Source organism: Teleopsis dalmanni, chromosome 2 (assembly GCF_002237135.1).
Source record: "Teleopsis dalmanni isolate 2A chromosome 2, ASM223713v2, whole genome shotgun sequence".
In the NCBI taxonomy this organism is placed as follows: domain Eukaryota; kingdom Metazoa; phylum Arthropoda; class Insecta; order Diptera; family Diopsidae; genus Teleopsis; species Teleopsis dalmanni.
In genome coordinates this window covers 128,128,572-128,200,660 of record NC_051847.1, presented here as the reverse complement: position 1 = coordinate 128,200,660, position 72,089 = coordinate 128,128,572, and the positions used below count along the sequence as shown (strand labels likewise).

The following is a 72,089-nucleotide window of genomic DNA, read 5'->3' as shown; positions in this document are numbered from 1 at the left end:
TAAACAAATAAATTCTCAATAATTTCTTTTATTGTGTTACTTTTAATTCAACTTATCAACTTAATTCAACTTAAATATTATAACATATGAATAAAATCATTCCTACCATGAGAAAAATATCTGTTAAAAGTTTCTGATAAGTCTTGTTTCACTAAAAATCTAGTTCTAATCAATAAATTTCATAAAACCGTAGCTTACATACATAAAAGGATCAAAGCATCTCATTCAAAGTAATTGAAATTATATATAATATGAAGTGCTTGAAATATCTTCGCTTTAATGTTCAGATCTATTAATCTGTTCTGGTTTATATATGAGGGCTTGCATGGGATGAACTTTATGGTTCTTGAACGATAAATTGATCCCATTTCAAACCAGTATTGTGTTTAAATGATGTCTGATTTAATGTTTCCTGCTAAACTTCAACAAATTTTCCACTGTCACTAAATTTATTTCTATTGTGTTGTATATCATACTTTCAAAAACAAACTTAAGTGCAAGTTTTAATACAGAAACCTTTACAAAATCCTTTCAAAGCAAAGTTTCAAATATTCCTATCAAGATTTCAAACACCGCTTGTTATGATAAAATCTCATCAAATTCAATATCAAATCAAATTGACAACTCATGAGCTCATTCCTTTCTTATGCTTTTTGTTGAATTTCATTCAGGAAAAAAGATTGATATATATACAACATGTAATAGATTTACTAAACCACATGTATCTCAAAGCAATTAGTACCACTATTAGTTCCACATTTAGAGAAAAAAATTAAATCGAGCTGAGCTTAAATTATCTTCACTTACTCAGCACACAATTTAGTTGCATCATCGTGTTCCATTAAAATCCTTTCAAAGTTAGGCAAAGTTTCAGAATACATGCCAATTTCAGTTTCAAAAAGTTTGGTTTTAGTAAATGCTTCCTTTTTGGGTCCTTCAGTTATAGGCGTAGTTTTTATAATCATCGATTGTTCTTTTTGTACTCCAGTAATGGCATTAGGAGGCGTACTCATATACTTCACTTTAGCACGAAACATAATACTAGCGTAATGATCACTTTTAGCTGTCCCCGTTGTGACAGATAAATCTATAATCTAATGAGACAACACTGCGAGTTAAATATTTAGAGCAACTTTTTATATATATTTGTATTAATTTTTTATTTTTATTATCTGTACTTAAAATATTTATTTACTTTTATTTCGTTTGATGCTTCACGTTTCCGAAGCATATTTTCAAAGAACTTCTCATCCAGCCACGATGGCATATCATGACCGTCTGCCATTATTTTTAATTAATGAAACTAACTAAGAAATGTATTATAATTTATTAAGAATTAACAATTTAATAAAAAATTTATATTAAATTAATTTTATTAATTTTTGTGTTATATAGATTTTATTTTAAATTTTACTTAGACTTTATAATCTTATTAATATTTATTTTAACAAATTATCATTATGTTGTACAATATTAAATTAAATTAATTTGTTTAAAAAATTTATACTATTTAAGAAGTTCCTGATGTGTGTAGTTAAAAGCTATTATTGCTACAGAAACTATTCAAAATATTGTCCGTGTTTTTATAAGTGCAGTTTTCTTACGTATCTCAAACCTTATCAGTAGTGTAATTTTACTGATTAGCTCTTATTATTTGTTTTATATATAAATGGATTTATATTTATTTTATATGAATTTCATAATAAATTTTGTAATGCATATTTAATTTCAATTACCTAAATCACACTCCGACTAGGCAGCGTTTCAAAAACACTTTTCAGAGCAGAACATGATTTTGCACTCTCAGTATTTATCAGGTAAGCAAATACTTTAGACAAACAGACATTATATATTATAGTACATAGCAACTAGGTTTTGTTTTTTATTTCTTAAATATCGCTACAAAAATATTTTATGACCATAATATTTTTAAAAGATTTTTTATGAAAATAGTTTTGTAAATATATCTGAGATTAAAATTAATTTATAAATGACAAATATTTGATTTGCAATAAAACGGACTGTATAGAGGATATAATAATGCATTATTAAACTTAAAATAAGCTAAACTAAATTAACTAATTTAAATTAATAATCTAATTTAACTATAAAGCTAACACGTTTAATGTCATTAGTATCATTTAAAAATATTGATATCAGTTGTAATGAAAGTAATGTATTTGTTGTTGCTATCAAATCTTAATAATATATTTATTACATATAATAGATAGGTTGTACAAGAATTTTGCATTCATTAGGTTTATTCATCTCAGACTTAGCTCTTTATAACTCTCAGTCTAATTGGTGTGTGTTGAACGTACTGGATTTATTGTGATTTAAGACCATATACAAGGAAGTAAAATAGCAGAAGTTTGCTCAATCGGCACACAAAAGAAGGAACAATTACAATTTTATTAATACAACTTCAATATTCATCAGTTTTAATTTGTTTTAAAATAAACTCCATTAATTTTTATACATTTCTGAAAACACTAGATGCAATTTCTAAAATAATCCTTGACATCGGATATTTGGTTTAGATTCGCAATTCTGAGATTAACTGCATCAATTATTGACTAACTGTTGCCGACGGTTCTTCTCGGAGTTACGAATGTCTTAAATTCCTGAGAACGTATTGGAGTTATTCGTTTTTCTATCGAACAAGCTAAATGCGTTCTCTAGTGTGATCAGGAGCGTTATCATAACGTGGAACGAAACGATGCAGCCACTTTCTTCTTGGTTTCCTAACAAATTTTCAAAAATTGTTGATAAGCAGATTTTAATGTTCCACTTAGTATTACCTTCTTTCTAGTCTTTAGAGGAATACTACCGACAACTTTTCGTACAGTAAGGTAAATTTGCATCATTACTTTTGTTTCTTAGTTCTGTAGCTTGTCTGTAATGGGTAGATAAGCAGATTCCAGGTTTCTCACCGTAAACTCTCGCGTTATTTTAAAATCGTACTTGTTGAACTAAGACTCAACATCATTTACAATTTCATTAAAGTTCTTGGACTTTCAATTTTAAATTTTTTGCAGAAAATACTGTGTAAAATACGTAAGCTTCTCTTTTGAGCAATATCTAAAAATCGAGGAATCCATCGTACTGATTTATTTCAGTATCCAAGATAATTGCTGAATACTTACAATTATCTTGATATTTAATTATCTATGACATTTAAGCCCAGTTCAAGGACTTCTTTTTTAATTAATATTGTATCTGCATCAATGCAATACTTCACTGGATGAGCTTTGGATGAGCTTCTTTAAATCTAGACAATAAAATTCGGTCTGGAATATCGAAAATCCTTTCAAGGCAATTATAAGCAATTGTGTTTGGTATTTAAACTTTTTTTTCACATGCCTAAGATTCCGTCGAAATCCATAATAAATACAAATTGAATCCCATCCCGCGATGACGGTGGAATATCAACTCATTGTCATTAAGTTTTCCATTTAATATCTCCATCTTGACTGCTTTTGGGAAGCATATTTTTAAATATTTCTTTTAAAAGAAATATCTCAATACTATAAAAAATTAACTGCTGTTTTATGATTAGTCAAGCTTTACTTCGCGTTTCCAATTAACCAAATTATTAAAGCAATTTAATAAAAAAAAATTCAAAAGGAATAGTAATTTAATAATACTACTTCCTCATAACCACAATACCTTCATAACATGTTCATTATCAAAACCTTTAATATAAATATTTATTTATATAGTTCACATCAGAACATTATACATTTGATACAATTTAATAAATCGGGATAACCGATTAAATATCCACTTTGAAAAATAGTGATATTTAGAAAGCATTTAATAATGTCACTATAGAATACTATAGAATATACACTATATGCACTATAGAATATATCACCAAAAAATCTAATTTTCTATGATGTAATTTTTTTCATTCTAATTGAAAAACATCTGTGTACTGAGTATTAAATTAATTTTGGGCGAAAATACGTTTAAATTTTCAAAATTATATTATTGTAAGAGATACACTAATATGACATACACACATACGAATACATTATTACAAACACTAACATTTATTTATGAAAATGGCTTACATTTCAGTCTGTTTAGCAATTGTCTTTATATTTTATGAGTGACAGGAACAATTAACACATTCATATATGGTACAAATATTCTTCAGATATATTTAACTTATCAGTGCAAATCTAGCAATAAAAATGTAATTCGATACATTTAACCTCTAGGTATGGTATGGCGAGCCTCTGATAATAAATGTGATGCTTTGATATCAAAAAAAGTTACTACCTCAGTATTAAAAAAATATGTACAGCATTCCATGTGGGATATACAGCAGAAAATCAATTCAGTTAAATAAAATTTCATTTCAAAATTTCTTTTTCAGTTTTTTTAAATTTCAGTAAGCATTTCAAGTATCTAATATTGCTGGGACTTCTTGAATTTAAGTTTGTTTGCAAAATTGCAATGCATTCAAGCACTTCATATGCAAAACAATTTCAACTTTGTTCGAATATTTTCAATTGCCAGTTATCCGTTATAATACGTAACACATACCATTTACTGATCACTATTGTTTTTCCAAACACATTTTCATATCAAGGAATACGAGTATTTTTATTTGAAATACCCAATTCCATTCAATTTTTGCTTTTGAAGAACAAATCACCTATAATTTGATTGAATAATAATAGAAACATTTTAAAGTAGGATTTTGGAGAATGTGAGTTTAATGATTTAAGAGAGATTTAAGAGACATAGAAAGCTAGTAACCAATACACATCTCCATTGCAATCCTAGTTGATTGCATTCTGATGCAGAAAAAACTAAATTTGAATTTTAAAATAGTATGGATTACATTGCGTACTTTTAAAAGTAAATAATTCTAAATAAAAATACAAAAGGCAATATTCTCGATACTATACTATTGAATAAAAGAAATTTACATTTATTAGTTCCAAAATAGTGAACATACTCATTTTAAAATAGGTTAACTTGTAACAATATTTGTGTTCCAATACAATATTCCTTATATTATATTAAATTTAATTTAATTTCTACTAAGTATGAAGTAATCCCTCTTACTTCACTTACGCATACCATCCGAGCACAGCTTAATACTATGTTCAGACAGTCAAATTTCCTTAATTTCGTAAAAATGAAATTAAGTTAATTTCGAAAGTGTTCATACTGCAAATTAAACACCATATCTCTAAACACCATTTCTATCCGGAAAATTTTAAAAGTTTATTATATCTATAGATTATGGTATTCAGTAGTTTTATTAGCTTTAATGGATTTGAGATATGTGAATTATGATTTTTCACACTATTTTAAACTAATAACAGTCACAGTTTTCTCTCCATATTCAAATCAAAATTTGCACTAATTTTAAAATAATTTATCGGTTTTATTAAAGTCAGCTGACTTTAAAAATTAATGTCATCTTATCGTTATCTCAACTTATCTTTTGCTTTAAATTTATCTTTCGCATAGTTGCATTTGAAACGTCCGTTAATTTCAGTTTTCATTTCAACGAAATTAAGGCCTTTTTCCTTAATTTCGTTCTAACCTTAAAATTGAATTTTGTATGGAAAAAATAACTTAATTTCGCTGAAGCGAAAATAAAATTAAGATTTTTGCGAAATTAAGATGTCTAAGCATAGTATTACCCATACACATATGTATATTGAAATGGCATCCAACGGAACCAACCGTCAAAATACAAGAAACAAGCATAAATAAATAGAAAAAAATGAAAATGCATTATATAATCAAAAGATGCAAACTAACAGCACTAAAAAAGCAAAGAACAATTTTAGGAGTTTCGTTAGAAATTCTTATTAATGACATTTTTCACATATAAGCCAGAAATATATAAGAGAGAATGTAAAAAAGCAAATTGGTTGGGTTCAACTATAAAAATTATGGATACTTTAAACCATTGGAAAGAATTTCGCTTTACTTTTTTAGGTCCTGGCTATTTAGGTGTTTTTGAGCAAAGGATAATTTATTTCCGAAATAATTTTCTATTTGCTTAATATACTTTGTCCAATTTGCCGCTTATTTTCTGAGTTGATTTCATTTTTTCATCATCTCTTAAAATTAATAATACTTTGAAGAACCCATTCTTATCATTAACTTAACTTCTAATAATAACTTCTTATCAATATGAATCATTTTCTTGATATTCGAAAAGGAAATCAAGGTTAACATAAGTAGTACGAATTTGATTATTCTAGAACAGGGAGTGGTTCATTTCTGATTCTGGAGCATTTGAGACATATATAAATTAATGTGTTAAAATCAGTAATTTGCACATAAAATACGTGCAAGTCCCACAAATTTTGTTGAAATATTATCAGAAATAACTATTTTTCCTTAATTCGAAAGATTTAATATGAAATATAAACCATTAAGAATAAACTTCTGTTAAATGTTTTGATGCATTTAAGACATGAATTATAATTTTCTGGCTGCTATTACATTTGATGGGAAGAAATATGCAACGATATTTCCATCATCGCTTTTAAATTTTTCTATCAGTGCATGAACAGAACAATTGTCATTAGATAGAAAAGCCATTAGGTAGAAAAGACAATTTATTTTCTAATGAAAATCGGGTAAACTGTTTAACAAAAAAAATTTTTTTTAATGAGAAATTTAAAAAGAAAAGAGTTCTTTTTATTTATTTCTTTAATTAATATCCTGTGAAATCACTCATGAAAAATTTGCGATATCATCCAGGAATTATACGAAAAGTTGTATTGGTTTCTTTGCTTCTCCAATCAGAAATGGCACTAACTTGTGTGAGCCATCAGCATTAAATCCAGGAGCGTTCCTTTCATAAGCAGCAACAAAGTGAGCCATCCTATCACTTGCTTTGATTGCTGACGCATTTTTATCAGAATATATTTTAGCAAAAATAGTTTTAGCCTTCGTATTTAATATTAGTCCATTAAGTGTACACTTTTTTAAATGCTGATTTAAAAACTATTCAAACAGACATTTTTCCATCAAAGGATATACAATACCAAACAAAAATTATTAGCTTCATTTTTCATAAGTACCAGAAGCAGCAGCTATTAACATATAGCCTCTTTTGCGAATTTAAGCTTTTCTAATATAAGTTAGGAATATATTTTAAGTATATTTGTATATTAATTTTTACTCTAAATAAACATTAAAAGTTATTAAGAACTTGAAGTTTTGAATGCGTCTCATAGTAGTACGCATTTTAGAAACTAGGAATAATAAAAATTAATTAACTTACTAATTTAAACAAAAAAAAAAAAAAGAAATAACACAAACAAAATTCCTTCAAAAATCAAAACCAAAAGTATTAATTATTAGCTGCGGACAGTGCTTTGGACTGCTCTGACTAAGATATTTGAAATTCCTATGGGTAGCATATTGACTTGCATCTGTGCAACACTTTGTCCCACAAGTTCCCAAATGCATTTTTCATTATTGATAAAAAAAGTCATTCTTTTTAAAAACAAAGTCAATTCATTTGAAAGAAATGCTAAAAAAATATACAATTTGAAGTAGATTGATATTTTATATTAAACTATTTGAATTCTGAACAAATACCTCATGTTTATTAATTATTATATCAATAAACTAAATGAGAATTGTATTTAATTATTTTGTAAAATAAAATTTTCATTAGCAAGTGTGGTAAGTTTTGTAATTATATATAATTATATACATGAGAAAACCTTGTATTTATTAAATTTAATTTTGTTCATGTCGTGACAGTATTTAAAATTTCCAAACCTAAGTGTTTTCTCGATATATATAACTATAACTACATATATGTGTACACAACTTAACACATTTGCTAATGGAAGTCCTATTTCACACGAGAATTAAATGCAATTCTCATTCAGTTTATTGATTTACTACTCATAAGTTTTAGTCATTCGGTCAAGTATTCAAATACTTTAATATGAAATATCAATGCATTTGAAATTAAGTTAGGATTGTCACCATATTTTGATCATATATATTTCTTTTAAATGAATTGTCTTTTATTTCTAAAGAATGTCTGCTTTCTCAATAATAAAAAAAATGCATTCGGAAACTTGCGTTACAAAATTTCGCATAAACGCAAGTCCTCAATATTCAGTACGGTACCCATCGGAAATTCAAATATCTAAATAATGCTCTCATTATTATTAGTATTATTAGGCATTTGTGTTGCATGTCCATTTGAATTGAGTACCGTAAATGTGCCTATGTTTCCGTTATTGCTTTGTTCTGTGATACTGGTCTACTAAAGTTCAATTTAACAATCTTCAAATTCTTCACCTGATCTTTGGTAACGCGCTTCTGCTGATTTTACCCATCATGACCACTGTATAGACTTTTCGTACTTCTTAATATTCTTTATAGCTAAAAATCTGCTTTGGCGTTTCTTTAATTTTTCCATAATATCGACGCACCACTCATCCATCAAATCAATTTTGTTATTTGTGGACAATTGCTCATTGAACCAATAGGTTAAGTTTATTGAATCAACAGCGAGAGCTTCAGCTGCAGTGCAGCATCAAAAACTAAAAAATCGCTTTCTGAATGTGCCTCAGTACCAACTACTGATCCAACACTATATACTGGAGACAAAGCATGTGGATTATGTTTCAAAGTACTTTCTTGATATTTCAATAATCTCTGCAATTGACGCATTTGGAGCATGGGAAGGCTCTTGAGGTGCTGCTGTCCGTTTTAAATTATTATAATTTCTATTGTGTAGAATAAAATATAGTGCATTATAAATAGGTGGTGGGTAAATGTTACCCATTGAAAGTTCAAATAGTGTTCATAAATCATAGCTATAATCTCATATTTCCCACATTGTAGAGGTATTATATTTTAAAATTTCAGTTTTTAGTAATTAAATTGTTTTTGTATATATGACCTATCGTTCTATCAACTCAGCATACACTAAATATCTACATAGTTGTGAAATAAATTTGAAATGTTTGCTGATTTGAATAATACTTGCAACATCATTTACTATTTGTAAGAGATTCTTAAGATGATTTGATTAAAAGATTTAACATAAAAATTATTTTCAATCGATAATAATTTCTCTTTAAATATTTGAGATACACTACAGACACTTTCCAAATTCCAATATCCTTAAGTCATGCCATTACGTAAAATGCCAAAGTATTTGTTTCTTCTGAATTTATTTAATTTATTAACACAATTTAGCAAATTGATTTCACATTGAAACAAATTAGTTATTCAATCAAATTGATTCCAAAGAAATCCTAACATTCCAACTCAACTGAAAAAGTTTCCCCGCCACAATTTGGCTTTCATGTCAAACCGAAAACAATTCACACAATAGTCGAGCTACAATTGCATTAAAACTATTTTCTATTACTCAATTTTTTTTATCTGCTCCTCCACTGAGTATTCTATTTCCGTTTTTGTAACATTTAAGTTTATTTTCGTAACATTTTTCCTTGTTTGTCATAGAAAACTGTTAACAGCACCTCAAAGTAACTGAAAAAAGGACGAGACGGACAAGAGTAAACATTTTTCATGTGTTGCGCTAGAATTTCCTTTTGTGGCTGCATTTGGCAACAAATTGATTTGAGTCACGCACAACAAAAAAGGACAACAACAACAGAAAGCAACATATGCAAGCACTTGTGTGTGGCAGGAGCAGAAGCAACCCTGGTCGCAATATTCCGACACTACCAACACTACCAACAGTATTAATGTAATAAAAGCACTTGTATTATTTTCCTTACTAAATGCGATTTATCACCGTTTCGTAACGATTTTCTAGGACAATTTTGTGGTAATGCCGGCGAATAGAAAAAAATGGACAAAAAAGTGAAAAACATTGGGAAAGGGAAACACTCTGGAAGATTAAAATAGCCGTTAAATTATCCTTGACAATATTTAAACACAAATCTAAGGCAAATGGTGGAGTAGGAAGACGAAATGTAAATGAATGGATTTCGAAAGGCTTCAGCTTGAAGAGAATTCAGCGAAGGAAATCCCAAAAATTGTAATTAGTCCTGATAAAAAAATTTTATGTTTAAACTAATTTAAGAAAATTTTCTGCTGCATTGCTGCAAGCAATTACGGAAATTGCATTCAGAAATTCTGTACAAAGAAATTAATTCCATTTAACTTCATTTCGGTTATAAAATAAAATAAAATTTGTTTGAAGTTTGAAATAGAGCAGATAGTTTTGGAAACGCGATTTGAAATTTTAGTTTAATTAAAACTTATATTACAGTCTATTTCTTGTCTTTTTAAAAATTAAGCAAATAAAATTCGATTTTGAAGGATTATATTAAAATTATCTTATATAGTACATTTAGGATTAGTGTGGCACTAATGTGTACCAGACTAACTCAGTTTATAACGACTTTCACTTTTTCAATCTTTGTGTTCATTATTGTAGCAAAACAAAAGCCTTTGTTTGGTCCTTGGATCAAGAACACTGGTTCTTCCGACACTGGAAGAAACTGGCAGTCGATTAAATTACTTTTATAGTGAAACCCATTTTCTTGATTTAAGTATTACAAAGTGAGTATCGGTAAATGTTTCCTACGTCGCTAGAATTCTTCCAGACGGATGAATGGTGATCCTAAGAATATTTGCTAAATAGCTTAAATGCTGAATCCATAATATACGTAGATATCGTTTTAATAGAAAGATCATATTATATTGTTGAGTACGTAAACACGTTGATGTAGACGTTCGCGACAGCTGGATCCCATTAAATAATTAAATAGTAATCGACTTTAGTTTTGCGTAACCGTGTTTTTGTTACTCTTCGTTTTTATGAAGCACCAACTCACAATTTTCTTCAATAATTATTATATATAAAACTTATTTTCCAACAAACCTTCAAATACTTAGAAAACTATTTTTAAATTAACTTGGTTTCCAAATTCATAACAATATTTTAATATGCTATCGTTCTTAAGGTGATAGTATCCATTAGAATTTCAATCATGAAAGCTTAAAATATAAAACGCTTATTAGACAATATAGTATCTGTAACTGCATACAGTATCTGTCCATTATCTGTACCGCTAACAGTTGAAGTACCTACTTTCATTGCATTACACAAATATTTGTGAATAAGTTTTTGTTTCACACAAAATATCTTAAGGTCTATATCTTTCAACATATAATATCTTAAATATATGCCATAAACTGCAAAAAACATATAGCAAACTTCATTTAACTAATTATATAGAAACATTAACTTAATATGTAAACAAATCAAGTAAGTTTCTCTTATGATACTAGATTTAGGAATAATCGTACTCTAAACCATTCTTCACTCCAGGATCTACAACCAAAAAAGTAGTATTATCTTTCTGCAGTCGGATAAACCTCTTTCCTAATTTTTTTTTATTATTAATGCTTTGAAATAATTTTAATGAAAAAATTTTATTCTTGGTATCCAGAAGCGGTTATTAACATTGTGGATTGGGTAAAAATAACAACAAAATCCTAATTTTCCAACATATACGTTATTTTTTTTTTTTCAAACCTTTATATAATCGTAGCAATGATAATGGTAATTTATTCTGGAATAAGTAATGTTTCTACAAATAACAGTTAGAGTCTACAACAAATACAATACATATCACGCATGCTTCGGATTTTGCTAGTAGATTTCCGCATCAAAATGTAGAATCAATTGTGAAGTTACATCATTTATTACTATTATATCAACTATATATCATTGACTAAGGCAATAGCTTAATCATATTGAGTGAATCGACAACTTCTTTAACATCTATCGTGAAAATATGTCCACCTTCACAAAAAATAGGGTGATGGCCTGATAATGTCAACACTCCCTTGATTTGTAACTAATAATCTGAAAAATGAATAAGTTACCAGCTGGGATTACTGAAATACATTCCTATACCATTACTGGACTATGGAAAATATCAAATATCAAAAAAGTGCTGTTAGATAGTACTGGATCAGTAGTGTAAATGTGAGGGGATAGCCGTACTTAATTATAGGCGTTGGTAACAACCTTGAAATAATCTTATACTAATAATTATCTAATTACGCTATAATTATTAAGTTATTAAATGGTAAAAGATATATATTCAAAGCTTTTTATTTATTTAATTTTTTTTTAACAATTTATTTTATGACAACCTCTCAAGTATGAGTGCCAATCAGTAATATTTATTACGATTTAAAAAACCAAAGGCGCGTATGGACTATGCCTAGAAACATGTCCATATATGGATATACATAAATATCCATATATAACAGAAATATGTGACCTACATATACATATCAAAACTTCAGTATAGACCTTTATTTTATATTCCACACTATGCCATAACTTATTGTTCATATAATCGTAATTTACTTATTCATTTTAATATGAGAACTTCATAAAAGTCTTAAAACATAGCACAGATTGTTCTTCGTCCACATTCCATACCAAGACTTAACATTCATAGATTACTATATAGATATAATTCAATGTTACTTTATGCAGACTTACATGGTTGGGATTTTAAATATTTGTACGTTTGTAAATTAAAATGATTAGTAAAGTTCACAATATCCTTGAAGTCAATTAGTTTATAATTTAAAACCATCACTTAACCAAGAAGTAGTACTTTACTTTCTAAAGATGATTTCCCTCTATTTCCTTTCTATTCTTTTTTTGTTTTTTTTTGTTTTTTTTTTTGTTTTTTTGTGTAATCTAAACAATCACACAAGTAATTGGCACTAAGAAATTCAATTTATCTCATTAACGTTTGTTTTATTCTCACGAGTCAATTTAGAACTTTCACATTTTGACTTTCGGTTGTGGCATTTAAAAATTCTTTTTAGTCCTTGGAAGCACTTTTTCTCTTTGTTACATTCGTACAAAGTTTTTCCTCAGAAAAAAAGGAAATAAAAATAAATGTCAAATTCAACAATGAAATTAAATTAACAATAATCTACTTAACTGAAAAGCAATAAAAAAGACAAATTACACTAAAATGCCTACAAAGACTTATAAATATATACTCGTACACTAGATATATGTATATATACTTTCCTTTTTATTAAGATTTCTTTTCTTCTGAATGTTGTTTACTTTTACTTGAAAGTTGTGGATTGCGAAAAAGAAATAAAATTAAGTAAAAATATTAACAAGAAATTTTAAACAACTTCTTCTACTTACGTTTGTCATTTTATCCGTCTTTTCTGTTAATTTTACTTCATTTTGTTTATTTACATTTCTTTGTATGCGAACATACGCAAAAAGTTAGCCCATTAAGTATCTTAATTAGCTTTTTCACAAATTATACAATACATACACAAAAAATAAATAAAATAAAAAATAAATAAGCAAATTTTGTATTTTAATTTAAAAGTACTTTTTAAAAAAAATTATCACAATGTAAGTACACAAAAAAATGGAGAATAGAATTATTCTTCACTAATTAAAAATTTAAAACAGCTTAGTAGCACTTATTAGCCCATCTCAACGTGCGATTCATTAACAAGAAACTTAAGTACTTCCTCTTCCCTAAGTGCATGCCGTGGTATTATGTTAATTATAAATAAAGGACAATTAAACTTTATTAGGAGAACTAACTTCTGCATACATTGCATTTGAATGATTTTCCCTCCTGGATAAATTCTAGGCTTTACCATCTTATTTGAAGGCATTATCCCTTGTCACTGTCAACAAAATTTTATCAATTACTTATTCTTCTTTCAGGAACTGACTTTAAACAACTCTGTCACAGAAAAGTCCTTTCCTTTCCTTCTAAGAAAGCTCACAAGATATGAATGTAATAAAAAATCCACATATTTGTATGTATATAGTATATGTGAATGAACATATCCGTGTTGGAATAAATAATATAGAAAAATTTAGAAACATACATATGTATCGATAATTATTAATTTATTTTTTATTAATTTATTATTTTACTAGTTGTATAAATCGTTTTTAGACTATATACTACCAAATTGAGATAAATACTGATCGACTTTTTTGGATCGAGAAGCTAATAAAATGCTACATCAAATAGAAACCTACTCACGAGATATATTTCAGCCTTAAAACCCAAATAACTACAGATTTAAATAACATAGTCATAAAGTGTAATGATTTGATTTTGTGTAATAAATTCTTAACTAGAAAGGGTTTAAGAATTAAATGTAGTTGAAAAATTATACTTGTTTTCAATATTTAAGGATGGTTTAGTAGAGCCTCCATTTTGAAAATTGCTTGAGCTACCGCATTCTCTAATAGTGTTTGCATATGACATGGACATTTGACTGAGATCGCGTTTGTAAAGATTGTGCTGGGAGTACTGAGTGAGAGCAGAGACGCAATGCTAGGAACATTTCTGGCTGGAGAATCCATATTTCTGGCAAATAGTACACCGAAGTCGTGTTGCTTAACGCCTGTTGCATGATCATGTCTCTTTCGTTTGATATTGTGACTATTTGTTGTTTTGGGAAAACTTTCATGGAATTTATTAATAAATTTAATTTTCAATTCCTGATATAATATTGCAAATAAATTTTTAAAAGATATTCCAAATTTACACTTTGATAACACCTCGTTTTCAATTTCTTGCTTTCGTTAAAAAAGCATATGCTGTCTCTATCAGCTGGGACTAGAGCGGTATTGCATATTGTGAACTCTTGAAACCCAGTGAAACTGTTAGTGCACAATACTATCACCCACAAATGATTAATTTAAATCACATACTGATTTAAGAAAGGAAGACCAAAAGGTAAAGCAAATTGATTTTATTACACAATACTGAGCTATTTCACACTGCAAAACTAATGAAAGACATCGACGTCTCTTGAAAGAAAAACAGTTTTTTTAGTATTCATATATTACTTGATATGCAAAGACTAATATTTTGAATAAAAAATATTAATTTCCCTTGAAAATTACATGTTTTCTTTACCAAAAGAAATCGCGAAAAATGAAAAAACCTATGTATACCCTATGTATAAAGATTAAACTTGATAAATAATGAATCCTACGTTCCTATAAAAAAGCGAAATTTTATTTTGGTCAAGACTAATTTCAAATATTGTTAGAACTAGTGATCATTTTCCTGTGCCACACTAAAAATGTCTTTAATATCGTAAATTTTTTTTACGATATTAGAAAAATTTGAAAAAAAATGCCAAAAATTATTCAATAGCAAACATTCGACAATAAAATATTCTAAGATAAGTGAAAATATTTAAAATTGATATTATAATTTTTTTGTGAATAATTTTATTTAATGCTTGGTTTTTAATGAGTATCACATACAAATCGGGTGGAAAAAAAAGTAAAAAACGAATTTATGTAATGGTTGCATATGTGTTTTATTTGAAACTCAGCAGTATACTTTACTGTTAGTATTTCTTTGCATAAAAATGTTGATTTTATTGAATTCTATTTACTTTATTTATTTTAATAATATGATGTGGATAAACCTAAGCAATTAAATTGTCCGCTGTAGTGCTTCATGTCCTGAAACTCTAACCCGTTTCAACAGTATTCAAAACAATTTTACGTTAACTTATATCTACATCGTCTTTCAATTCATCCCATCTGTATGTTAGTTAAGTTAAATTTTTATACAGAACTTCCGTTAATAATATTAATTATGCAAACACCATATCATGTCACTTTAAAATTTATTTATTCCATATATTTGATATTATTTTCATTTTCGATATGGTATCAAAATAATCTTTCACATTGAAATCAATACAATGGTTCCAAATTCTCCTCCCGGAATGTATGTACAAATCCATAGAAATGCGTATGCATATGAACAAAGCAATGTGAATGTTGAACTGATTTCCTCCATACTTCCGTGATATGTAAGGACTCCGAACAATGTCTCCTAACCAAAATAACGGAAATAATGCCAAATGCAAACTTGAATCGTTAACATATCTCCTTGAAATGTCTAATATACGAAATTATATGAAGCAAAAGGAATGATTGCCATGAATAATTGACGAAACGGATACAATCTGTGCCGCTGACAAGAATAAAGGATTGAAGTAAATAAACATTGTCGTGCTATAAGCAAACTTTTCACATTTGCTGGAATTTTTTATTTCCTCCAATTGTGTCAATGTGAAAGCTTGTGACTTTTATTAATATAATATATAAAAATGTGTAATATAAGAACGAATTTAATACAACTTGTATGTAGAAAATATTTGTGGTTTAAATATTTTTGAATTTTTTTTAAAATATGTGAATCAACAATTTCAAACAATTCACCTGACCATATTAAATGCATAGCAAATAAATTCAAATTTAAATTTAAAAAGTGCATCTATATCTATGGGTATTTATGGGTACCATTCCATTACCTTATTAGAAAAATGTTGATTAGTTTCATTTCCTTCCTCCTTTGATCATGTTTTCATGTTTGTCCAAAATATTATGTTATTAGTGAGTACTTTTTAATTCCATTTAAAGTATCTGAACCTTCGTCGACTTGACTGTCGTCTATATTGAAGCTACTTCACAACACACATTGTCGCATCTCTAAGTTTTTTGTTTTCGATTCATTGTCATTAGAAAACAAATCGATAGCAATTGTGATAATAAATGAAATTAATAGGACTTCAGTGCTCTGCTACTTAAAGTTCATGGAAAACCATCCTTACAGCTACAAATGCATAACCGCAAATGTAACAGCTCACAAGACACGCCACAACATTGAATGCTTTGGTTGTATCACTTCACGCTCAAGTTAACTTCAATTAAATTGAACGCCGCAGATTGAATGGCACTGCAGTATCGTGACAATTAAAGCTTGAAGGTGATGCCAATTGAACTTTTAATTAAAACGAATTTCGAATCCATACTTTCCCTTCACTTGCCACTCGCTTTCTTAGTGACCGACCCTCTTTCTGAGGCAAACAAGGACGTTCGATTTCCTTTTCCAAATTTAAATTTTTTAATAACTTTTCTCGTTTGTACGTTAATAGGGAATAGAATTTTTTGCTTCTCGCCATGCAATTTGGGTCTTCAAATTTTTGAATACTTTGAGAAAACGTCTAGGTTAACCTAATAAAATTTATTTTAATTATTGAAACAAATAAAATTTCATTTAATTCAAGTTTTAGAAACTTTTCTATAAATTTTGTTTTAGCAAAATAAAAATCATAAATAATTTCATACATTTTCCATGCTTTTCCGAAAATTTTATGTTAAGTATAAAATTTGTTGAATTATTTAGAAAACTTTCCTTAAGGTTTATGCTTGTCTGACTCATACAAAATGCATGAACTATCACATTTTGTCTTCCTCCGAATCCTTTTGCTTGGATTTCCAAATGAATGTATTTCATTAAAATTATTTTGGGAAAATAATGAATTTTTTTCTTTTCCCTTAGCCTTATGCTTAAGCAGAAATGTATCTAAGCTTAAAAGGCAGCAGAGTAAGACAAAAGCACAGTAAATAAACAATATTTAACATTACATCAAATGTATTTTGTCAGAATATTAAGATTTTCTTTTATATGTTCTGGTATCTAAATGCTTTTGCTTGCAAGTAACTGTAAAGAGAATTTAAAGAGAATTCTTCCATATCTCATGAATTATATTATGTTTATTAAGTCTTGTATATTTTTTGATTGGCACACACTGCTGGAGACTTAAATGAAATAAACACGGAAGTTTGGTATTTTAATAAAAAAATTATATATTTTACATGTGAATGTAATTTTTATATGAAATTATTGCAATTTCTTTCAACCTAAAAATAATGTTAAACAATAAACAAATACCAACTTTTACACTATTTCTATACTTTTTTATAAACAAATATAATTAACAGAAAATAATCATTGATGTAACAGATTTACACTGAGACCAAACATTATGAAATTAGAACTGTAGCTTTAAAAATTACTATAGTCTGTTATAGCGGTGTTACAGAGAGTGAACATACAGCGCGATCTTTGTCACAGTTCTCTTGAAGTTGACACACAGCCTCCACGTGACCCCCTCTGGATAGCTACAATCATCCGTGCGTAATGAACTAATATGTACAGCGAAATCCTTCTCATGGACGTATGAGGTTATGCGTCGAACTTGGAGCCCACCATTTAAAAACACCTTTCAATGCAAACGAAAAGGCAGCCTCGGATAAGGTAACGATCTATTGATGACGATAATTGCGAACGTTATAAGGAACAATATCCTTAACATCCATAAGCTTTGGTTTATAAGATTGTTTTAATTAAAAAGTAAGACGAATAAAGATAACAATCAAAGTAAAATGACAAAATAAAATAACAAGCAAGATAACAAAAAAAAGCTATTAATTTGAACAGCAACAAATTTGGGTAACCTGGGCTAGATCGGTTAAAACACGAAATCATTGCTTCTGGTTTGACAGGTTCAAAATATTAAGGCTAGAACTTCACTACTGAAGAGTATTTCGTAATACTTGAAGCAATTGTATGGGCAGCCAAAATGTCAAATTAATTAAACATAAAAATTTTTTGGTTATCTATCACTATTTAAATTTATATTATTATTTATTATTTTGATAATGTATTTAATTCAGAAATGGTCTATTGGTCAAACCCTTTACTTTCTGTTAAGATAAATGACAATCCTATAAAACATTTGTAAATACATACAAATTATGGTTATCCTAAAAAATCATATATAAATACATAGCAATTATGTGTATTATAACAGTTTTAATGACAATTTAAAAAAATGTATATTTAGTTTTACAACTTCAAGAAGGAAATATATCATTGAAATATATCAGTATCATTCGGTTTATGCTCCGATTAGAAGATGAATATTGTCCCAAGGTTTTCAGCCCATTTTTTCATTCTAACCAAAATCAGTTCTTCAGTACATACTATTAAATTCTAGCAATACTTTTAAGTTTTTAACATTGTTGTAGTTTTGCTTACTGGAGATACAGTTGCCTCAGAGTTGAATGACACATATTTAAACTGATCTTTGCATGTCTTTCCTTGAAAAATTATATATTGTGATATAAACTAAAAGCTTCAGCTACTTAACGAATTTAATTTCTGTTTTATTACTGCGAGGTATATATAAAACTTTTCCAAGTAAAACTGTCATCCAGAAGTATGCTCAGATTTTTTACTAACTAATAATATAAAACTAAAGTACTGCTCAGTCCATTAAAATCAGCATACCTAGAAAGCATTTTCTACTTGTTAGAGGTAGATCTAGTTACAGTGCACATCATTTACACTAAACTTGAAATACGAGGAAATGGCTGAAAAGCGATAATTGTTAATAAACGATTAAAAAAGGAATTTAAATTTCGAAGTTCTGATACTGCTAGTCCAAATATATTAATAGTACTTGATAGGACAACTTTCGTAATTAGCAGGAATTTTTTGTTCAAGAATAATAAATATGTTTTGATATTCTGTATTTAAACTAGGCGCTTGGTAACAATTAAGGAGTTTATTGGAATCGGAAGCTTTTGAAACACTCTCTCTCTTTCTATGTTGGTCTGCTTGGCATAACGTCTACCTCTCATCTTGACGAAGTGTAACTGAAAAAGTTGGTTGCTCAATGACAGATGTGTAGTATAGAGAAACTCGACATCATTCAGAGAGGAAATAGTATATTAAACTCAATTCTGAGTTTCTACTGCTAGTTTAAATCTGATATATACATTAAAATGGTTGTAGGCAGCAGCTAATTTTTGAAAGCTGTGATATTCTGAAATTTAAAGATTACGCTATAGAAATTTAAATTTTAAATAAAATCGATTATTATTTGTATTTATTATGAATACTGCTGAAACATATTGTATCATGCAAACTGATCGTATCGGTCCAGAATATCTAACAACGCAAATGAGTTATATTCGCACAATGAACATAGTTTTTGTTTAACAATTTATTCATGGCAAACCGAAATTCCGTATTTTTTCACAGCGTAATGTGCAGTCAAGCTTCAATTTTTAAATAAATATGATTTGTGAAATACAATTTAAAAAGTTGGAAAGTACAAAAACAAATAACAAGTTCTGTTATAATAATTTACGATAAAGGCCGCAAATGGCCAGTCATTAATGAGTGACGTCAAATCTCAATATCAAATATTTTTTGAGAGCTAGAATATATTTATAAAAACAGAAAGAATTTCAAAGAATAATTGTCACTTTTTTTTAATTATAGTACCCTACACCTCTGCATATAGAATATGGAAACAAAATCATGTATGAATAGTTTTTATCAAATATATTAATGTCATCGAGTTCAATGGTCAAGCGGTTTAAATATCAAACGACCAGATGGGCCATTCTGTTGTTGTTAGTGACTGACAACTTAAGAACATATCATTTCAATTATCAAAGTGTATATACCTATATCTTCATTAATATGCTGAACAATTCACAATATTTGAAGTCGATTAAAAGTCGATGTCAATAATTTTAAGAAATTATTGTGTTTCAGTAGTACGATTTCTTAAAGGAAATATTGTGTGTCATAATTGTTAAAATTAATTAATAATTAAGTCATTTAAATGATCGTCAGGTGTTCTATTACTAAAACTATTCTTAGTAACTCAAACAATTTCGCATTTCAATCCTACACACAGTACTAGAATTATGTTGTTCAGTTAACTCTTAAAATTTTAGATATTCTTACGAACTCACATCTTTAGAAACTGTGTACAAGTACATCTCAATTTTTTTTATAGAGTTCCTTGCACATTAAATCGATTTTCCAAATATATTAAAAAGTTATAAATTAATATTAAAACTTCACAACAGCCATTAAAACTTAAAAATATGATGAGAATAAGCATACACCGTTGAAGTTCCTTCACATTACCTTATTGGCAAATATACTAAATCTTAGTAAAGATGAGGTGCTGATGCATTGTCAAGCTGATAAAGACCTTAAAAGGACGAGACTAAAACTAAATCCAAACAAAGCCAAATCCGATCATTTTCTACTATAATATTCAGCGCTAACATAGATTATAAGCAAAAGGAAAAAGCGAAAAAAAAGTAAATGATTATTAAAACAATACTTGAAGCAGATAGTATTAAGAAAGAATGAGTAGAGCTATACAATCCCTTCAAAATAGAAATTCGTATATATTGAGGAGTTTTATCTAAATTTGAGAAATAAATATTTTTGATTTTATTTTTTGTGGATACTGTGACACAGCTAAGCCAAAAGAAAAGAACACAAATTTTTGAAGACCTTATATCGTTGGGTTAAGAAATCATGCGTCAAAGCCGTTTTTTTTTTCGAGGCTGGGGAACAAGAAATGTCTTCACACACCTGCAAAAACGTCTTTCTGTGGGTAGAGCACGGTTCGCCGTATTGATACTAAGGAAGTTAAAAGCAGTTTATTTGATGCTAGCAAAGTGACATTCAAATGTAATATTTCAGAGTATTGAGATTTTGGAATATGAGTCTGATGGTATCTAAAATATTGTTCACATCAGAATAAACTCACACAAATAAAAAGTTACAACAAAATGTGTTTACCAATTTTAAGAAAATTATGTTTACAAATGATAGTTTCGTTACAATTGGTCTAATATAAATTTCATATAAAAAATTAATTGGGTGTTTACTCGTAGAATTCTTCTTTATGATACCAATCATTTATAATGTTTCCCATGTTATGAATATGGAAACAAAATAATGAAAACAATTTAATAATATTTGTTAATAATATGCTAAATTGCTACAATAATCTATATATATCAATTTAAAGTTACAAGATACGAAGCTTGTTGAACAGCTTTCAGACTGATAAAGGTCTGTTATATTTTGACTTTCAAGAAAGTCTTTAAAAGTCCATTGATCTCTTTGGAAACGCATTTTATATTTATATACAATTTTATTAAGATATTATAAAACATATATACCTTCTTCATCTGTACTCAATATTATAATATGGTATGGCCCCCTTTATTAAATTTTAAAGCATAAAAAAATAGACTACAATTGTCTAAAGATATAATTTTTCATTTTATTTATATTAAATCAAACCCACTAGAATTTTGTCAGTTGATTTGATTTGTGTATAATTCAACAAAATTTTTAAAATTTAGTTAATATATTTCGATCATAAAATTTATTTCACTTTTTTGTTCAAGTAATTTATAAATTTTTATGCAATAGTATTATACAAATAACTTTACTTATACAAACCGTGACAATGATTTTGATTATTTTAATAAAAAAAATTGATTGATAGCAACCAAAATATTTCTTCTTATCTCGGTAAGTCAGTTGTTGCTTTTGAAGTTTTTTAAAATTATTTGCTATATTTTACTACGTAGAAAATCCTTGAAATATAATACAATCACTAAATTTTATAAATATACCCCCTATAACATCAGCTAGAATATTTTGTAATATATGTATATTGTATATATACATATATGTAGGCCAAAGGTTGCTGCTTATATTCACGATTTTAAGGAATTTCGTGAAATGTTATATATAGTCATTATTTATTATTGAATAAAAAATTTTATTAATTAAATTGTAGCGTAATTTTTACAATATATATATAATCTATTCATTTTTGATACTATATTCTATTTATAACGACACAACTTTTCGTATAAGCTAAGAATGCCTTATTGCGATAAGGTTCACTCGCAAGATCTATTATATTTTTTAGCAACTCATGAGAAACTAATTTACGTTAAATATAGTCAGAAGTTAATATACGTACTCGTATATTACTCAGCAGTTTACACTGTTTAGAGTGCAATTATACCTACTTGAAAATTCCCATCATATGGTGATAAAAAATTTAAAAAAAAAACAATAAAAATTCTAAATAAATACAACTAATAAAAATGATAAAAATTTAAAGATTACAGTCACACGCCATATCAACATTCAATTACGACAATTTTTTCATATCAGACCTCTTCTGACAGCTGCGAAATATGAGGAATATTAACTTGTTACTTCTTGAAGTTTTTTGCTGAATAATGATAATAATAATGACTTCCTTATAGAAAACTTTAATTAAATTAATTAATTGTTTTTTGTAAACAATTCTTACACATCATTATTAAAATTTTATCATTGGATATAAATAATAACTCAACTCCGAATCTTACCCACTTAGCCTCTTTCTTTGAACTTTTAATACTAGCAAATATGCAAGATTTTTAATTACTACTAAAATTGCCTTCAAAATTGTTTTAATAATTTAGTAAGAACTATGACATATTAAGTTCGTAACCCATTAAAAGAAACCTAAAAGCTAGCTGTCCGAAATTTGTTTTAGGACCAAACCTAATTGTTTGTTTACATTTTCAAGCTTTCACCTACATTTAACTCACCCAAAACAGTTTTCAGAGTAAAATTATTTCAATTTAATGAATCAAAAATATTAATTATAATGTATACTACATATATATGTATGTATTTACATTTTCTATGTACATGTTTTCTAATATGTGTATACTTAACTAAGAGAAATCATCACGCAGCTATATACCATACATCAAAGAGGTTACAGAGAGCGATATTATATAAACTATTTACTTAATAAAAATATCTGAGAGTTAGTATTATCGAGAGTCAAACAAGTATAATTACTGAACTACTGAATGGAATGTAAATAATCTGAAATAGAGACAGACTTTTTAAAAATATAATTACTGATTGAAACAAGTTTTTAGTTTTTTTTTTTTTTCAAATTATTATTTATTTTAATATTAATTTTTTATATAAAATTGTGAAATAGAACTTAATTAATCAAAATATTAAATTGATTGTAAAACTATCAGTAAAGAATTGGTAATTTTCTTACTGTTGGATATGACCGAGGTTTTAGAATTTAGGTGACGAAGGTATAAAATTATCAATGTGACTTAGTGCGATATCTTTAGATTATTTTCTAGAAATCTATAACAAAAAAAACTAAAATATATCGCTCTATTATTATCGACAACTTGATATTCGTTAACTAATTGATAAGATTTATAATCACTAAATTGTTTTTGTTATTCGTTGAAATACAACTAAATTTCTAAGATTTCACATTGCTTAACATGTGGAATATTTTGACGTACGGTTCAGTATATATAAAAGCGTTGAACTGTAAAGTCGTTTTATGTAAAAAAAAAATATATTCTCCAACGTGAAATTTTTTTATTTGAATTGAATTTATGGCGACCACAACTGAAACTTATAATGACGATGAATTGACACCGCCAGAATTTCTAACTATTGAATTTCTGACAGAGGTGATCAAACATTGTGAAGCTGATGAGAATATAGTAGTGACAGACTTGAAACTTACACCAGGTACAGCCAAAGGTGATCACTATGCAAGTGTTATGTTTAGAGCTGTGGTAGAATATAAGCAGAAGGGAGAGACGAAAAAAAAGTCAATGATTATTAAAACAACGCCCGATGCCGACGGCGTTAAAAAAGATATGTTAGAACAAACAACTGTCTTTGAAGTGGAAATTGGCATGTACACTAAAGTTTTGGATAAATTTGAGGAGATACTGCGAAGTATTGGAGATGATACAGTATTAAAAGCTAAGTAAGCTTCGAATCCAAAAACAAAAAGCTACAAAAAATGTTTATACTTGTTTTTAATATTTGCAGATGTTTGTATCATAGCTTGAGCCCCAAAAAAGTAATCATTTTTGAAGATCTTGTAACTTTGGGTTACGAAGTAGTGCGAAAACGCCCTCTTGATATTAATGAATTAAAAGCAGTTTATTCAAAGTTAGCAAAATGGCATGCGCTGAGTTGTAAAATTGGATTCGAGGTATGAACTAACGTTTTACTATTAATTTTTTTTTTATTTGTATGCAAAAGCATTAAAAATTAATTTTTTATATAAAGAAAAACATATACAAACGGGTTTAAAAAAAAAATATTATATTAAAATTCCCAATTTCTTACAGTAAAAGTTAAGCTGTACAATGTTGCCGATAATGAAAAATGTTATCACTTCGCGCCCATTATTTTGAATCTCTAAGCTTTACAAAGAATTTGATAAACAAATCTATTAATTAACTTGATTGAATACTTACAAAAAATTTATACTACCTTTATTCCTTCTCTTCAATACTGAAACGTAGGAGTGTAAGAGTGAAATGAAAGAGTGACTCACAGTGTAGAACTTTTTGGACAAATTAAGTGAAACATTTTTTTTGATGAAAAGTAATACAGTTTTCCTAATAAGGTTTTATAGCAGTAAGCATATGCAGGGTTCTAGATAACTGCATTTTTTGAGGTGGTTTTCACGATTTATTGGCACTAACCTGACAATAGTTCGGCCATAAGTAAAGGACGTTTAGTTTCAAAGCATCGACAATCCTAAGATGGTTCTCATAAATATGATATTTTACACAGCCTTACAAAAACTAAGTTAGTCTTGACAATTGATGTATTATTAATAGATTGGTAGAAAATTCCCATCACTAAAATAGTTATGCGGAAAAGTACTTGTGCAACATAGTCCAACAGGATCCTTATGACAAGGTGACACCTCCTGCTAAGAGCATATACAATTCACAACCATATATTCAAACAAATGGATGAAACATTCAGAATTTACCGCTTATATCACATCCACACCATTTAAAATAACAGGCCTATCGCAACTATAGATCATATGCCACTTCATCAAACGACCTTTTGGGAACTTAACGATCTTGCGACAGTTACTCTTATATATCTATATATATGTGACAATTTTGTCTGTGTCCGTCTCCACCAATCGAATAATCATGGTAATGACTGTAATTAATTTTAACACGCTTGACGATTGTTACAGTTCGATAATTCAAAATAACAATTCATAAACTAGATTTACAATGGATTTTATAAAAATTCTGTTCGCCTTATGTCACAGCAATGGTCAATCAAAACCACAAATGGATAAATTTTTGATACCAACTACGCACTTATTTCAGCTTCAATGACTATAAATTTATTTGACAAACTGATTTTACAGTTGGGTTCACGCACAAAATGTAGCTAACATCTTTCATATATTAAATCATTAGATAATTATTCCTCTTGTAATAAATAAACAAATTCAATTTTTCGCGTTATTTGTTAACTAATACTAATATGCTAGTCGACATTTAAATTGGAATATATTGCAATAACTTTTAGGCATTCTTACTTTTACTCTTATTTCATTTAAAAATTCTTAAAATAGTTTAAACGTTACTTAAAGATATTCAATTTTATGTTTTTGATTACAGGACCCTTCCTACTTCGACGAATATCGCAATGGTATTTTCTCTGCAACACTGGCACTTGAAAACGACTTTTTCAAAGATAGTGTAAAAAACTTTATAGAAGTACTTAAATCTAATCCAAAACTGACACAGTATGTACCATACTTCCAAGCATTGGATAAAGACGTTCTACGCAAATGCAAAGACACCTATAATGAGTACCGCAACAATCCACAAGAAAGCGCTTTCTATGTTTTATGTCACGGAGACTTTCACAACAAAAATTTGATGCTCAAACACAATACCAAAACCGGCAGTTTGGAGGATGTTATGTTGCTGGACTTTCAGTTTTGTTATTTTGGACCAATCGCCAATGATTTGTTGTATTCATACTATATGCTTCTGAATGCTGAGCAACGTCAAAATAATTATAATGAATTGCTTTATCATTATTACAAGGAATTTGTTCAAGTTTTGAAAAAAGTGGACTTTAAGGGACCCAAACTTACACTGGCTGCATTAAAGGAACAAATTTATAGTCATAAGCATTTTGGTAAGTTATGTGAACTATTATGTTGAACTGCTTATATATTCCAACTTATATATACATTTTATATATATGTGACATTCTATGTACAATACTAATATAAAATATTTTTGTAGAACTTTTCTTGATGGTCGCTTTCTTGCCGATGTGGTACAAATTCCAAAAAGGCAGCCTGGATGCTGGTGATTTAATGGTTTCAGCTGAAGTACGTGCAAATATGCTTCAAAATGATGACTATCTTAAAGAAATTGAAATACTTCTGCCACGATATTTACATTTAGGTTATTTTGAAGATTTGACAGACGATGCTAAAAATGATTAACTGCTTTTGATAATGTACTTTTATATAGAAGCATATTTATAAGTACACCTTTATAAGTATTATATATAGTAGTAGTTCAACTTCAATACTTATTTAGTGAAAGATTTTATTTAATTGTAATTTAACGTTAGTTATGACGGTAATTACTTAATGACAGTAGAAACTATTGTATTTGTTAGAGAGGTTTCAAAAAGTAGTAAACCACATATATTTTATAAAATATACATTACACATATATGTGTCAAGTACCTGCAACTGCCAAAATTTATATGTAATTAATATAAGGCGTGAAATATAATTAATGCTATATAAACTTATATATATCTATAAATTAATATATGGATGTTAATAATAGGCTTAGAAGTAAGTATCTATTGTACCTATTATAAATTTAAATAAATTTGAAAGCTCATAACCCAACACGAAAAATATTGTAATATCATTATTTCCTTATATATCCATATAAATGTATAGTAAATATTAAAATATACTATTTGATTGTTTTTCTTTTTGTATATATGCATTTGTATAGTTAGAATAATTTAGCGATATTTAATTATTTTAATAAAGTAAAATTTTTTCCTGTTACTTGTCATTATGCATATATACATACAAAAATTTCTATATATAGGTATATATTTATATATGTCGCTTTATTTAAATTCATAGGGTTCCATGAAACGCACCCCTACATTGTTGCTGTCATAAAAAATGAATTACTTTCTCAAATATAGGAAAGCACGTGTTGCTCCACATATGAAAAATTTATGATTATTTGTAAAAAATATTCAAAAAATATTCAAGGGGTTAAGGAAGACTCCTAAAATATTCCGGAGTGATTTGTTCGCTGTTGTGACAAATTGTTGACTTCTTTGGATCCTCAACTTACATTTCACAATAAATGAAACCATTTTAACGTGTGAACTTAACAAAGAATTGCGAAACAAATAGAAAAAAATATTTAAAAAATTCATTGAATAAATAAAAATTTTTAAATTTCACATAAAAAACAAATTTAATTTAATAGAATATAAAAAGTGTTGTGTAAGAAATTTGAGTGTCTCGATAACATTTAAAAATAATGCTTAAGTGATTTATAAATTGCTAAACTTAAGTATTTTGCAAATAATTGGCTTCAAAATATTGGATTCTGAATGTTAAAATGTTATTCAACACTGTGGAACTTATTGTAATAAATGGTCTTTACAATAATAAATGGCATTTATTACAATACGACGTTCGATATAAGCAATGCAATTATTTTTCAGTTAAGTTGTAAACCCAAGTTTATTACAAATAAAAATCAATTATAGTGGAAATTTTTACTCAGGTTTTTTAAATATATAATTCTCTATACTGTTGATATGACATTGGTTACTCAATATTCACATTTTCGTCACTGTCTAAGCAGTGCTTGAAGATATAAACAAATATAAACCTCATAGAATTAAAATATTTATAAATGAATACCTTTGCAATAGAAGAAATAATTAATAATTTTAAGTAATCTGCTGAAGAGAAATTTTTAAGTATTAAAATAACTAGACCAACCGCTGATATGAAGAAGTAGGGGACTAAAGTAAAAATTCCAGTCGATGGTAAATTGCTGTTTTCCTACACTTTAACGGCTAAAATCTATAGACGACAGGTTGATAGCATGTAAATCCATTTTTTTGTTAAGGCATGTTTCCTGTTTGCTTGCCTAAAAATTATAACTGTGTCGTGTCTTTGGGGGTTTGGCGAAGTAAATCACTTAAGTGCAAATATTGCACGACATGGAAAAAATGTAGCCCTGTTAAACTACAAGCTGTGATTAAAAAAAATTGATTTGAAAAAGAATTAATTTAGTATTAGATGTTAAAAAATATAAGCATTCAATAAATTTTTTTTTTTCTTTTTTTTATTATTATCTTCTTTTTTTTATTAAATCTTCTAAGAATCAACTTAGAACTAACAATAAATTATCCCTAATTGCAGTAGTAAACGAAAGAAAATATATCGGACATTATTCTCCAATAACCGGGCTGATAAAGTTCCTTTTGAGTCGTTGGGTTCCAGTACTTTGGGTTAGATTGGTTGAAGGTATATTTAGGTAATTATTGATTTTGCCTGTGTACTTTTGTGTATTGCTGACAATTACATCTGTGACTGTGATAATTCAAAAATCTCTATGTATATTCGTGTTTCTAATACACCAGAGGGCAACGCCTACTTGCCGAAGGATTTTCAATTGATCTCTTTAGAGTTTTTCAATGTTTGATAAAGAAACAGAGCTCCAGAGTTCAGTTCCGTAGGTCCACATAAGTTTTATAATTGTATTGTTAAATAGCACTTTACTTGTGAAATTAAATTTAAAGGTTTTGTAAATTAGCCAGTTAAGTTATTGTGCTTTTCTATGTGCTTTTTTCACGTAAGTCTTCGGTCCAGATGCATTCCCAAGTATTTTGTGTCATTGCATTGTGGTATTACTTTTTCTTAAATACATGGAGTAGAGGAGGTATTTCGTCGAAGATTTAAAGTTTAGTGTGCACTTTTCGATTCGCTGACTTTTTCCATAGATCGTGCTATTTTTACTTATTTGTGAATGTCGTCTTATAACTCTTTCATAATCGCTCATACAATATTTTTACAATATGTACACAGTTTGATAATCACTGACCCCTGATATAATGTCAATAAATTTTTCAAAGAATTTCGAGACATTCACTTTGGCAACACCACGTTTACAATTTCTTCCTTTCTTTCAAAAAGCATATGCTCTCTGTATCAGCTGTTTTGAACATATTAGTAACAAAACATAATTTGTGCTTGTATATTTATTTTGCAAATTTTAATTCAAATTTATTAAAATAAAAATGATTAAATTTATAATAATAGCACTTTCTACTTCAAAATCGGGCAATTGTTTAAAACATGGAAATATCAAATTTTTTTTCCAATTAAAAACAATAAAACCTACGAAGTGATGATGTTAACCTCGTAACATTTTCAACACATGCAATGAAATTGCCTCCAAGATTTTAAAGAAATTGGATGATACAATTTGCTATTTAAGGATGCGCGATTTTCTATAATAGAGTCTTGCTAACTCCACAAAACAGCAAACTTCCAAATTTTATATGAAAAATATAGGCGAAACCACTTTTGTCACTTATACATAAATTTGATATTTCAAAAAATATCAATTTGATACTCAAAATAATATAATGGTGGCAACAATAAGTACTTTTAAAATACAAAAAATGTAAGGTTTGAAACTACGAGTCTGTTGTTATTTTACTGCATAAGACATCAGTCATATCATCATAAACTCAATTAGTTACTGTAATAAGACTATCTGATCAGGAAGTTCAGGAGCGTCTTTTGAACTGCACAGATATCAACCATCACAATTCCAAATTGTGGTGGTTGTTTTGAATCGATCTACTTTCTACGACTTTCGCCAAAATTTTATAGTACAAGGATATAATAGCACAGAATTCATATAGATAAAGTTTAAACTGCGAAACCCCAACCTTAAAAAATGAACACGCCACATCTTATGCTCAAAAAAATGGGCACAAATTATAATTAATTATTCGCGTCAATTAGAAACACTCAGCAAGAAAGGTGATACCTCGCCACTGGTACCAATTGCCATAGCTCAGGAAAAATAGCTTATTGTGAAGCTCTAGTCAATACTGACTACGTCAGACTATATTAGAGATATGAGATAAAAAAGTGGTGATAATTAAAAATTAAAGTGATTATCCCATCGAATAAATGGATTAGTACCAAATAGCGTAAAGTTTATACTATAAGCTTGAAAAGCTAATAGAGATAAACAGAATTTTTATCGCAACTTTTAAACACAAGTAACATTGTCTAGAAATGATGTATTTTAAATAAAGTTCTTTGAATTTACTTTGAAAAAGTTAAGACATAATAAAAATGTACAAATGAGAAACACATCTGTAAAGAGATTCTGTATAGAGTCCAACGATATCAAGCAACAACTATAGTCAATATGATGGTCTTAAGATTAAAATGTAGTTATCTTATATCAGTAATGCAAAAATTAAATATTTGGCTATAAGCCCAAAACTATTATATATGCAAGTTTAATTAATATCTCAGCATTTTTGTTGACACTTTCAAAAACATTTGTAATTATAAAACCTAAAGCTCATCGGTAATCAAATGCTTAACCCACAATGAATATACAGACACAAATCGCTGCTGCTTTTAGGTTAGAATCCTTGATTTTGTATTCAATAACGAATGACTATGTTTATTTCTCATAAAAAATTTTTATGAAAAAAAAGATAATTATGAATTACACAAAAATATTTATCGGCACACATTTCACAAATTATATTTGAAACCACAAATTCTAAAATATTTTAAATTTTGCAATATAGACTGTATCTTCTAATTATAAATCTATAATCAGCAACCAGCAATTGTTGCACACATTCCAAGACAATACTAAACGCTATTTTTCATTCTAGTGACTTTCTTGTTGAATGACATGTTTTCATCACAAATCAATTCAAAAGTCACAAGAATTTCACGTATTTGTACATAGGGAATGTGAGATGAAATTAAAATTCTTACTGACTGAGAACAGATAACGTTAGATACATTCGTTTGTACTTTAGCTACAATGCTTGTACTACAAATTATCTTTAAAAATGTTTACAACCGCAATTGTACATACGTAATATGTGAGTATCATCGCACCAATAAATTAATTTAAAAATATAATTATAAAATTTGTTTAAAATTTTTTTTTAAAGTCACTTCGTTTCAAAACTTCTGATATTTTGCCTATTCATTGCATTAAGTTGCGAAATTACTAATCAAATCTCACGCTCAGTCGCCGACGATTTCAAGTTCTCTTACGAGCCGCAGATAAGATAATTAAAATAATTAAACGTTTATATAAAATATAAATTAATTAAACTTATAGTTAAAAGCGTGCCAGTTAAAATACATTAATATGTGTACGAAACACAAACTAGTATGTATATTATTATTATATATACGATTTAAAAAAAAATTTTTTTTTTATCAAGCTAAAAAACATCAACTTTTATAAAAATTTTGTATAAAATAACAAATGTACGAGTATATATAAATGGACTTTTATTAAACGAATTGCTTTCTAGAGTATCAGTCGCAAAGCAGTTGACGAGTCGCGAAATAGTATTATTATTTTTTTAACATTAATATGGCACCAGTAACAGAAGTGTATAATCCCGATGAATTGGAAGCACCACAATGGTTGAATGGAGACTTCTTAGCAAAAGTCCTTAAGGAATGTGAAGGGGACAGTGCAATTGTCATCAAAAACCACAAACTCACACCAGCAACAGTACGAGGTGATCATTATGCCAGTGTCATGTTCAGAGCACGGGTTGACTATGAACAAAATGGTGAAACCAAGTCTAAATCCTTGATTATAAAAACAATGCCAGAAGAGAATGGAAATAAAAAAGACTTTTTGCAAGAATCTCAAATATTTGAAACTGAGATCGGAATGTACAGTGAAGTGGTACCAAGATTTGAGAAAATTTTGCGTTCAGTTGGTGCAGAGACGGTATTGGGTGCAAAGTGAGCTTGCTTTTAATATGATTTAATATGATTTTTTGGCTGACTGAGAATGTTTCTACTTTTAGGTGCTTGTATTACAGTTTAAGTCCAAAGAAAATTATTGTATTCGAAGATCTGGTGACAAAAGGCTATTCTGTTCTACGGCACCGTCTACCTACATTGGAGGAAGCTAAATTGTCTTACTTGAAGTTAGCCAGATGGCATGCTGTAAGCTATAAACTACTGCATGAGGTAATTGATAATTTAACTGTTATTTATATTTGTTGATCCTATGTATTCATGATTTGATTTCTTAAGGACACATTAGCTAAATGTTTCAAAATTTTGAAAAAAATATATAAATACTAATTATTTTTGATCAAATTATTTTAATAATTTATATTTCATCGATATTTCGACTTCAGTCTAAAGTTTTTCTGATAATAACTTCAGACTAAAGTCGAAATACCGATGAAATAAAAATTTGAAAAAAAAAAACTAAATTTATTTTACAACAATAATTGAATTTGACCAATTAGCCTGCAAAAACACTTCAAAAAAACTATTATTAATTTAGATAAGGATTTTTTAATAAAATTTTCTCACTACTTGTCATCATTAAGGAATATTTAAATTATGGACATGATACCTTTTAAATATTATAATATCAATATTTAAAAATCATTTATACCGCTAAGATCTTCGAATTCGAATAAAAATCTTGAAAAAAGAATTTATACTTATATCAAATTTTATAAAATAGCTAAATTATAAACTGATTTTTTAGTTGAAAAAGCAGATTATTTTATTTATTTTACTAAACTTTAAATAGTTAAAATACAGTATAATAATTTTATAATGCAAATATATAATACGTTGTGAAAATATAATATAAAAATATAATAATATCAAAAATACATTTGTGAAAATTTAATTAATAATAGTTATATTTCTTAATAAAATTTATAATTTTTTAAAAAAAATTTATAATATTTGAAAATGAATCTTTTTAAAGTATTTTTAAATAGTTTCATGAAAAAAAATATATATATATCATATAGATATATCAAGATATATCAAAATATATATTAGTATTATCTTACACATCTTATTTAAAAATATTTTATTTCCTACTATCATTTTACAGGAACCTTCTTACTTCGATAACTATCGTTATGGCCTCATGTCCTTAACTAATATGGTGGAGTCTGATTTTTTTAGCAAAGGCATCAATCTCTTTATAGAGTTATTGGACAGAACACCTACTTTGATGAAATATAAGTCTTATTTTGAATCTATACAAAAGGATTTGCTAAAAGATTGTAAAGAAAGTTTCAATGAATATCGCGCTGATAAACAAAATAATACCGACTATGTGCTATGCCACGGCGACTTTCACAGTAAAAATATGATGTTCAAGAACAATGAAAAGAGTGGCAAGTTTGAGGATTTGCTGTTACTAGACTTTCAAATGTCATATGTTGGTCCTATTGTTAATGATATAATTTATTCTTACTACATGTTATTAACACCCGAGTTGCGTTTGAACAAATTTGATGAGCTGTTATACTACTATTACACAAATTTCAGGGATACTTTGAAGAAGATTGGTTATAATGGCACTGCACCGAAATTAGGTGAGCTGCGGTCGCAAATAGTAAAACAGAAAAAATTTGGTAAGTAAATATTAAATTTTTCAATTCTTATATATTCAGTATTATATTAGTAAAAATATTCATTAGTTTTACGTATTTAAATTTAAATTAAATTTTTTTTTATTGCAGAATTGTTTATGTTAACCACATTTTTACCGATGTGGTGTGTCTTTGTGGTAGGAAAAGCCGATCCGGACGAGATGGTTGTTTCTGAAGATTCTCGAAGAAGTTTATATAAAAACGAAGATTATATCAAAGAACTCCATGATCTGCTGCCGAAATATTTACACATGGGTTACTTTGAAAATTAGTTTATATTTTGAAACATATTATTTAAATTGGTAATAGATATAAAATTAAATAAATTCTTGAACTACACAAATTATTCAATATTTTTTGTAAGGTGTTTACTTTTGTTTTAGTTTTAACAAAATTCGCTTAGTCTTCTTCTGCAGATTATATGGATATTTATCTCAAAGAATATATAAGATATTAAAGCAGAAAAAAAAAATTAAAATTATATTGGAAATGTGTCTAATTACAATATATAGTCATTCTTTATATGAAAAAATTGCACTTAAAATAAATTAATAAATATTTTTTAAAACTTTAGTTTTCTGCTATATCCATGATGTGATTATTCTTATATTTTATCAAACACAGATTACTATATCTAAAAGATGAAGAAATGCTTTAATCGTAGGTAACTAAAAACGTTGTATAATGTTATCTTTGGATTAAATAGAATGAGATGCAAAGATATTTAAGCTAAACAAATAACACATAGTTATCTTAATAATATAACTGGTACTTTTGTCTTCGAGAATTAACTGAAAGTCTCTTCAGTATTTATATGATCAAAATATAAACTAAATTATTATTATCACAACAACTAGTAGGTTTCTCTTAATAAAATTTCAAAAAGAATGTTAGAATTATAATTAAGTATTTAAAAAATCAATTACCCACAAGATTCGTTTATTCACCTTGAAATTATTTGTAATTTATAATTTACAATTATTTACAAGGTAATTTAACTATTTGAGTACTTGTTTAAAGTTGTTAATAATAGCATATTTGTATTTTTTATTTCAAAATTGCTCACTCAATACAAAACTTCTCCCGTTTAGTACTAAAATTCTCATAATATTCTCAATAGCAGCAGATAAGATACTAACAATAATGAAGCGACACTAAACACTGTCTGTTTACATTTATATAAAACCTAAACTAAATAAGAGTTTGACTAAAAGTGCTCACGAATTAAATGAAAAACTTGCACTCGAGATATGCATATAATATAAGTATTGAAAAATCTATTACAAACATACATGTTGGCATTATTATCAGCAAATATTTTTATATATTTATTTTGCTAACAATTTTCACTAAAATGAGAAACACAAGTTTAAGTAGATTCAAGTTTATACAAAACGAACTATTTTGAAACAAGTCAGTCGTATAACCAACTCAGTGATATTAAGTACATTTATTTTTTGAAACGGAATATGGAAACAGAAAATCTCGTCTATAATACCGACGAACTGGAAGCACCGCAATGGTTGAATGCAGATTTTTTAGCAAAAGTGCTTAAGGAATATGAAGGGGACAGTGCAATTACCATTAAAAACTACAAAATCACACCAGCAACAGTACGAGGTGATCATTATGCCAGTGTCATGTTCAGGGCAGAAGTTGACTATGTACAGACCGGACGGTCAACAACCAAGTCAATGATTATTAAAACAATGCCAGAAGAGGATGGCAGTAAAAAGGAGTTATTGCAAGAAACTCATATATTTGAAACAGAGATCGGAGTATATAGTGAAGTGATACCAAGGATGGAAAAAATCTTACGTGCAGTTGGTGATAATACAGTGTTGGGAGCAAAGTGCGTTCTTTTCATTATAAAGTTTTTTGTATATATATAAAGTACGTTTTTTTTTATTGGTTTCTTATTATTTGTGTTTCTAGATACCTGTATTATAGTTTGAGTCCAAGAAAGGTTATTGTTTTTGAGGATCTCGTGACTGTTGGCTACAATGTTCTGCGTCAACGTTTGCCCACTATGGAGGAAGCTAAAATGACGTATCTGAAATTAGCCAAATGGCACGCCGTGAGCTATAAGTTGTTGCAGGAGGTAATGCTAACTCAAAATATTTAATAATATTAGTATGAAAGATTAGATAAATAAGATTAGATTTGTATAGTGGCTCTCTGTTTGCATTTTTAAGCAACAATCATGCCTTGTTTGCAGTACAAAGTTAGAGAAAGTAAAACATAAAAATAATAAACAATAATTGCATTTCTCCGTTAGTTAAGAACAAAATATGACATAATCATAACAACCGTCTGTCAGATGTTAAGTATAAGTAAATTGCTAATTAAGAAAACTTCTAAATATAATTACTTTTTCCGCAATATTAAATACTTTTTGTATTCTACATCATTGCTTTTTAATAATATCTTCGTTGAAAATCTTTCAGTACTCGGCATCTTTACATTAAATGTTGAAAAGCTTCTACTTCATATTGATTTTAATATACATAGTATGCTTTCTTCAAAAATAGCTACAAAATAATGTGATTGCATTATTTACTAGTTATGTTATGTTGAACCTTTTTCGAGTTGTTGCATCTGGACACTTTTACTCTATGATGGCTGTGGGGTTTTTGCAGAGTCCCACCCATCTCACTGACTAATTTGAGTATTCCTCATATTCCTCATATTCTTCATATTCCTCATATTCTCATTCCTCATATTCTGATTACTCTGAGATTAGATAGTGATAATTAGGGCAGCCTGTCGGTTTTCGCATATAACTTCAGAGCTCTGTCCCTTATATATTTTTTGATCGGATCTATTCTAAGGTCTCTTAACATGTCATTCGTAACATGACACACCCATAAAGTAGTGCTGGTCTGATTATCTGGCTATAGAAAGCATTCTGTTCTTCGCGCTGAGGTTATTGTATTTGAAAAGTGGTTGTAAACAGTGCAGCGTTTTTGTGCAGTTACTTCTTTTGACTTATATGTGCTTGTGCCAAGTGAACCACTTATTAAACGTGATCCCTAAGTATTTAATGCTGTCCTCCTAATTAATCACGATGTCACCAACTCTCACTCTCGGTGGATGTTGCCTGTGTTTACTAGTATGAGTAGTATCATAGTCTTCTCCATTCATATGAAGATAGTTTCATACTTAATTCGCAACAGTAATTTTTGATAAATTAAGTGAATCTGTTCACTTATATGCTTAAGTAACTTCAAATTTTCTTCTGCAACTTATGGATACAATAAAATTAATTATAATTACAATTAGCAACCAGTAATTGTTGCACACATTGCAAGAGAATATTAAACGTTATTTTTCATTCTAGTGACTTTCTTGTTGAATGACATGTTTTCATCACAAATCAATTCAAAAGTCACAAGAATTTCTCGTATTTGCACATAGGGAATGTGAGATGAAATTAATATTCTTACTGACTGAGAACAGATAACGTTAGATACATTTGTTAGTACTTTAGCTACAATGCCTGTACTAAAAATTATCTTTAAAAATGTTTACAACCTCAATTATACATACGTAATATGTGAGTATCACCGCACCAATAAATTAATTTAAAAATATAATTATAAAATTTATTTAAAATTTTTTTTTAAAGGCACTTCGTTTCAAAACTTCTGATATTTTGCCTATTCGTTGCATAAAGTTGCGAAATTACTAATCAAATCAACGATTTCAAGTTTTCTTACGAGCCGCAGATAAGATAATTAAAATAATTAAGCGTTCAAAAAAATATAAATTAATTAAGCTTATAGTTAAAAGCGTGCCAGTTAAAATACATTAATATGTGTACGAAACACAAACTAGTATGTATATTATTATTATATATACGATTTAAAAAAAAATTTTTTTTTTATCAAGCTAAAAAACATCAACTTTTATAAAAATTTTGTATAAAATAACAAATGTACGAGTATATATAAATGGACTTTTATTAAACGAATTGCTTTCTAGAGTAACAGTCGCAAAGCAGTTGACGAGTCGCGAAATAGTATTATTATTTTTTTTAAATTAATATGGCACCAGTAACAGAAGTGTATAATCCCGATGAATTGGAAGCACCACAATGGTTGAATGGAGAGTTCTTAACAAAAGTCCTTAAGGAATGTGAAGGGGACAGTGCAATTGTCATCAAAAACTATAAACTCACACCAGCAACATTACGAGGTGATCATTATGCCAGTGTCATGTTCAGAGCACGGGTTGACTATGAACAAAATGGTGAAACTAAGTCTAAATCCTTGATTATAAAAACAATGCCAGAAGAGAATGGAAATAAAAAAGACTTTTTGCAAGAATCTCAAGTATTTGAAACTGAGATCGGAATGTACAGTGAAGTGGTACCAAGATTTGAGAAAATTTTGCGTTCAGTGGGTGCAGAGACGGTATTGGGTGCAAAGTGAGCTTGCTTTTAATATGATTTAATATGATTTTTTGGCTGACTGTGAATGTTTCTACTTTTAGGTGCTTGTATTACAGTTTAAGTCCAAAGAAAATTATTGTATTCGAAGATCTGGTGACAAAAGGCTATTCTGTTCTACGACATCGTCTACCTACAATGGAGGAAGCTAAATTGTCTTACTTGAAGTTAGCCAGATGGCATGCTGTAAGCTATAAACTACTGCATGAGGTAATTGATAATTTAACTATTATTTATATTTGTTGATCCTATTTATTCATGATTTGATTTCTTAAGGACACATTAGCTAAATGTTTCAAAATTTTTAAAAAAATATATAAATACTAATTATTTTTGACCAAACTATTTTAATAATTTCTATTTCATGGATATTTCGACTTCAGTCTAAAGTTTTTCTGATAATAACTTCAGACTAAAGTCGAAATACCGGTGAAATAAAAATTTAAAAAAATTAAAATAAAATTTGTTTTACAGCAATAATTAGAATTGACAAATAAACCTGCAAAAGCACTTCAAAAAAATTATTATTAATTTAGAAAAGGAGTTTTTAATAAAGTTTTCTCACTACTTGTAATCATCAATGAATATTTAAATTATAGACATGAAACCTTTTTAGGTATTATAATATTAATATTTAAAAATCATTTATACCGCTAAGTTCTTCGAATTCGAATAAAAATCTTGAATAAAGAATTTATACTTATATCAAATTTTATAAAATAGCTAAATTATAAACTGATTTTTTAGTTGAAAAAGCAAATTATTTTATTTATTTTACTAAACTATAAATAGTTAAAATACAATATAATAATTTTATAATGCAAATATATAATATGTTGTGAATATAATATAAAAATATAATAATATCAAAAATACATTTATGAAAATTTAATTAATAATAGTTATATATCTTAATAAAATTTTCAACATTTTTTATAAAAAATTTATAATATTTGAAAATGAATCTTTTTAAAATCTTTTTAAATAGTTTAATGAAAAATATGTACAAATATATCTTAGTATTATCTTACACATCTTATTTAATATTTTATTTCCTATTATCATTTTACAGGAACCTTCCTACTTCGAGCACTATCGTTATGGCCTCATGTCCATAACTAACATGGTGGAGAATGATTTTTTTAGCAAAGGCATCAATCTCTTTATAGAATTATTGGATAGAACACCTACTTTGATAAAATATAAGTCTTATTTTGAATCAATTCAAAAGGATTTGCTAAAAGATTGTAAAGAAGGTTTCAATGAATATCGCGCTGATAAACAAAATAATACCGACTATGTGCTATGCCACGGCGACTTTCACAGTAAAAATATGATGTTCAAGAACAATGAAAAGAGTGGCAAATTTGAGGATTTGCTGTTACTGGACTTTCAAATGTCATATGTTGGTCCTATTGTTAATGATATAATTTATTCTTGCTACTTGTTATTAACACCTGAGTTGCGTTTGAATAAATTTGATGAGCTTTTATACTACTATTACACAAATTTCAGGGATACTTTGAAGAAGATTGGTTATAAAGGCACAGCACCGAAATTAGTTGAGCTGAGATCGCAAATAGTAAAACAGAAAAAATTTGGTAAGTAAATATTAAATTTTGAAATTCTTATATATTCAGTTTTATATTAGTAAAAATATTCATGAGTTTTACGTATTTAAATTTAAATTAAATTTTTTCTTTATTGTAGAATTTTTTATGTTAACCACATTTTTGCCGATGTGGTGTATCTATGTGGTAGGAAAAGTCGATCCGGACGCGATAGTTGTTTCTGAAGATACTCGAAGAAGTTTATATAAAAACGAAGATTATATCAAAGAACTCCATGATCTGCTGCCGAAATATTTACACATGGGTTACTTTGAAAATTAGTTTAAATTTCGAAACATATTGTTTAAATTGGTAATAGATGTAAAATAAAATAAATTCTTGAACTACACAAATTATTCAATATTTTTTGTAAGGTGTTTACTTTTGTTTTAGTTTTAACAAAATTCGCTTAGTCTTCTTCTGCAGATTATATGGATATTTATCTCAAAGAATATATAAGATATTAAAGCAGAAAAAAAAAATTAAAATTATATTGGAAATGTGTCTAATTACAATATATAGTCATTCTTTATATGAAAAAATTGCACTTAAAATAAATTAATAAATATTTTTTAAAACTTTAGTTTTCTGCTATATCCATGATGTGATTATTCTTATATTTTATCAAACACAGATTACTATATCTAAAAGATGAAGAAATGCTTTAATCGTAGGTAACTAAAAACGTTGTATAATGTTATCTTTGGATTAAATAGAATGAGATGCAAAGATATTTAAGCTAAACAAATAACACATAGTTATCTTAATAATATAACTGGTACTTTTGTCTTCGAGAATTAACTGAAAGTCTCTTCAGTATTTATATGATCAAAATATAAACTAAATTATTATTATCACAACAACTAGTAGGTTTCTCTTAATAAAATTTCAAAAAGAATGTTAGAATTATAATTAAGTATTTAAAAAATCAATTACCCACAAGATTCGTTTATTCACCTTGAAATTATTTGTAATTTATAATTTACAATTATTTACAAGGTAATTTAACTATTTGAGTACTTGTTTAAAGTTGTTAATAATAGCATATTTGTATTTTTTATTTCAAAATTGCTCACTCAATACAAAACTTCTCCCGTTTAGTACTAAAATTCTCATAATATTCTCAATAGCAGCAGATAAGATACTAACAATAATGAAGCGACACTAAACACTGTCTGTTTACATTTATATAAAACCTAAACTAAATAAGAGTTTGACTAAAAGTGCTCACGAATTAAATGAAAAACTTGCACTCGAGATATGCATATAATATAAGTATTGAAAAATCTATTACAAACATACATGTTGGCATTATTATCAGCAAATATTTTTATATATTTATTTTGCTAACAATTTTCACTAAAATGAGAAACACAAGTTTAAGTAGATTCAAGTTTATACAAAACGAACTATTTTGAAACAAGTCAGTCGTATAACCAACTCAGTGATATTAAGTACATTTATTTTTTGAAACGGAATATGGAAACAGAAAATTTCGTCTATAATACCGACGAACTGGAAGCACCGCAATGGTTGAATGCAGATTTTTTAGCAAAAGTGCTTAAGGAATATGAAGGGGAAAGTGCAATTACCATTAAAAACTACAAAATCACACCAGCAACAGTACGAGGTGATCATTATGCCAGTGTCATGTTCAGGGCAGAAGTTGACTATGTACAGACCGGACGGTCAACAACCAAGTCAATGATTATTAAAACAATGCCAGAAGAGGATGGCAATAAAAAGGAGTTATTGCAAGAAACTCATATATTTGAAACAGAGATCGGAGTATATAGTGAAGTGATACCAAGGATGGAAAAAATCTTACGTGCAGTTGGTGATAATACAGTGTTGGGAGCAAAGTGCGTTCTTTTCATTATAAAGTTTTTTGTATATATATAAAGTACGTTTTTTTTTATTGGTTTCTTATTATTTGTGTTTCTAGATACCTGTATTATAGTTTGAGTCCAAGAAAGGTTATTGTTTTTGAGGATCTCGTGACTGTTGGCTACAATGTTCTGCGTCAACGTTTGCCCACTATGGAGGAAGCTAAAATGACGTATCTGAAATTAGCCAAATGGCACGCCGTGAGCTATAAGTTGTTGCAGGAGGTAATGCTAACTCAAAATATTTAATAATATTAGTATGAAAGATTAGATAAATAAGATTAGATTTGTATAGTGGCTCTCTGTTTGCATTTTTAAGCAACAATCATGCCTTGTTTGCAGTACAAAGTTAGAGAAAGTAAAACATAAAAATAATAAACAATAATTGCATTTCTCCGTTAGTTAAGAACAAAATATGACATAATCATAACAACCGTCTGTCAGATGTTAAGTATAAGTAAATTGCTAATTAAGAAAACTTCTAAATATAATTACTTTTTCCGCAATATTAAATACTTTTTGTATTCTACATCATTGCTTTTTAATAATATCTTCGTTGAAAATCTTTCAGTACTCGGCATCTTTACATTAAATGTTGAAAAGCTTCTACTTCATATTGATTTTAATATACATAGTATGCTTTCTTCAAAAATAGCTACAAAATAATGTGATTGTATTATTTACTAGTTATGTTATGTTGAACCTTTTTCGAGTTGTTGCATCTGGACACTTTTACTCTATGATGGCTGTGGGGTTTTTGCAGAGTCCCACCCATCTCACTGACTAATTTGAGTATTCCTCATATTCCTCATATTCTTCATATTCCTCATATTCTCATTCCTCATATTCTGATTACTCTGAGATTAGATAGTGATAATTAGGGCAGCCTGTCGGTTTTCGCATATAACTTCAGAGCTCTGTCCCTTATATATTTTTTGATCGGATCTATTCTAAGGTCTCTTAACATGTCATTCGTAACATGACACACCCATAAAGTAGTGCTGGTCTGATTATCTGGCTATAGAAAGCATTCTGTTCTTCGCGCTGAGGTTATTGTATTTGAAAAGTGGTTGTAAACAGTGCAGCGTTTTTGTGCAGTTACTTCTTTTGACTTATATGTGCTTGTGCCAAGTGAACCACTTATTAAACGTGATCCCTAAGTATTTAATGCTGTCCTCCTAATTAATCACGATGTCACCAACTCTCACTCTCGGTGGATGTTGCCTGTGTTTACTAGTATGAGTAGTATCATAGTCTTCTCCATTCATATGAAGATAGTTTCATACTTAATTCGCAACAGTAATTTTTAATAAATTGAGTGAAACTGTTCACTTATATGCTTAAGTAACTTCAAATTTTCTGCTGCAACTTATGGATACAATATTAAAATGAGCATTTACCATTATTTTGCATAAATTAAGAAAAACTGCTTTATACCAACTAATAATTTTCCTAACTGTTCTTAAAAAATTACTTTTGTAAATATAAGGAATTGGCTATAAACTAATTAGGTCTTAAACTAACAACTGTAGCGACACTTCTGAAATACCCCCATAAATGCATATCTTTATAAAATTATATAGTTTCAGTGTAGTTAAGAAGTATAAAAAAATTTAAAAATATTTTATGGAAAATTTCTAAATATAATTTAAATTAACTTGTAACAACAATTTTACGCAGAGCATTAACCACTTTTGATCATATCTTACTACCTATCGGGACATTCTGAGCCCAATATTATTAAATGTTTTTTTATTTATTATTAAGTTTTGATTTTTTACTATCTTACAGAATCCTACACATTTTGATAAATATCGTTATAGTATCATGACCCTTACGAATTTTGTAGAATCCGACTTCTTCATTAAAGGCATTGACTTGTTTATAGAGCTTTTGAGTGAAGTACCAACTTTAAGGAAATATAAGTCTTATTTTGAATCCATACAGCAGGATTTAATACAAGATTGTAAAGATATTTTTACACAATATACAGATAAAAAACCAAGCAATACTGACTACGTGCTTTGTCATGGAGATTTTCATTGCAAAAATATGATGTTTAAACACAACCCCGAGAGTGGAAAATTGGAAGACTTAATGCTGCTCGACTATCAAGTGTCGTATGTTGGATCACTCGTTAATGACATTATTTACTCATACTTTTTAATATTGAATCCAGATATGCGTTTGAATCACTTTGACGAAATGCTCTATTATTACTTTAAAAACTTTACGGAAACTTTGACAAAAATTGGTTACAAGGGAAAGGTGCCAAAGTTAGAAGAGATTAGATCGCAAATAATGAAACATAAGAAATTTGGTGAGTACCAATTGTTTATTGGTTTTATTGGTTTTATTTATTTTTTAAGTTTGTAATATCTTGATTTTACTGTTATATTTAATATAATTTTATTTTTTTAATTTATTCGCTGTCTCTTCTTTTCATACTCCAGAACTGTTTCTTCTAACGACAATGTTGCCTATGTGGTATGTCTTTTTTGTTGGCGAAATTGATCCTGATGAAATGATAGAATCGGAAGATGCTCGAAAAAATGTGTATCGAAATAAAGACTATATCAAAGAATTACATAATTTACTACCCAGATACATGCATTTAGGTTATTTTGAAAATTAGAAAAATTGTGGCAGTTTGTTATAATAACAAAAAAAAAATTAAATAATTTTACTATACCAGAACTAAAATAATTTTATTTTTATATGAAGAAACAAAACTGTAATCTTGCAAAATGGTTTAGTAGGTTTGATTATAAAACAAGAAAATGTATCAATTTAATCTAACCAGTCGAAAATGGATAACGTCACAAAGCTGAAACCTGTTCAATGAAATCATCTAGCGATTTAAAAAATCCATAGTGCTTTTTCCAGCAAATGGTAGACTGAATTCTGACAGACAGTCAAGCAGCCGTCCAAGTTAATACAGCCGTGTATATGTTATCCAATATAGTTTGTAATTTTCCACTTCCGAAAGTAGTATAAGGTAGCGTTTCCAAGGAAATACGTTTTGAATTCCGGGTAACGTAGATATAGACAAAAAACAGAACATGGTGATGAATTGCTGAGACTTGAAAATATTTTCATAGAAATACCAGTATTAATTTCTTTAATGTTTGTTCATAAGAAGGTTTATCTAAAGTGATGTCTTATAAAAGACCAACAGGTCTTACTTCAAAAGACAGATCAAGAAGACATGATGTAGATATTCCAAAGTTAGAACATCAGACTTTATTTGCCGGTATACAATAAAAATATATAGAATACTGTCGACTTTTGCAAGATGTTGTTCTATCAAAACTCGTAAAAGCATGAAAAATGGGTACTGCAATTCCGTATTTTTATATTCACTTTACTTTCAACTTAAAAATCAGTCCAATTCTTCCGCATGTCAAAGCGTCCAGTTGTTTGTAAAATACCCAAACTTTTTCCAAAATAATTTAAACTCAATATGGTTATAAAACTGATAGAGGACGATTCAATTTTCTTCCCTACCTTTGCATTTATGTCCTTTAAAGAAAAAAGATAAAAAACATAATGAATTAAAAGTAGCTTGTATTGGGCTCCAGAAAGTTCTGGAATGCACATCTGACTTTTATCACAAGAATGTTGGGCTTACACTTCGTAACAGAAAAATATAATTTCAGTTTTATGACTACTTTTTGAGATCCTAAAGTTCTTGCAATCACCTTTAATAAGAACAGCATTTTTACGGTGTACAATCAGAATTTTAACACAACCTATGGTATATGACGACGATTAAAATGAAGTTATATGAAAACTTAAGCAGGGCTAGATTAAAATAATATGAAAAGAATTTTTTGCTGTAAGTTACTACTTTTCGTAACTTAGAATGCTTTTAGTTTTAATCTTTACATATATGTATAGAAAAGTGACAAGATGACAACTTTACATATTAACTAGACAATTTCTAATTTTGAACAAGCGTAAATATGCTACTTTACTTGCTACTATAACTAGTACGAATATCTGCTATTAATTGAATAAATAGATAAGTCTAGTTATACACGCTAAACAAACTTGAAAAACAAAGTGACGTCAAAACGCTTCGACATATAAATTATTTTTAGTATTTGTTTATGAATGGATTTCAATTTATTTTTAAACAAATATAATAAAAATTTGTCTGCTGATATAATACTAGACCCCTTGATGTACTTTAGCATTATATCTTATCAGTACAAGCATCAAGTGTCGTACGCCGAGTTGTAGTGCAGCTGTTCGGCGCCGGCCAGAAAGAACTTTGCAAAGGAACTTATCAAGAGGAAAATTTTTTCTTGTGAATATGATTTGCAAAAATTCTAATAACTAATTGTTATTGTTTTAATATATTTATTTAATTAATTTTTATTATTGTTTATAATTGAAATTTTTTTATTGTCCATACAATGAATTTCATCAAATTTTGATATTCGAATTTGGTATATTTTAGAATGTTAATCAATTGAAGGCTGTAAATGCTCATATACAATATTTAAACAAATTATCACCTGCTAGTTGTTTAATCAGTTAAACTGATTAAACGATAAATGATTATTTCAATTAAATGAGTAATTACTTGATTCTAATAAAACCAACTGTTTAAACCAAAAGTTTAAAATAAATTGCTCTATGGCAGCGTTCCTTATGGCAAAAATTTCAAAACTACAATCAACCATATAAAATTGTAATAACACCTTGCTATAGCTCGTTGGCGGCCTGATATAAACATGTCTGTATTGAAAGCTTTAGTTTGAGGACATGCCCGAACATCAGCCCCACTTTTCAATATTTGGTTACTGGCCAACTAATGACTGCAAACTTAATGAGGATCTTAGCGCCATATTGTACCCTCTTTTTTGATATCCGCATACCATTCAGTAGTGAGGAACTAAGAGCTACATTGTCATTGGACTCAGATACTAAATTCACTCAGAATGCAGTGGACGAGCACCGGTTACCAACTCAAAATTCATATTAACGACAACGATGTTAGCTAATCGATGGAAGCGATACTTTAAGGTGGAAATCACATAGCTATAAATACTTCTAGACATATTCCCCATTAGAGAAATTAAATGTTTATTCAAGACCTCAAAGTTTAAATTTAGCAAAAGTAAAAACATTTTCATGTTTTCTATTCAAAATCAATTCATAAACTTTCATCTACTCATTACTAAAATATCCTTAGTATATTTCACTTAAATGCAGATACAATTACAATGTTTGATTGAAGCTTTTTAAAATACGTGCTATTTATTACAGCATATACAGCGAAAGCATATAACAAGTTATCTCCGGTATATAAGTCAATAAGAGATAAAATCTGTGCCAACAATGGCTACCAAAGCACCAACCCAAGAAGAATAGCACTAATAACGTATAACAAATCTGATTTGATATAATAGGATATATCTTTTGTTAACTTTTTCTTCTAGTTGGACACAGGACCTCAATAAAGAATGTTTTTGATGTGAAAATAAAGTACTTGCCAACTCTTAAGGAAGATTGTTGTACCATTAATAATTGCAACCAATCATAGAGGATTTTTGTTGAATTTCAATGAAATTGACAATGTCTCAAATTCAATGAATACTTAGTTATTCAATACGCATGCATAAATTGTTGAGAAAAATACATTTTTGTCTTCTTTTGATGTCATGGAATTCTTGCAACATGTTGCATACGAGCTTATATAAAAAAATTGTTTCGCATTTAAATTTTGACTTGATTTCTGAATTCATTTCATTTCGTTTCTCATGCAAACTACGACCAAAATTTTTATTTTCCATTTGCTACGAGAATTTTAATCAAAACTCAACTACAATGCATAACTCCTTGCTTTAAAGGTTCTGCACTGTACATCCTTTGCAAAAAATTTTGGAATGCATAATAATTCAGCTATGGAATACTACCAAATTTAGAGCACTCAAAGTGCACTTTTAGGATTTTTAAGAATATGCAGAATATCAATTAAAAATTCTTAGACCTGTTCTTTCTAAATGAGATTTAAGTCTTTAAATTATTTTCAATGAAATGATTTCACATTCTGAAAATATCAAATTTTTCAACTTTTTAAATAATTTATTTCATTTTCATTAAAAGCCAAAATTTTTTTGCAAAATAATTTGTTGTTTCCTTTTTTTTTTTTGTTTTTTAAATGTCAATCAATTATTTGTTAAAATTTTTTTCAGTGTATGTAATTCCTTTGCCAAGAGCAAAGTAAATTTGACTAAATCGTTTTATTGCACTTTAATTTCCCCTTTTGCAGTGAACGTGATTTCAGTTAGCTTTACCTGCTTTACATATAAATTGTGTCAACGAGTGCATCAGTTGCATTTCAACTCTCAGAATGTCCTTACAAGCTCGTTAAGCAAAAGAAGGTTAACAGCAAAAAGGGTGAACATAAAAGTACATACAATGCACAAAAAAGTTAATACAAACGTAAATGGAAAGCAATGAATTATAAAATGAAAGAACAACATTAATAAAAATCCTTCAAATTAATTTTAATTAATACAGAAAGGATTTAAATACGAAGAATTGAAAAGTAATTTAATAAGTAATTATATTTCGTTATAAATGCGAAGCATAAAACATGAAGATAAAATATTTATACTTTGTCATATTCCTTATAATAGTAAGGGCTAATGATGACATTAAGGATATGAATTTTATATTTAATATTTTTAATTTTAATATTAATATTTGTTAAAAAATTAACTACTGTAGAACCAAATAATCATGCACAATAAGTAGGTGGTAATGTTCATTAAACTTATAGGTAAGTATAACGTTCTCAAACGCTTCACTAAAACATATATAAAATGAGAATATCGATTGATTACACGTTAAAGCAATTAAATAAAACCAAAAAGTAAATATCTCAACCAAAATTTATTACTTCGAAAAAAATTTTATGTTCTCATCAAAGATACAAAACATTATGCGTTATAATTTGAATAAGGATAAGCTCAAGGTCTTGAAAAGTAATTCCAAGTTTTCTTTTAAGCAACTTTGATGGTAAAGACAGATTTAGATTAAGACATTAAGATGATTAAACTTAATGGTAATTTACATAAGTGCATCTTTTCTATATTGATTTATTGCATTAAACTAAAAATAAAAGAATTTAATTGAATTAATTTACTTAACAAGAGATATGAAAATTAGTCCATACAGGTTTAGTTAAGTATTATTTTATATATAACTAATGCCAACCGAGAACTACCCTGTGAGGAATGGCTTTCGGAAAACAAAAGTCTAAGATAATAATATTTTGTAGTAGAGCTTACGGTAAGGTAATAACATTACAATATTTTTTTATGGTTCATAATCACATTCTTCGCTTCATAGAAACGAAATGTTTGTAAGATTTTAGATATAATTGACAGACATTGTACATAACCTCTTCCCTTGTTAGATGGACATATTTATGTGAGTAGAGATATCATCAATGGATACTTGGACTCATTAATATTTAAAAATCATTTTTGTTAACTGAAATGCAGGATTTTGCTGCAAGGAATCAAGACCGTACAACAGAATAATACAAAGTCTCAAAATCTACTGCGTTATCAACAAACTTGAATTCACAATTTTTATGGACTATTGGGGTTCACAAGAAGCATGGATACTGTTGATAATTAGCGTGGTGTTATCATAGACAATATTAGTAAAGCTTCTTAAGTTATTTTCAGGACTGCATTTAATCGCCCAGCCTAGAACATTAAGCAATGGCAATAGTGTGGATAAGTTAAGCAGGAAACAGTTGCCTAAATTCAAGATTGTGAGTAATAAATAACACTGCGTTTAGGTAGATAAGCACATCAAGTACACATACATCAATAACAAAATATGTTATTGATCCTCTCATATATTAAATTGTGATAGAAATACTTTACGCGCCGGTATAATTATGCATAATGCATCTACTAGGAAAACTATATGTTTTTAAAAGGTATTTAAATTTAAAAAATTTATTAATTAAAATTTCTGAGTTGCTTATCTCTAGAGAAAAGCGAATACATTAGAAACCGGAGTAAAGACTTTCGGAATTGAATAGGATTACAAATAGGTAAATGTTACGAATATTTCAGAAAACTTAACAGTGGTGTAATATTGCCTTAACGCTTAACATATGCAATATTAAGATAACATATTAGATTGTATTGGCTTGCTAGTTTTTAGAAATGCTGACATTATTTATTGTTTTTCTTGACTTCGTATACTGTTAGATATTATTCTACCTATTAGTTTTATAGGAAAGTAAGATACCAGAGTTTTAAGTTAAAAGACTGGTAACCATATTATGGAATATTTTCGTTAATGGAGTTTCCGTAAAATTTCTGTTGCATATGAAAAGTGTGTTTTCATGTAAAGAAAAAATGTATATATAAAAAAAATTAAGAGATTAGAGATATAATAATTGATTTCGATGATACAAAAAGACAGCAAAAAAGTAGAAGTAAAAAAAATGTATTTATTATTAAGTAGTTCAATTTAATTTAATAAACTAAGCTTAGTCAGCAATTCTACTAAAGTATCGTAAACCCTTAATTAGTATATAATATGTGTTACCACCAGGAATAGCCTCAAATTGTAAAAAACATTTTTAAGTTGAATAATTTTCTTCAAATTTGTAATAATAATATCATATACATAACTAGTATGAGAGCACTGTAATCGTATAGGTGAACTCAACATTATTCAAGTTCCTTTTGGTTCTGTGTCTGATAAGCAGTAAATATTTGTATTAGCTGTTAGTTTAAGAGCCGTCGTCTATTGGATTGTAATAGCCTAAATTGTTTTAAATCGATTAAAAAATATATATGAAGATTTCACATAATTTTTATGTGTGGTTCACTCAAATACTTCTCACCTCTGACTGTTACTTTTCTATACGAAGGTAAATAAATCTTACATACAAATTACTTATACTCAAGTAATGTCAAGCAAAGAGGATATTCACCTTTTTCTTCTGTATTTAAGCTTAAAGCAAAATCTAACAAAGAGACGGCAGTTAGCGTAAAAATATTTAAAAGTATTAATCAACGCGCAAAGAGTGCAATCCGCAACACATATTTCCCAACAATGAAAGTGTTTGGTTTGGAAAATTGCGCTACTTCATTTGTGGCTTTGTTGTGTTTCCTAGAAACGCTTAAGTATGTTCCGGAACATTTGTTCAGGTTCACTCAAAATTTATGGCTGCAGTAAGAGGAAGCCAAGTGACAAAACTGCTGTCTGCAGTCGAAATTTATAAATGCAGCTTTGTGGTCAGGTGCAATTCTGTTATTACTTCGACAATGCTTTTTAAATTAATCTTACTGAAAGGAAACCAAACGGAAAAATAACGATTATTTTAACTTTCTCACCTACGAGCACTTTGTTAATAACATACCTGTCAGTGACACAAAATATTAGGAAAACCATTTAAATAGTGTAAGCTAAAAATATATCTGCCCATAAATAATATCAATTTTTAATAATGTGAAAGAGTCTAGTAATTGTTTACTACTGTTTAACAAAAAATTCTTGGACAGTTAGAGTAAATGGTTGGAATAAGACACGAACTGACCCATTGATCCCTCACATTATCAGACGGAATAAATGTACGAAGGCTTTTTTCTTAGATAAAACCATCGTGCGCTTTATATAGATTACTTAAAATATGTTTTTTTAGACCAGATCTTAGCAAATCTTAAATTCAGGTAATATGTGCCATAAGGTCTTTTACTTTTCTGCTTAAAAAGGTTATTTAGAGAATTTTACCTTTTATTGATACAAAATACAGTACAGTATTTTCTTAATAATTTCATTTATTTAATCCCACCCATGTTATTGCCTCTTGTTTTTCTATACTTTTTTCAGATATTCTTCATTAATATAATTTTCCTGTACGTTCCAAGAAAATTGTTACAAAATGTTGATAAATATCATTAAATTAAGGAATAATAAAATCACTGTTATTAAATTAAATCTAGTCGGAAGTGTGTTTAATGCTCTGTAGTTATTGTTGTTGCCAGGCACACAAAATACTTGCATATGTAAAATTTTATTATTGTCCTTTCCACAGTGCGTGACTCAAGTCAATTTGTTGCCAAATGCAACCACATGCGGAAATGGCAGCGCAACACATGAAAAATGTATTTCGAAAACAAAGTATTAGAACAAAGAACTGAAATGTCACCGGAAATGGAATATACACTAAACAGAAAAAAACTATTGAGAAATTGAAAATAATTTCAATGCAATTCTGAACTGTCAATTGTGCGAATTGTTTTAGGTGTTGACATTAAAGTCAAGCTGTGCGACAGAAGTTATTTCAGGAGCACAGTTTGAGCGAATCACTTGTACGTAGTTGGAACTACAATTTCGTAAATTTTGGAAAATAAATAATGTTTATTTAATATAAAAATTTAATAAAAATATCTAAAAAAAATAATTGATAAGACAAATTAATAAAATGAAAAATTAAAAAACTATGCAAATATAACTTTTAATTTGTTTGATAACGCGAAATGATGAAATGATAAATAGTTAGGTAAAATTGTTGGTGTAAAAGCGTTTTCATTACTTTCTTCATTAATTTAAGTTTGGACTTAAACTTCACTTGCGTCAAAATACACGTATGTGGAAACAAATTTTTTATAAAAGCTTAAAAAGATTTATTTTGTGTTTTTTTACATTGCAAATTCTGTTCTCAAAAATAAAAATGTTGCTATTATGTTTCTATTTCTAAATATAATATATTTCAGAAATATTTTATTTTATCTAATTTTATGGTATTTGCCTATTGAACTCACACGTTTTCATTATTTTGAAGTAATCATTTGTCATCATGAAAAAAATACTCATACGCTACGAGGTATGCACCGCCTGCTAAAATCAATTTCAACGACAATTTTCCATTTTTCAATATTTTTCCCTCATCATAAAATTTTAAGTATTTTTGAATACGTTTTATTTTATTTTACACTTCGTGTGAACTGTGTATATAGAAGGGCTAAAGTTTCTGCGTTCCCCAATTGAACTAAAATATTGAATAGGCTGAATAAAATACTATATGAAGTTTAAGAAATCCATGAAATATATTCTAACTTATTATGAAAGTGTACATAGTGAAAAAATGTATCTTGCTTACTTGTTTTAGTCATTATTCTCTTTTTTAGAACAGATTTTAAATCAGTCAGTGTAATAAGAAATATGTATTTTCAGTTCTAACGCCGAACTTCCTAAATAAATAATATAAATACATAGAAGCTGATATAATAAAATTTAAGCTTATAAGCTATATATATATAATAAAATAAAAATACATACATTTATTAACGTAAATATTTTTGAAAACCACTCCCAATTTACTAACAATTTATTTCAGAAAAAAATTTTTTTTTATGAAAAAATATTAAATCTGTCGCTTGTTTACTTTGCAGTTAATGGACTCACACTTATATTTTTTTGCCGGCAGGATGAAGTCGTTGACTTAAGGCTGGTTTTACTATTTTAACACAATGTTTTGAGTTTGATTAATGGTCAGTTTGTATAAATTTTTTATAGTCCTTTGGACATTATTAAGTGAAATTATGTTATAACGTTCGGCTGCAAAACTTATATAACTATGATGATGAATTATTTTTAAAATAACAGCAATGTTTTAAAAACATGTAAGTTTCTTTGCCATTATTTTTTCTTATTAGCACACTTTATTTTATATTATAACAATATATAATCACATACTTATCTCTATTAGCTTCTACGTGCTTTTCAGCTCTTCATGGTATTCATATGTACATATGTAATGATAAATATAAATCTACTTCATTTACTAACGCAGTTAGTAATATGTTTTTTTTTTCTTTCATTGGTTAATTTATTGAATCTTTCTAAATAGAAATTGACAAAAATTTTGCAAATCTTAAAAAACTAATATGTTTGCTATTGAGCTAGGGTACTCTTATTTATCATTCATTTTTTTAAGGCGATTTGATGGAGTTGCAGAAGATAAGTGTCGAACACCAAGATTTGGATGCGACTTAAGTCTCTCTCGAAATTGAGGTATGTATTGACGAACAACTTCTTCAACAGTTGATAAATTAAGATCTTTGTGTAGATTTTTGCTTTTGACAAACCACGGGGCGCATGTAGCTTTTTTTCATATTTGTGTTACACACAGAACACCAGAATTCTATACCAGAAGTCCAAAAAGTACAAATTAATATTAATTTGTAAATCAACAATTTGTTATCGAGACTGAGTGTAGAGTTGCGATTTAGAAGCCAATACAATTCCTTATCCTTGACATCTTTTGGCTTCAATATGACTTGTCCACGTTAGCCTTCTATATAGATTTATTCCCTGATATTTCACAGAATGTGATTGAGCGATATCCACATTATTAATTTTAACTGCAGGGCATGTTTCTCTCCTTAGAGTAAAAGTTACTTGCACGCATTTAGTTTCATTCACCTTGATTCTTCATTTTGCAAGCCACTCTTAAATCAAACCAAGATGCTTGGATAAATTTGCGGTAACGGTCGGTACTGACTATAGCAGTGTCATCAGCGAACGTTGTCAGAAAATTGTTTAGGTATTGTGGAATGTCAACTGTATAAATTAAGTATAGAAGCGGTTGATATCGTACTCTTGCGAAGTAAAAGATTTGTGTCTAACTCTATATTTTCGATGAGTCACGTCGGATTTTAGAAGATAATGAACATTTTTAGGAATCGAGTGAGTTATTTTAAATAAAAGTCCTTCATGCCACACTTTATCAAGTGTCTGCGCAGCATCAAGAAAAACTGCCGTACAATATTGTTTTAAGTGTAAAGCTAAATGTATTTAGCTATTCTAAGGACATGTTCAATTGTTCCAAATCCAAATTGATGGCCCGGAAATAAGTTTTTTATCGGTAAGGAAATCAGTATTTTTTTAATTAGTAGTTTTTCGAAAATTATGGGGATTTTTGGCAATAAATTTATTGATCGATATGATGTAGCAACTGAAGGATCTTTTCAAGGCTTAGAGTTAGTAATATAAATTAAATATTATTAAGTAAATAATTAAGTATTTAAATAATAATTCATATTATCACCAATATTTATATATTTTTAAATTAAAATTTAATTAAAAATTAATAAGATTAAATAAATAAACATATAAATAAATAATGTTATAAAGAAAGTAATAATAAAAAAAACAATAATTGAAAAAAGATGTTAATTAGCTTGATTAAAGTTGTGAAATAAAAGTAAATGAAATTTCTGTTGAAAATCTCTCCATAAATTTTAAAACGAATTGCTTCATAAAATATAAAGCAATATAAGTTCACTGCTATACTTGTATGAGTAATTATAAATAATATTCAGTTAACGACATCATTTACACTAAACAAAAAAACGTACGTACTAAGTTTTATTAATAAAAGAACTTTGTATCTCACCTTTTTCTTATAAATCAAAATAATCATTTATACAATATCAATAAAACTTCTTAATGGTTATATTCGCAAACCTTGCATTCTAATAATGGACTTGAAATCTCTACACACCTTTGCATTTCTAGATCAGTTTTTATAAATAGTAGTTTTCATTCCAATGGAAATAATTTTTATATTTATGTTATTAAAATATGAATAATAATAATCATAGTTTAATGTAAGTTTAGGATTTTTAGTTTTAAATAATAGAAAATAAATTTGAGGTGATTACAGTGTTGATACTATACAAGAAAATGTTAGATAATAATCCTATAATATTCGAAATGCTGTCTCTTGTGGGTTTCAAATAATATTTATGTATATGAATATCAAAAACAAAAAAAACCAAATTAGTTTCATCTTAATTGAAAGGTATCTTCTCCAGTCTTTCTCGAGTATAGTCAAATAAAACAATAAAACGAGAAACCAAGTATTTCATTCCTGCGCCAAGTCAGTGCTAATCTACGGCAACGAGATATGGCACTTTAAACAAGAAGCGATTTATATAATATCTAATGCTCGTTTGTGGCAAATATCGAAACAAATTCGTATTAAGAAAGTAATAATGCGCAGAAAATGCAAGTGGATTGAGCATACTCTTCAGAAGAACGCAAACGAAATAGTATATGTAGCCCTAAAATGGAACCATCAAGGTGCACGAAACAGATAACGCCCCAAGATGACATGGCGTATAAGCGTGAATAAGCAAACGAATAAAACATTTCAAAATCGAGATTTGTGGAAATCCTATATAAATTGACTAATTCTTAATTCACCTCATTGATGTAATGCAAGAACATGTCAAAATAATAATAATTATAATATTATAATATTTAAAGGTGCATTAAATATTAAACATATTTAATATCATGATATATGATTTTGACTAAAAACTATTCGGGCGTTTTAGGTCATAACTATTTGATATAACTATTTGATCATTCATTTACTGTATTAAACCTCACATTTAATTTCGAATTTTAGCTTATTTTTCACACAGAATTAAGCAAGTTAAATGATTCTTGAGGAGTTCTTAATTGTTTACTAGACTTATCACTGTAATGGAAGTGCAACTCTTATCAAAGAATCTTTAATACAAAGAAGTGGCACGCTCATACAAACGAAATACCCACTTTATTTTGCTGGTGGATTTATAATAAATCCACCCAACCTCATGCAACAATGTTCGATCGAGTCATAACTGGTATGATGTTCAGTTCAAACCTGCCATATATGGGAGTCAAGTCAGGCTGACAAAAGCCCGACTGCATACGTATTCAATCATACATGCAACCCTCTGTATTACATTATACGACTGTTTGTATGTTTGTTCGCTGTAAAATGTTCCAGCGATCAACAGCATTTCAGTGACGAAATCAAAAATGTGTACATATGATAAGTTTTTGAATTTAATAGTATATAAAACAAAATTACCTGTTTGCTATTGGTATGAATTGTAGTGTAAAAACACATTACAAATTTATTTATGTCTCAAATCTGAGTTTTTGTTGTTTTTTCTTTAATTTATCTGATTCCAGGAATAAACTTCCTATATGCTAACATTTTGCACATCTCTTTGAAGCTCTTAGGGCTTCAATGAAATATTCTTTTTTCTTTAGAACCATAATTTGCAGAAGAAAACCTCAGGCGTGTGTAGGTATTTTGATAACATATTTACTACGTTGACATATGTTTTTGCATAATTGAAACATAATAAAACTAAATCAATAGAAAACCTTTTCTCCCTACGAGTTGCCAACTAAGTGGAGGAGAAATCCAAAATGTTATGGACAAAAAATCTTGCCCCTATTTAGATGTATCAAGTCCATACACTTAAGAAAGAGCATACTTATTTGTTTTCTTTATCATGTTTTTAATTATTTTAATCATTTTGATATATTGTTAAAACGTAATTGTAATTGTTTTTTAACTGTCTTATTTTATTTAATTTTATATATTATTTCCTTATTCAATTTTCTTTACAGTTGATTCTTCTTATTAAGTATCGTGTTTTTTGTTTTTATTATATTTACTCACATGCTTTATTTTATTAATTTGTAATTCAATATTATATATCAGATCCTTTCATACGATTACATTATATTTCAATTTATTTTAATTTTAATAAAAATTTTTTTTCCATAAAATATTGTTTCTTGCTCGCGGAATATCTGGGTATGAACCTAGATGCCAAATTGAGATAAAAAGTACACGTCAAGAAAAAGATAACTAAACCAAATATTAATTTAAAAAAAACTAACTTGGCTTATTGGAAAGAGATCTAAAGTATCTCAGCAAAAAGAACATGATATACAAAGAAGTCTTCAAGCTTATATGACTCTATAAGGTCCAAATTTGACGTTGTGCTAGAAAACATATAATAGATGTGATACAAAAATTCCGAAACACAGCACTTATGGATGCAGTTAACGCCCTGTGGTACGTGGAAATGCTGATCTGCATCGTGACCTTGAAATACCTACTGTCAAGCAAAAAATACAGAAAGTTGCTAAAGCACATTATGGCAGGTTGAGTCAACATTTATACAGCGCTTTTCCAGCGTTACTTTGCGATGATATACATAGACGCTTAAGTCGCATCATATTAAGGGACTTTTGGAGGCGTTTAAACCAGCAAAGAGGTATTTAGCTCAGATCAATATGCTCAGTTTAGATAACTAACATTACTTGTAATATATTAAATTAAAAAACCTCTTATTAGTCAATATGACTAGTTGTTGTTAATTTAAACTTGCCACTCTGTTTAAATATAATAAAAAAAAAATATAATCTTGTTTCAATACTTCATTTAGGTTGTTATTTTTATTTTATTTAACTTTTTTATTTTTTATTATTTAGCTATTAATATTTTTATTGTTTTTTAGTTATTTAACATTGTAATATTTTGTTTATGTAATTTTGTTTATATAATTTATTTTATTTGTTATATTTTCATAAGTTAGTTAAATTGCGAATTATTTTTTATTGCAACATTTATTAGGTGACAAATAAGTACAGAAATATTAATTGAAAAACTATATTGAAATTTAAAATTACTACACCACATTACTTCGACTACAATGCGAACCAATGTCCTAGTTTCAGTTAACTTGCAATCAATAAATCCAATGAAATATCAAACAATTTCTTGCCAAGCAAAATGCAAGTAATCATTTTATATCCTCTTGCTTCAAATTGCTTTGTTAGCCTCAAGTATGGAAATTTGGTTATTGGTTTGCAAGTGTAGCAGAGTATGACTTTCCATTGCTGCACTGGCTCGTACTTCCACTGACCGCTATTGTCAGATTACTGCTCCAGCAATATTCTGATAATTGTATTTGCCTTTGTATTATTATAGTTATTGACAGATCAAAGTACAATTTTCTGTGCTATACGGAGAGGAAGCATATTGATATAACACAGATATTTTTCATTATGTGATGCTGCGAACTATGCAAATTTTCATTGTTCTCTGTTCCAAAAATTTTGATTAGTTCAACACAAGGAGTACAAGCAATTATAAAAGTTTATGAAAAAACCACATTGCAATGCATAAGAGCACTTGCCTTTGCCATAAGAACTACAAAATCGAATATCTTTGACAGCTTACAGCGGTGATGAAAGTTTCGATGAGATGCTCTTAAGAAGTGCATATAGTCGTATGTACTATAGTTGTTGTGTGAATGCTAAGCACTTTAGTACGTGTATTAGATTTTTATCATGTCCGAAGTACGTAAAAGAGTTCAGAAATTCAAATGCAGAAGAAAATGTTAATTTTGCAGTACAGCCCATTGCAGCAAATTTGATTAACTAAGTGTGAAAGAAGTCATATCGACTAGTTTTTGACGCAAGTAGAAAATCCATTAAAAGGGATAAGAAAAACTTATGCTTGTATGGATATTAACGATTTTTTTCAAATGAACAGAGCCACTTATCAGTTATAAAGAAGAATAAATATATAAAATTTTTAATTTATGCTGTATAACAACTATTATTTCTACGCAAAGTCCCGATATAGCATACTTCTTAATATATTGAGTTTAAAAAAGTTGTAAGGTAACCTCATCTAGTACATGCAGGTTTTACATTGTATACACAAACGATGAGTAATCGATGAGCAGACCATTCACCTTAAAGTTAGTAAATAGTCAAGACTATACTTCATAGGATCATTTGTGTAGTCAGTCTTCTTTTACTTTAAATGCAAAATAAAACCACCTTAAAGTTAGTCTATACTGTAGAATAACGTGGAAGAATCAAGTAAAAGCAAAACTAAACACCTTCATTAATTGAAACACTTCCATTCAGAGTCAATTTTCGAATCACAGTATCAACACCACGAATAACCTTTAAAATATCATATAATTGAATATATTCATCGCCGCAACTGACATTTCTATTACTGATGTTGCTTAAATACACCGAGTATCTTTTGAGGACTGATCTGAAAGTTTTCATAAATGTATATCTATTGACACTATGCGAATATATGCCAAATTAGTAATGCAATAAAATAAAATTTACTTGCACTACTAGTGAATAAACTATTATTTGTTTATTAGGCATAATAATTCATCCATGAAGTAATAACCAACTAAATATGGCCACCTTATACAAAATTCGATGCAATTGATAAATTCAATTACTTCAGCTAGCTTTTAAAGAAAAAGGTTTCGATTAAATTAATTGTCACATTGTATTCCCAAAAACTGAAACTACAAAACTTGCATAGGTAGAGGTATAAATAGATGTATTAAATTTCATTCCTTTGATAAACTGTTTTCATGAACCATAAAAAAATTCCATAAGCTGCATCTCAAAGTCTTAGAGTTGTGTATATGTCGAAAAAGCTTAAGAATTTTACAGGTAGCTGAAAAAGCCAACATATTTTTGTGCTGGTATTCCTATTCATGCAAAAACATGAAATGTCGGAGTAATATACCAGCAGATAATTAAAACTTTTGAATTGTGAACACACAAATGGGCTCAATAACTCTCGGGATTATTGATATAACCAATTTGTCGTGTTTAACGAATTTAACGTAAAAGTCAGATATGAACATGATCGCTAATGCATATTTAATTTAATTTGGAGTCATATCGTGACGACCAACAGCTTGAAATAAGTTGCTTAAATGGGTAAGGTCATCAGAAATGGATAATAAAGTAAATCACCTTCAAAATGGGACAATCAGTCTTCGAATTAATTAGTCTTCGAAAATCCAATACACAATCAGCAAGACGCGAGATAGATATAATTTGTTACTTAGAACTTCTTCTTCTCAATTTATACAAGCGTCGGAATTAATACACTGAAACTGCCATATTGAATGAATTGTATTAATAAATCAAACAAAATAAGTTTTATTTATTTCTGTACTAGTATATCTTTTTTAATAATAGTAACTTTTTTAATGCGATATTTGCAAAAAAAAAGCAAATTTGACTGAAAAGTGATGTTTAAATTAGAATCAAAAGCGTTTATTCTTCTCCTAAATATAAAGCCGAATTGTTGTAATATGTAAAGTACTATATTGCCAATTTTCAATAACTAATATTGTTTGCTAAACACATAGGTATTCGCTAACCTTAAAGATACCAAGTTGCGTCGAGCACTCTAAATAAAGCCTTGGAGTAACTGTATATATCAGAAGTATAGTTCAATCTTTTTAAAACATCTCAGCCTAATAACAAGCTTGCAATAACATATATATATATATATATATATATATTTAAAAACAATTTTGCAATAACATACTTATATATATACGAATCTTTGTCTTATTAAATAAAATATACCTTGTGATCAAAAAAGAACTTATTCGTTCTCTTTTTGAATTCTCGCGCTTATCTAATCGGTAAATTTTTTTATTTTCACGCTGGCAACGCTATTATACACATTCTGTCAAAATTTAACGCATATCGTACGATTAGTTTTTGTTTGGCGTCTATACAAAAAACTCGAAAAATTTTCGTGTGTCGATTTTAAGCTGAATTTCATTCAAAAAAAGCGTCGTTGTGATGTGGCCAAAGAGATGATTTCCAACGCAGATAGTGACCCCACATTTATCGAACGCATCATAACTGGTGATGAGACATGGGTCTATAAATCTGACATGCCCACCAAACAACAATCGACTGAATACCGAATGATGCTTCGAAGGTGAGCCGAAACCGAAAAGAGAACGCCAAAGTCGGTCCAAAATCAATGTTATGCTGACTGTTTTCTTCGATATTTGTGGTGCACTATGAAAATTCCATCCTTCTAGACGGTCAAACGGTCAATAAGAAGTATTATTTGGACGTTATGCGTCGTTTGCGTGAGGCCATTTGCAAAAAGAGGCCAGATTTATGGAAGGAAAACTCATGGATTTTTTTGGCCAAAGACTCCACCAATATCATCAACCAAGCACCGTACTCTACAGATATGACCCCGTGTGACTTTTTCCTCTTCCCTCGACTCAAATTACCATTGCGAGGAACGCGTTTTGAAACCATAGCGGCCATAAAAGAGAATTCGTTGCGTAAACTAAAGGCCATACCTTCGGCGGCCTATAAAACTTGTGTGGAAAATTGGATCAAGCGTTGGCATGCATATATTGCCGCAGGAGGAGAGTACTTTGAAGGCGATATTAAAGAAAATGATTAAAAATTAAAATTTTGCGTTTTTTTAACTTCTCGTTCTTTTCTGTATAAATGGTATATAATGGCGATCCTGCAATTATTTATTCTTACAAAAACACCTAATCATTATTTAGACACTAAGACCATGTGCGATTTCCAGTAAATTGAGGTAAAGTAAAATTTCCTAGGGATTTTTTACACTGCACTTATGAAAATATTTATTTATTTATTTATTCCACTTATTATTTTTAGTTAAAAAACTTCAAATTTATTTATTTATTTATTAAACATCTTAAAAAATTTTCACAATGGTAACACCTAATTTTTATCTAATGTAATCTACTCGAAATTCTGGTAAATACCAATATACGCTGCCATACCGACATAATTTATTATTTTCCTTAATTTACCATCAATTTACTCGAGGTTGCACACAGCGAGTTTTGTAGTGACGAATGATAGTGAATGAAAAACTAGTTTAATATCATGTAAAGAAGTTACAAATAAGAAATAAGTACGTAAAATTATTTGATTATTTTTATATTCTGGGATATAGTTTAGGATTCAACCATCAATAATGAGTACATTAAAATTTTTTTTAGCACAGACACCTTAGTGAATTTTTTTTTCATGGTCTCATTAATCCAAATATGAGACCCTAGATGCTCCACTTAATTGACGATTTCCAAAATTTTGTGGCAAATGAATTAATATAATTTAAATTAATAGAAAGATACAATATCATAGAACAATAATTACTATATCAGCATTAAATGAACATATTTTAGAGAAAGAGTTTGACTGAAGCAAGAGATAATACTGACTTACTATATGGGCAATATGTACATTTCGTCCTAGTTTTGGGCAAACAGAACCAATTGAAATAATTTCACTATTTTGTATGTATGTCTATAATATATGTGTGTATATGTCAAAATGTATTTGCATAAAATTGTTATTAATCACTTGTTTTTGAGCAGCTTTTGTTGTTCTGCGGTTAAGTGAGCTCAAAAAAGTGGTTGTCATTACGAAACATTACACAAAAACTACAAGGACTACAAAAAACCATAAACATAATAACTTGTGTACAAGTTTCATTTTAATAATATTAACACAGGAAACAGGAAACCAATGAAATTAATAATTTTAAATTTGCCTTTGTTCTACTTATGGTTCGAGCATTTGTTGGCCTCACCTGATTTATGCAAATATCAATAAATACACGGAGCTTTGTGTGTGGGCCGCAGTGTAGGCGGATTGTGGCTCTTGTGTCAAAAGAGAAAATTTATACCAATTAAAATGATTAATAGTTTTAAATGAAAATGACAGTTTGTCGTAATGGCATTTAGATAATATTTTTTTGCACCACACGCTGTCATATATATTTTTAATAAAAACTTTTTTAATGATATTTTTGTTTTTGGTCATATTTTTCTCTTTACAACGACATTTTTTAACATTTTTTTGACATGGTTTCAATAGCTTTTAAAACGAGTGTTTTAATTGTAGTATACATAAAATGAAATAACCAATGAAGTTTTCATCATAAAAACATTTTCACAAAAAACCAAATGAAAACAGTAAATATATTAAAAAAAAAATTAATATAAAATATTGATGTGAATACTGTAACTTTCTCCTTATAAAATGAGAGTTTTAAGATTAGCCATGCAATAATTATATTATTGTTAGAGGATGTGGCACTACGAACGTCAAGTCTATTGTGTCCTCTTCTGGTTTTAGAATAGATCTCTAATCCCTGTTGCGTTTACAGAGAGTTATATTGCCTCTTCCGTAAGAATATACATCCCAGGAGCCTATTGCGTATGTGCATTAGCGCAAGACATTCTATCCATACAATAAATAAAAGACACAATAAATACGAATAAGATATAGAGTTATTTATTCATCAAATATTCATTGTCGGTACTATGATCACGTTTGGTTGAGTTTTTTTTACAAGTCGTTTTACAAATTTCAATTCGGAGGGGATGGCATCCAATTGACACCATTGCTCTTCGAGATTCTCAAACAACGTTACTGATTCAGTGCTATTTAGATAACCCCAAAAGTCCCTTTAATTAAAAATATTGTAATATACTCGTAATAGAGTATATTATTATAGATTAATAGGAATACGTTAAAACCTATTCCGGTTTAAGCTTAAGCGTCTCTAGTCATGAAAACAAAATAAACTGTCACTTCAACAAAACTTGCATCACTTCTTTTCTCCAGTTATTGTAGGAAATGACTCCATAAATATTTTCTGAAATAGTAAAAAATTAAGACGATCTAGTTTCATAACCGAAAAAATTATTACATACTATTTTAATATGTAAAATATTGCATTTAGCAGGCACTGAGCTATTCAATCGCAGTCACTTAATCTCATCTCTAAAAGTCGTTCGTAGGTGGTCAGATCTTACAACTACAAGAGGGTCAATGATTAAATAACTATTACACTCTTATATAAAAAAATATTTACATGCAAAAAGTTACTTCACCTCTCAATTAAACGGTAGTCATTTCTATTAGGAATGGAACTACATCAGAATCTCTCATTATGTTGTCTTGACCAGAAAATGATGTTGTTGATCTTATTCGCCGCATGTAATATACTTGATTTTTATTTCATTTTTATTTGGAAACCGAAATCAAACGACATTTAAGTGATTTATTTATTTTTCTCCTTAGAACATATTTATCTACAAAAATTGTATGTTTTAAATTACAGAGCATCGGAGAAGAGTAGGTTAGTAATCATTTCCAGGGATCAGAGGAATATCTGCTATCTTCAAGACATTAAATACTTGTTTGAACTTTGACTAATCACGAACTAACTGATGGATTTATGTACTTTAGAAAAGCATTCAAAAATACTTCACAGACGCATTAAACTCTATGTTCCCTATATTTTAACAAAGATAAAGAAAGTGCGTCGCCTGTTTGATCAAAGCCTATTTCTTTCCCACAATATGCTTTCTGGGTGACGTGAAAAACATTCAACTTGAAATTATTAATAATAAGTAATCTTTGAGGGTTCATTTAGAGACCCCAAGCCACGAAATTTTTAGTTGACAATTATAGTCGTGAGTCGCAAAAAGAAGAAGTAAAATTTCAAACTTAGAATATTTGAAGAATTTAAGATGCACTTTTATCTTTTCAAACTGCAATGATGGAGCTGTGCAAGTGTGTGCATTAAGTACCTCAGTAACTGGTATTAAATTACGACTAAATTTAGAAATTGAAATTTGCATTACATTCTTTTATAATTAAGAATTACATTTTTATTTTTGATGTTTTGCTATATTTCAATATTATTACAGAATTATTTTTAGTTCATTGTATATAATTTCTTTAAAATTTAAATTTGTAAATATATATCTCTTTAATTATTTAAATGTTTTTTTTGATATAAATTAAAGCAAAAAAAAACCAAATATATATATATATAATTCTTGGAGGGATTGTAGTATTATATATATATTCTACAAAGAAAATCTCTTTTTTTTCAAAATAGGTTCTTCATCCGAATCAGCTTCAACAGCCTCAATAGCTAAGCTGGAACAATCATCATTATTTATAATAACACTTGCGTTACTCTTCACCTCATTATTTTGCTTTTGTGGTTCATTCACATTTGTTGGTATTATGTAATATCTATCGCAATAAACGAATTTTTCCTTATTATTTTCATATGGATCATCTTCATTAATTAAACAAAGTGGTTTTGCGTTTAGTTCTGTGGGATTCAAGGTACAAGTTATAGCAACACTAAAAAATGTTAACTTTAGTCGATCTTCAAAGAGTTTTACAGCCGCACTTTGATACACGTTTTTTTCAATTTTCGTATTAGAGACATCTCCTAACAAACAAAGTGCTCTATATCCAATTGTTGATGAATAATTAGGTGGCAAACAGTCTAAATATTTATTGGATATTTGCATGTCCTCTGCTACTGTTTCTTGAAAACAAACTGGAATGCGAGATAACAGTACATGGTCTACAAGTGTTGGAGTAGCTACTTTTAAAGTATTCGCCATAATATTTTTAGCTAATATACTTGAAGGCCATTTTGTATAATAAGTATTGAATACGCTGTAGTCATGACCAAACTTAAAACGCTCATGCATTTCTGATTCCAATGACTGCAAGGTTTCAGATAAATGTTTTTCTTTGTCTCTCTTTGAAATTCTTGCCGATTTTTCTCGTTTCTTCTTAGTTACAAGTGACTGATATTTTAATACATTGGTTTGATCAGTTTCTACTAATTTAAGTTGAGTTTCAAACGTATCCGTTCTAATCAAATTGTCACTTTTTAAAACCCTATGCCGTGGTATGTCTTGAAGACTTGCATTTGGATTTTTTGCATAAAATTTTTTAATTGTTAAATAACGAGTACGACAACTAGTACGTGTATGGTTGCCTAGCAATTCAGCACATTGCAACCAACTCGATGGACCATGTTCCGAAACGAACTCTACTAATTTTCTGTCATCTTCGTACGTCCACGTTGTATTTGTATGACGATGCTTCAGGGTATTTAAGTAACGATTACGTAGTTGTAAAATAGTACGATCGGGAAACATTTGACGTGGTATAGTATTAAATTTTTCTCCATACTTTTTAACAAGACCAATAAGTAGGAGATCTTCCTCTGGTGAAAATGAGTCTAGAAACGTATTTATATGTTATATTATTTTAATAAATGTTTTTGTACTTACCATGATTTATGTTGGGCTTTAGTCTGGTGGTGTAACGCGCTATAACATCACCTTTAGGTTTGAACCTAAAATACGATGTTACTACTGTCCAATCAGTAACATTATTGGTGGTATTTTTATTTACTAATTCAATTAATTTAGCATCATCATTTTTATCCCATTTTTTAAAACGATTTGGTAAGGTATAGCAGGCATTATTCCTGTATTGTATAAAACACTGATAGTCTGAACGACCGCCTACTTCATTTCCAATAGCTTCCCAATTTTGAAAATTGTACTTTTGTACAGCTGTTATAAGGCGATTATTTTCCTCTACAGACCACTTTGAATGTTTAAGTGATGGATGTAGTAAAACATTCCATATTGCCTCACATGATGTTTCAGAATGTCTATGTTTGAGATCCCCAGCAGAAATTTGAAACCAATCCATTGAGAATTTAGCATCCACTTTATCCAATAAATCTTTTAATTTAGAAGAGCACAAATAATCTTTCTTACTTTCCCATCTTACATTTATTAATTTCTTTTCTATTAATCTATTTATTAACTGAAATACAAGTTGTAAGTTCAATTGGAAAAAGTTATTCACATGATCAATAAGTTACCTGTTCTTTTATACCACAAACAAGAGATTTTTTGTCTTTGTCAGTCCAATAATGACTGCTAACCAACCCTACATCCATGGGAAAAAATTCTCCTTCTTTTTTACGTTGGATGTAATCAGCATTATTTGGAGCTCCATGCCCAGAAATATCCTTAAAAAACGTGTTGCCGTCCAGATAAAATGTGGAAGCTTTCAATAATGCACTTCGTTTAGAGACCTTACTGCACGTTCTTCTCTTCTTTACTTCTATCAATGCTACATTCAGGTTGAAACGGGACCGAACTCGCTCCAATTGCAACGTAAATAGTTTTTTGAAATTTTCCAATTGTTCTATTAAGATTTCATTTAGTTTTAAAGCATCTTTCACAGTAGAACCAAATTCCATATTTGGCAATTCTTTTATTAAGCAATGTAAGTTTTTAACGAGTTGTTCGCAGTCAATTTTTATAGTTTCTGTGTCAAGTTGACTCAAGTTGAGTATTACTGTAGTATTATCTGTCCAAGCATTTTTCTCTATGTCTTCAATATCGCTTTCTGTTTCATCGACTGAATCGCTTGACGTATCATCCTCATCGCTATTTTCCATAATTAATAGCGATTTAATTCTTTAAAAACACAAAATTGCAAACTATTTCAACACTGCCTTTACCGCTTGCTTGTAGCACTGACACAACTTAATGATGGAGTCACAGACACAGCTGTTTGGATCAGTGTTGCATTGGGCATTTAGTAAAGTTAGACCAATTTTTAAATACAAATTTTATTAGACCAATTTTGTGGTATATTATTAATAAATTTAATAATAACTGCATGAATAGAAATAATTTATATGGATGAAGTATACAACATAAATTATAATGTAAATTAATTTTATAAGTATTTAAGGTGGTCTTATAAGAAGTTGGTGTTGCTGTTTTGGTTCTCTACTGAATTACAAAAATGCAACGTCAATATGTATTGAGAAGAACTAGACTTTATGCAATTTCTGAATAAGCACAATATTAATAGTGTTCTTATAGGCCCATGACACACTTGAGTAATATTTGAGGATTTATTTGATGGATTAATTTTTGATGCTTACTACACTTGATTAATGCTAATTCTGTAGATTGAAGTGATAAAGATTTTCACAAATTGTATATTAATTTTTTGCTTTCGTTGTTCATTGTTCCTTCTGACCCTAATAGTACGTTTCCACTGCTTACTTAGTAAGTCATGTAGTAACATTGAGCTTTTTGCGTATACATTATCATGAGTTACTTAAGGCTTGGAAAAGCGCTTTTATGTGCCAAAAAGTTCTAGTTTTAGAGCTTTTCTATGTTTACATTGTAATTGTTTACAGATGACATTAAACTTTGTATATTTAGAAAAAAAATTATATATTTATATACATAGATATTGTTTACAATATAAATGCCACAGTTAGTGCATATACAAAAGCAAATGCAATGGTTAATAAAGAAATTCAAATTATTCAAAATCAACAAATAAGAATGCTTTCTTTAATGATTACTAGAAACCAAAGGAAGTGTTGGACTTCTAGTATGTAAGGGCAGTAAATATTATTAAATAAAGAATAAAATTTTACTGAGTTGCTATTTTAGATAAGAATGAAATCTATATGTTGGTTCTGAGAAGACAATAGAGGAGTTTAAAACAAGTTTGAACATTAAATAACCACAATCCATAAGAAAAGATATAAGGCGATGTTTCGTTCAAATTTTCAGTAAGTTTTATTTTAACTAATAGCTTATAATAACACTAATAACTTATAAATTAAAAATAAAAAAACAAAAAATATATACTTATATATATTTATCAAATTGGATTTTATATAATTATAAAATTACAAAAAAGTTATATTATTCCATTTATAATTTTAATAATTTATAATGTATTAAAAATAAAAATAAAATAAAAATAAAAATATATATTTGGTTATTACTTTTTCATTTCTTTGTAGGTGTGTTCTCTTTTGACTTCAAAGATGTTGCTGACAATGTTGACGACGCTGGCAGTAACGGCGAAGAAGGCGATCAGAAATTAATACGAAGGGCAAATTCAATAGGCAAATTCTCTAAAATTCTATATACGTTATTGATAACGATGACAGGGTCTCAGTTGAAAACGCCAATATATTGCTGATTCTTTCTGTTCTAAAAGAAAAGAGAAAAGTAGTTAACATAATACTAAATAATATATATTATTCATTATACTACATTAATTATTAAATAAAACATCTAATATTAATCGTAAAAGATTATGTGGTTTAGATTACAAAAATGTAACGACTTAATAGAAAGTTCACTTATTGCTCATTTACCTAAAATATTGGGTGAAGTGCACTTTCGTTTGTATTACGGACGAAGTTACCATAAAACCTGTTTCACCTTCTTTATCGAAGAAGTTTTTGCCCCCATATTTCTACGGTCCCACACGCATTCCGGGTGTTTTTTTTAATTTTACAGTAAACACAATTTTAAATTTTTAAATCAAACTTGTGAGATCTTAATTATTACTTTCCTGATGTTAACCCGAAATAAATATTGTTAAATATAATATATATAATATCATATATTATTATATATGATATTTTGTAATGATTTGAAATATATATTTGATAAATAAACTTATTTTTATATTTTTATATATTAATTTACATTATATTATTATTATTTACACTATCATGGACGTGAGATGCGCTTGACGACAAAATGAACTGTCAGTTCAGTTTACACTGTCATGAACTGTCATGAGCGTGAAATTTGTTTTGTTTTGTGTAAACGTACAAAATGCTTGTGTGTAGTAGTGCAGAGCACAGAAATTGAGAGTATTCAGTATTAAAAGGTAAACGTAAACATAACATTGCATATGTATGCGTGTCAAGCTGAAGAAACGCAGCAAATTTCATTGCGTGAAATTCATGAACTCACATCACACTTGTCTGTTTATGTTTACATTTTGTTTCACGTGTCACATATGTCAAATTTGCATTCGTCATTTTTGGTATAATTTTGGTCGAATTTTGTTTACTTTATGCTATAGTAAGTCAAAAAGCACGGAAGCTCTTTGTATGGTAAATAAAATTTATCAGTAAGATAAGCTTACTAAGTAAGCAAAATGCCCGTTTAAATGTAAAATAGAAAATATCAAACAATTATTTTTTCAATAGAATCAAAGCATGAAACTGTTATAAAAACTAATTCTAATCCTTAATTTTACTCAATTGTGGCTTGAGAAATTAACAAAATTTCTGTCCATTTTTACTGGCTTCGCGTTCCAATACACAAAACCAGTAGGAATTGAGTAAAAGATGGTAACGAGTGCGATGAAGATAAATTTCATGTTATTATTATCATGTTATTATTATTAATACTTTTTGTTATTACAGCTGATTTCTGTACACTTTTAAATAAACTCTTCATTAAAAGAAAATTAAAGAACACAGTAAAATGTAGAAAACTAACGAAAACAAAGTTAATTTCAAATAATTTATTTAAATTTGTTTTGTGCGCATTTTTTCTTTAATTTAATTTGCAAATACAAATTGTACATAATATAAATAAAATTTAGAAGGATTAGATGTTCATTTTGTATTTATTAGTCGTGTGTTTAAGAATGTATTAATGGCTCGGTCGAGGTGCGCTGAGAACTAATCAACACATGTGCTATGTACGTCTTGCAAATGATTTTTACTAAGTGATTTTCTTGTATCTCGCATAAGATCACTGCGACTCAAATTATGTCCCCTGATTTTGCGTACATATTTAATTGACCATTAGAGATGTAAATTGTTCTTGGCCACGTCTAGTAGTTTTCGCCAACCACATCGATTATCAGATTCCTGTCGCCAGTTAGTACTACGGAGTGCTTTAATATCGTATATCACTTGGTTCTTCCTCTGAAAGTTCGGGTGTCATCAAACATGTTTTTCACCAACGAATACCGAATAAAATACCCTTCTAGCTTCTTTCATTCGCTCGAATCTCTGGCTTGATTATTCTAGCGAGACCGTTGAATTTTTATGCGCTTAGATATGTCAATGTTACGTTTCAACAAATCAACAAGTCATCATGTCAACAAGTACCTAATTCGATACTTCTAATTCTAATACTGCTAATTCAATAAAATCTTTCCATCACTGTTGGGAATTGTCCGAGCTTTTGCACCACGCAGAAGACATGATAGGCATAGTAAAAGATATGTAGAGTGTATTTTTTGTGTGTCCAAAAAGGATCGTATTTCTTAATTAATTGCATAGCTCAAAGTATCATTTGTTAGCTGACGTCACGATTTAACGAAGCTGAGTTGCCGCAATTGACACAGAGATACTTTGTTTGTTTTTTATGTG

At 28.4% G+C, this 72,089-nt stretch overlaps 7 protein-coding genes across 9 annotated transcripts in view; 5 read left to right on the top strand and 2 right to left on the bottom strand.

The window, feature by feature from the left end:
- The window catches only part of LOC119678989, a 3,036-nt gene extending 1,491 nt beyond the window's left edge, over window positions 1-1,545 (bottom strand). The window contains exons 1-3 of the mRNA XM_038091123.1: window positions 1,508-1,545; window positions 1,196-1,307; window positions 808-1,094 (exon numbers count right to left, since the gene is read on the bottom strand). Of these exons, the coding sequence (XP_037947051.1) occupies window positions 808-1,094; window positions 1,196-1,285 (377 nt within the window). The 5' untranslated portion in view covers window positions 1,286-1,307; window positions 1,508-1,545. The remainder of the gene's footprint in view (window positions 1-807; window positions 1,095-1,195; window positions 1,308-1,507) is intronic.
- Window positions 1,546-24,104: 22,559 nt separating this feature from the next.
- LOC119678983 lies at window positions 24,105-27,490 on the top strand. The gene is made up of 4 exons (XM_038091118.1): window positions 24,105-24,558; window positions 24,624-24,789; window positions 26,240-26,768; window positions 26,879-27,490. Exons 1-4 carry the CDS (start codon window positions 24,176-24,178, stop codon window positions 27,082-27,084), a joined length of 1,284 nt encoding a protein of 427 aa, XP_037947046.1. The 5' UTR covers window positions 24,105-24,175; the 3' UTR covers window positions 27,085-27,490.
- Window positions 27,491-32,200: 4,710 nt separating this feature from the next.
- On the top strand, window positions 32,201-34,679 carry LOC119678984. The gene is made up of 4 exons (XM_038091119.1): window positions 32,201-32,679; window positions 32,745-32,910; window positions 33,806-34,334; window positions 34,443-34,679. The coding sequence occupies exons 1-4, from the start codon at window positions 32,297-32,299 to the stop codon at window positions 34,622-34,624; spliced, it is 1,260 nt and encodes a 419-aa protein (XP_037947047.1). The 5' UTR covers window positions 32,201-32,296; the 3' UTR covers window positions 34,625-34,679.
- Window positions 34,680-35,745: 1,066 nt separating this feature from the next.
- Window positions 35,746-38,094, top strand: LOC119678990. Of its 3 annotated transcripts, XR_005252378.1 has the most exons (4): window positions 35,746-36,204; window positions 36,288-36,453; window positions 37,693-37,908; window positions 37,981-38,094. XR_005252378.1 is itself a non-coding variant. In XM_038091126.1 (3 exons), exons 1-3 carry the CDS (start codon window positions 35,822-35,824, stop codon window positions 37,693-37,695), a joined length of 552 nt encoding a protein of 183 aa, XP_037947054.1. In that variant the 5' UTR covers window positions 35,746-35,821; the 3' UTR covers window positions 37,696-37,915. The 3 variants fall into 3 exon arrangements, 2 of the variants coding, with proteins under 2 accessions (XP_037947054.1, XP_037947053.1); XM_038091126.1 differs by lacking the exon at window positions 37,981-38,094 and having other exon boundaries at window positions 37,693-37,915; XM_038091125.1 differs by lacking the exons at window positions 37,693-37,908; window positions 37,981-38,094 and having other exon boundaries at window positions 36,288-36,665.
- A 170-nt stretch (window positions 38,095-38,264) lies between these two features.
- On the top strand, window positions 38,265-40,751 carry LOC119678985. The gene is made up of 4 exons (XM_038091120.1): window positions 38,265-38,781; window positions 38,847-39,012; window positions 39,875-40,403; window positions 40,513-40,751. Exons 1-4 carry the CDS (start codon window positions 38,399-38,401, stop codon window positions 40,692-40,694), a joined length of 1,260 nt encoding a protein of 419 aa, XP_037947048.1. The 5' UTR covers window positions 38,265-38,398; the 3' UTR covers window positions 40,695-40,751.
- Window positions 40,752-41,819: 1,068 nt separating this feature from the next.
- On the top strand, window positions 41,820-44,941 carry LOC119678987. Its single transcript, XM_038091121.1, has 4 exons — window positions 41,820-42,274; window positions 42,358-42,523; window positions 44,090-44,618; window positions 44,752-44,941. The coding sequence occupies exons 1-4, from the start codon at window positions 41,892-41,894 to the stop codon at window positions 44,931-44,933; spliced, it is 1,260 nt and encodes a 419-aa protein (XP_037947049.1). The 5' UTR covers window positions 41,820-41,891; the 3' UTR covers window positions 44,934-44,941.
- Window positions 44,942-65,879: 20,938 nt separating this feature from the next.
- On the bottom strand, window positions 65,880-68,431 carry LOC119678982. The gene is made up of 3 exons (XM_038091117.1): window positions 67,740-68,431; window positions 67,135-67,681; window positions 65,880-67,082 (listed from the first exon to the last, which is right to left on the bottom strand). The coding sequence occupies exons 1-3, from the start codon at window positions 68,322-68,324 to the stop codon at window positions 65,899-65,901; spliced, it is 2,316 nt and encodes a 771-aa protein (XP_037947045.1). The 5' UTR covers window positions 68,325-68,431; the 3' UTR covers window positions 65,880-65,898.
- Between the last annotated feature and the right edge of the window lie 3,658 nt (window positions 68,432-72,089).

Coding starts and splice junctions, on each gene's coding strand:
- LOC119678990 (XM_038091125.1), top strand. CDS start 35,822: ATGGAAACAGAAAATCTCGTCTATAATACCGACGAACTGGAAGCACCG. Junction 36,205..36,287: donor AATACAGTGTTGGGAGCAAA/GTGCGTTCTTTT, acceptor TTGTGTTTCTAG/ATACCTGTATTATAGTTTGA.
- LOC119678985 (XM_038091120.1), top strand. CDS start 38,399: ATGGCACCAGTAACAGAAGTGTATAATCCCGATGAATTGGAAGCACCA. Junction 39,013..39,874: donor GCTATAAACTACTGCATGAG/GTAATTGATAAT, acceptor ATCATTTTACAG/GAACCTTCCTACTTCGAGCA. Junction 40,404..40,512: donor AGTAAAACAGAAAAAATTTG/GTAAGTAAATAT, acceptor TCTTTATTGTAG/AATTTTTTATGTTAACCACA.
- LOC119678987 (XM_038091121.1), top strand. CDS start 41,892: ATGGAAACAGAAAATTTCGTCTATAATACCGACGAACTGGAAGCACCG. Junction 42,275..42,357: donor AATACAGTGTTGGGAGCAAA/GTGCGTTCTTTT, acceptor TTGTGTTTCTAG/ATACCTGTATTATAGTTTGA. Junction 42,524..44,089: donor GCTATAAGTTGTTGCAGGAG/GTAATGCTAACT, acceptor ACTATCTTACAG/AATCCTACACATTTTGATAA.
- LOC119678983 (XM_038091118.1), top strand. CDS start 24,176: ATGGCGACCACAACTGAAACTTATAATGACGATGAATTGACACCGCCA. Junction 24,559..24,623: donor GATACAGTATTAAAAGCTAA/GTAAGCTTCGAA, acceptor TAATATTTGCAG/ATGTTTGTATCATAGCTTGA. Junction 24,790..26,239: donor GTTGTAAAATTGGATTCGAG/GTATGAACTAAC, acceptor TTTTGATTACAG/GACCCTTCCTACTTCGACGA.
- LOC119678984 (XM_038091119.1), top strand. CDS start 32,297: ATGGCACCAGTAACAGAAGTGTATAATCCCGATGAATTGGAAGCACCA. Junction 32,680..32,744: donor GAGACGGTATTGGGTGCAAA/GTGAGCTTGCTT, acceptor TTCTACTTTTAG/GTGCTTGTATTACAGTTTAA. Junction 34,335..34,442: donor AGTAAAACAGAAAAAATTTG/GTAAGTAAATAT, acceptor TTTTTATTGCAG/AATTGTTTATGTTAACCACA.
- LOC119678982 (XM_038091117.1), bottom strand. CDS start 68,324: ATGGAAAATAGCGATGAGGATGATACGTCAAGCGATTCAGTCGATGAA. Junction 67,682..67,739: donor TTTGTGGTATAAAAGAACAG/GTAACTTATTGA, acceptor CTTGTATTTCAG/TTAATAAATAGATTAATAGA. Junction 67,083..67,134: donor AAAGCCCAACATAAATCATG/GTAAGTACAAAA, acceptor ATACGTTTCTAG/ACTCATTTTCACCAGAGGAA.